Raw genomic sequence first — 58,530 nt, forward strand, 5'->3', positions numbered from 1 at the left:
CTGATGCTCGTAACTCAGTTCAGACTGAGTTTAGAGGTATACATGTCATACTAAGTTTGGTTTATTACACTATTTTGTAATCAAAAAACAAGGTTTGGTCGATGGCCGCGCGAATGAATATTCAACTGCAATGTCTGCTCATGAACGCTTCAAACTCGGTACTTCTTTCCCAATTCCATAAAATTCAAAACTTAGAAAGTGACAAAAAACTTTAAAATAGGTAGTTGAAACAGACTACAGCTAATTTTCATAGTGGACTGTACTATACGATAAACATGTCAGTCAATTTGACAACCTTTGTCGGAAACATTATTCAATGAAAATATTGTCCGAACCCTAAGTATTTCTCTTCGACAAATACTTTAACACATAGTGAACCACTTTTCTTTCACGACTATAAAAATATTTTAGCAATTTAATTCACAAAATCAATTGCAAACATTTAAAATAAAGTTTGTTTACACTTTGACAACAATAGACTGACATGCAAGGTGACATGTCAATGAAGTTTTCAGTTACTGTTGCCATTAAAAGAAATTAGTACCATTAGTTTTCCGCAACATGGCGAGGGTTTTTATGTTCCTGGTCAGGCTATACTTCGAACTACAAAATATACTGAACATAAAGGTCATTTTTCCAATTCCACACTGCAAACCCCACTCTTTGAATCCTAATAGATTTTCTCTAACTAAATTTAAATATAGCTGAAATATTTATGTTGAATGCGCACAAAATCTAGCTGCCAACAATTACTAGTTAATCTACGTGGAATAACCAATCGTAGATCGTAATAGATTTTATCTAACTAAATGTAATTGCAGCTAGAGTATTAAATATCTTTCCACACTATACAATAGGTACTTGATTTGTTATATGAATACACAAGAAATCTTATTCAATTACTCTCCTGACCGCCAACCCACACCATAATCGCCCATAAGCTTCTCTAGCTACTGAAGTCCGTTTAGAATACAAACACGCCAATTTTAAAGCACCTCTCGTTCTCTCAGTATAATGATAGAAAGAGCCGGCACCAGGCGTTTACTTTTATCCCAATTTCATTATTCGCTTACACATGTAGCCATTTCTAAACGGAGTGCACAATTCACTTACACTGCCACAAACAAATTGAACTATCGAATGAATGACCGACAGTTCCGTTCAATATTTTCATTCGTTCAATTTAAATTATCCATTTAAAATCTCAATTTGGAATACTGACTGTGGGACTTTATCTTGAATGTTTAACTCACTTTCATTAGCAAAGAAAGTCACAATAACAGGGACATATTGGTCACCACATTCAAAGTCTAAAATGAGTCGACTATTCACATAGCACCGGTACAGGCACCTACTATGGCCTTAGCCTTATTTCATCGAGCGTTTTCAATCTGTTTGTGGCAGTTGTAATTTAAACTATGTAGGGCGCAAACGGTTGAACAATAGACGTACTTCTGTTAGGCTCATACGTGTTACATACGGGCCATACATGTTGTATCCTCTACTGTAAGAAATCCTTGGGGGAGGCCTTTGTCCAGCAGTGGACGTCTTTCGGCTGAAACGACGACGACGACGACTGTAAGAAAAAGGGTGTGCAAATCCAAGCATTCCCCCTACTAAGCGTCAACCGTTCAACCATTACCCAACGAGTATCGATATTGAGAGGCTGGCTCGCGGGGTGTTTCGAGAGCGAATTTGAACGTTAACCTCTCAACATAGTGCTCAATCTCGCGAGCAGCCGGTAGGTCACGCAGTGAAAATTGAGGCGATCAACACAAGCTTAGATTTGTATCTGTATACGCTCGCCGCGCTAAATTGCATAGTGAACTATCAAGTGTTTTCTGTCTCGCGTGCAGACATAATTTGTCAAGAGAGAGGTAGTTACTGTTTTCGATATTTCAACTTGAATCTGTAACGTGTTGTATGGACTCAGTGTGCGTACCATGAGTTTACTTTAGGTGTTCGCTAGCGACTGCGTAAAAATGAAATGGAATGTATGTATGACAACTTGTACAGCGCCCCTTACGGTTGCTTTCAAGAACTAAAATCGTTAACGATTTTTCATGCACTCGCTAGCGACGACATTATAAATCTCATATTCACAAACGATGCTTGCTTAAGTGAAGCAGCAATTCGAACGCACAGCGTGGAATAGAGCTCTGTGATTGGTTCGTGTGTCACCCTGTGCGTCCACGCGCACTGTGAGACCTCATAGTAATGTTTGTGAATACGGGCGTAAATGTAAACTCATGGTAAAGATTTCTGCCCACTACACCGTATCATACCATGACCGTGCTAGGAACGCGTCAGGCAAATAAATATTATTTGTATTGAAAAGTATGACACTGTTCCCAGTAGACCGTTCCGTCACCGACCAACACCGTCGCGTGCCATGCACGCAGCGTCAAAATGACGGCGAGCACACGGGATGTAAATGCGTATGATGACCGTTATATTGGCGTTGTAAGCGCCTAACAGTTAATTTTCTGATGGCCATACCTATTTTACAATTTAAAAATTTGGTAGCACTCCAAGACGTCCACGCGACACTGTAACGCATGCGAGAATGAAACGGATTCCTATTGGTTTTGGTGGATGTTGCATACGGGCAACATACGGGTTACATACTGGTTGCATACTGGCATCATACGGGATGTATACGGGCACAGAACGCCGTCGATCCGTTCAGTGGGCACAGTAGAGCGTATCGTGTTGCTTTTTGTGCCTGAGACGTTCCTAGCACGGTCATGGTATGATACGGTGTAGTAGGTAAAGACCTTAAAGCTACTGTATTCAAATATAACATCAGTGTGAGTACGTATTCGCCTCAACTTTCGTGCGCGGCCTATAATGTCGATATCCCTTTACATGTGCACGTAGCTAGAATACCTCGGGCGCGGGTGGGCGCGGGGCCGCTACACCTGCGTGACGCAGTGCGCGAGCTTAGCCACCTCCGCTTGCAGCGCTTGCCGCTTGTCCGCCTCCGCTTGCAGCTTAGCGGAGAGCTCCTCCACCGCTGCGGTGAACATTGAGTTTTGCACCTCGATGATCTTTTCCAAATTTGATATCTGTGGAGAGATACAGTTTATGTTTAAAGACCGGTCTGTGAGCACGTAGAATTTTGACTTTTGAATTTTGTGCGAGCGCGACAGCAACATAATTACGCGCGAACGATAAGGATGGGTAGCTTGAGGTCATTGGACAAAATTCTACGTGCTCACAGACCAGACTATAGTAAACTATAATAATGTTTCATACGCTAGCATTTGAATGACCGCGGAAGTGTACAGTCAAACAAACTAGTGTTTCATAAGATTTTTGTAAGTCCACATACACTTCGTATCAATTGGAATATATTATTATCGTTTTTTGTATCATATTTCTATCAAATGTTAAAGTTCCTCAATTGGTGGAGCAGCTATGCTACAGACCTACATTGTAAAAAGTTATACAAGACAACACAAGATGGGAAGAGACAGAATACATTGTCAACTCGACAGTCGTATCGACCTTTCGTATCGCTGCTTGTTGGCCGTACTTTAGAGCCTCCAAATAAATGACAAAGACAACTCACCCTACTATTGAGCTGCGCGATCAACGCCTCCGTTCCTTCACTCTTCTCAATCTTTTCTGCCTTATCTTGCTTTGCAGGTTCCACCTTCTCCGCTTTTAAAGAATGCAACCGCCTCTCAAGCGTTCCAGACGCACTTTTATCCGCAGTCTTATTTGGCTTCTCCGGTATTTTCTCCTCTATTTTCTCGATTCTTTCCAGCGTGTTTGACTTTTCGAAGATGCCTGACGACCGGGAGATTATGTTTTCTGTGAGTTTTTCTGATGTTGCGACGATTTTTTCCGAGTTGGAGATGATTTTTTCGGTTTTGGCGTTGGGCGATTTGTCGGCGGGCTCGGGCGGCGGTCTTGTGGAGGCGACAGGCGGCGGCGGCGCTTGTGGCTTTTTGATTTCGTCTAACATGTTTAGGAGCGTTCGCCCTGTAGGATAAAAATATTGTATGGATTAGTTGTGGAAGTAAAAGCTGCATACAGGTTTAACTTATACCAGGCCTGTTCATCTCCGCGAGTTTACATCGAAAACAAAACACGCACGATTGCCCCCTACAAGAGTACTATTCGACAAGGCCTCACATACGAGCGAACATTGACTCACGCACGCGTATTCTTGTGTATGATGGAAAAAAATAAAGAAAATGGTGTACTAAATACTGTGCAGTATTTAACTGCCTAAATAATAATAAAAACACAGAATGTACTTTTTTAAGTTCCCTGAAGACACTGAGAGGTAAATAAGTAGTTAATATTATTCATGATAATTCATGCTAAATCATGTACTTCCTCCGCCATTTTCTGCAGATTGGCACCTCACGTAACATCATTTTACCGAAGTCAGCCCTATTGGGAACGTGCGAAGTGGGTGGAAGGGGTAAAGAAAACGATCGCTGCGCTCGTCGCGGCACAAATGTGTAACATTATGGGCAAGGGAAGCAAACTTGTCTTGTCATTGTCAATGTTGTTTTGATTTTAATGTGATTGTGTTAATTTATTCAATTTTATTGATGATATTGTACATGTATGTTGTGTTTTAGTTAATTTACAGCCTCCAATCTTTTCCAAGAGTAATACTGTTGTAAAAGGTAAATAAAATTCAACTGTCGAAAAACATAACTGTTTTTTATTTTATAAAGTTCTGCACTTATATTTTTATCATTATAATATTAAATTAACACTTTCTTATCAGTATCATTACTGCAACACATCCAAACATAAGAAGTTAGCATAAATTGGAGATATTTGACGTAATATAGATTGTGGTTCACAATAGTCAGTCTTAGATACTGATCCAAACATATCTTGAAAATAGCTCCCTTTGGAATATTTACAAGCTCCAAATTGACGAATAATGGGTTCTCCCCATTGATGTTCGATGCTCGTTTTTAAATTACTAACTTTGTTGTTAATGCAACATATTAAAGCAGCAACATGTTTGCACTTGCTGCTCTGGTTATAAACGCAGCTGCATTTTACTCCTGTGACAACCCTAGCATGATCGATCTGTAATAAATGCAATGAATATTAATTTTATAACTTTCTCTAAATCTTTAGTCATATTTTTAGGTTAGGTGAGTACTTACGTTTAAACTTGTTTTATAGGGTGTCGAGGTCACCGATGTTTGACGAATGATGGTGGCTCATTAAATAACTATTGCCATTAGTTCTCAGCTCTTCTACATTCCTCACATGCTCTGCTAGCACCAATTTTTTTCCTTTTAGCTGAGTTTGGGGTTGGAAACATAATGTGTGTTTTACACACTCAAAACCAGTTTTTATAATGACGTCCATTTCTCCGTAAACAGTTTGTATCAAATTACATTCAACGTACCATTTATTGTCTTTTAAAGTATATTTTATTTACTCTAATCAATAAAAATAAGAAAGCTGTTGTTATTTATTTTTTGACATATGCCCCATATGTTTCGTTGGCAGATGGCGCTAGTGTAGTGCACGTTCCCAATAGCTTCGGCGCAGTACCGATCACTGACGTTTGTCAACAAAACTTCTGACAAACTTGCTTGACTCTTGAGACAAGCTAAATTACACCATATTGTTAATGACATTGAGCATACATTTTTTCAAATACCTTCGCGAAGTAAAACTTCTGTACGTAGTACTTATTATTATTCTGTGCTTATACATACATATACATATTATTATACTTACTTTAACTTTTAGCGTCATAACGCTGGGAAATTGCGATTCAAAATGAGACGATAATGCAACGCCGGACCGAATATACAATAATATTGTAGCATCGTAGACATCTAGTTGTCTTACTCGTGGATTATTTATTACAAGCTTTTTAAATATTAAGTAACAGTGATTAATTTCGAAAGTGCATCTTCTAGTGATAAGGTAATTTGAATGTGATGTAAAAATCAACGCTAAAAGAAACAATATGTTTAAAATTGGGTGAACATTTACCTGCAGCAGTGGGCGAATTTAATAAGGTGGGCTTAGCGGCTGGTATCGGATCTTCCCGATTCGAATTCAGTTCTTTCTTCGAATCCAACGAGTGACGCACTTTCGTCTGAAAAATAAAACATTATTACATTAGATATTAATCAATTATTAGTAATAATATCAATGCAGTAAAAATGAAGATAATTTAAAATTTATAACATTGAATTAAAGATCAAAATCGGACAATTTGTTATTCTAAATTCGAATTCGTACCTCTTCAAAACTCTCTAGAACAGACATTCGGCTGCTGATAGACGATGTGCTTTTTGACATTTCCATCGAATGCGTTGATCGTTTTTCTTCGAGGCCACATTCTAATATTCTGCAAAAATAAATATCAGTCTAAGGTTTTGTAGCGCAAATAATTTTTAAATTAATAATAATGCAAATTGCAAATCAATGTTTTTATGAACTTTTTTTTATCATCCTCATCATCATCAAGTCATTGAGTTTCCACTGCTAGAGAAAATCCATGGAAATGGCAATGCCAGACTTTGTATGGAAGGTGGCGTCTTTTTTTTTCGCGCGGCCATCGACCAAACTTTGTTTTTTGATTATACAAAATAGTGCAATAAACCAAACTTAGTATGGCATGTATACCTCTAAACTCAGTCTGAACTGAGTTACGAGCATTAGAAGTTTGATGATTTTACATACTAGATTTGCTTTTTGCGCGCAAGTTTTGTAAGAAATTGCAACAAAATATTGCGCTATTTTTTTATTGCGCTGACACTACTTCATACTGATGTCTGGAGCCTTTAACCGATTGAGTCCCAGACGGCATTAATTAATGTCATAACAATTGATTATCTATTGTGTCTAGATTCGCGGAGCTTGAAGGATTAATGGATGGTATTGTTTGTTTACACATACAATGTCACTATTTTGTTGCAATTTCTTACAAAACTTGCGCGCAAAAAGCAAATCTAGTATGTAAATTCATCAAACTTCTAATGCTCGTAACTCAGTTCAGACTGAGTTTAAAGGTTTACATGTCATAGTAAGTTTGGTTTATTACACTATTTTGTAATCAAAAAACAAAGTTTGGTCGATGGCCGCGCGAAAAAAATAGACGCCAATTTCCGGCAGTCTTTTGGCGTAAACTGGCTGGCACGCTTTGGAGAGGCCTGGGGGCGTAGTGTGTGTTTACGTCAATCTGTCATACATTTAGCCTAGGCGCAGACCACCGACTTTTAGTTGGCCGATAGTTGGGTCGGGCTGTTAATCAGTATGAACATGTATGGTAGTGCGCACACTACACGGCCGATTCTTCATACAAATTAAAATCGGGCCGTACTATCGTCCAACTAAAAGTCGGTGGTCTGCGCCTATGCTTAATGTCACTTTTTTCGCAGTCAATATCGAATGCACTTGACGTAAACTACGCCCGTGTTATTCGCTTTTGTCCCTAATGGTGGCCATACACGTTAGGGTTTGTATGATGGTTTTGACCGTACATGCTTAACCGACATGCAAACCCTAGCGTGTATGTTATATGAATGGTGGTGAATATTTCAGACACTCATGTGTTCTCCCTGTTGCAAGAAATCTTAATGTTACTGCTAGGTTTGGGCTGTGCGTTGATAGATCACTATGTCAGTCAGTCAGTCACCTTTGAGTTAAATAAATTTAGATTGTACATGCAAACCCTAACGTGTATGTGCTATAGATAACTCGGTTATACCTGTCGGTTAAGCATGTACGGTCGTAACCATCATGCAAACCCTAACGTGTATGGCCACCATTATATGAATGGTGGTGAATATTTCAGACACTCATGTGTTCTCCCTGTTGCAAGAAATCTTAATGTTACTATTAGGTTTGGACTGTGCGTTGATAGATCACTATGTCAGTCAGTCAGTCACCTTTGAGATAAATAAATTTAGATTGTACATGCAAACCCTAACGTGTATGTGCTATAGATAACTCGGTTATACCTGTCGGTTAAGCATGTACGGTCGTAACCATCATGCAAACCCTAACGTGTATGGCCACCATTATATGAATGGTGGTGAATATTTCAGACACTCATGTGTTCTCCCTGTTGCAAGAAATCTTAATGTTACTATTAGGTTTGGACTGTACGTTGATAGATCACTATGTCAGTCAGTCAGTCACCTTTGAGATAAATAAATTTAGATTGTACATGCAAACCCTAACGTGTATGGCCACCATTGTCACCTTTTACGTAACCACAATGCAAAGTAATATATTAAGATGTGCTCTTTTAGAGTTAAATCATACCTGTCTGTGCTGCCACCGCCTGCCTTGCTGGCCACGCCGCTTTCAGAGCCAGTGGACACAGATCGCGACTTCCCATCAACCCCGAAGCTGGTCTTCTGGCCTGATTCTATATGGGAATCTAACCCGAGACCTCTACTCTAGGATAGCTTATTTGTGTTGGTTGGTTGGTGGTAGGGCTTGTTCTAAGTCCGCCTGGCTAGCTACCACCATCTTACCTAAGGGCCAGTTTTTTGATTCATAGTTAAAATAACAAATTGTTAAATTTTGCTACTAATGGTTAAATATTAACAAAATGTTAATTATTAGTTAAAAAATGTACTAAAAGTCAAGCTAACCGTTGTTCGAAAAACATTTTTTCTGATATTTAATCACTTGTCATTTGACATCTGTCAAATTTGACCATTGGTTATTTTAACTACGAATAAAAAAACCGGGCCTAAGTCTGTCGCCATAACAACAATGTTAACAGCATTGTTGTGTTCCGGCAGTTAGAGGTAAGATAGCCAGTTCCTCCGTGGTTGAGGATTCCGGGTGAAGCTCGCTTCCACCTTCGGCCTGATCGTCACTTACCATCAGGTGAGATACAGGCCAAGAGCTTCCTCGTTGTGGATTAAAAAAAAGTTAATGTGTGACGTCATACCTGTCAGTGCTGCCACCGCCTGCCTTGCTGGCCACGCCGCTTTCAGAGCCAGTGGACACAGATCGCGACTTCCCATCAGCCCCGAAGCTGGTCTTCTTGGCTTGATTCAACTTAAGCTCCTCCATCCACGGCGCCTTGTGTTTCTCCCATTCACGAGCGCGAGGTTTTATTTCTTCAGCTTTCTCGGCTGGCGGCTTTTCTCTTTCTGTTGGTACTGTAAGATAGGTTGTTGTAAGTAAACATGGTGTAATCGGTGTTAAATATTAGTATGCAAGTATTAGGTTCTTACAATTTACTTAACTGAAATTTATAGCTAGATAACACTATGTTGTCCCGTTCGAGAGTCCGGTGACTTTATTCTTTGGTAACTACTACAACAGATATGCCACCGCTTGCAACATTTTTGGACTAATCATGCCCATAATTTTGTTCTTCTCTCCAGAATATATTAATGAAATCCCGAATATCGATTGACCTTTCTAAAGCTTAGTCAGTTTAGTGGTACCCTGAACAGTTTTGACTCATGAAAGTGCTAGCATTAAAATATCAATTATTTATTTATTTACCTTCGTGACCATTGCTGAGCCCGATCTGTTGCGGCGTGTCATCCCGTAGAGCCTGACTGGGCGGCCGTCGGCGGGGCGCTTTGACTCTGTAACACAAAAAAACATTAATCAGTTTATTTATTTGAGATTTAATTTCGATGTCATAACAATTTTGTTTGTCTCAGTGTGCAATCAACAGGACATCCGTAGGCCCGCGAAGCGCCGGCCGCCTGGTCTAAGTTACCGCGCTGCTGTTGTAACATCGCTCCTGTTACAACTGCATAAGGTGCAGGTCCCACACGTCGCGCTGCTGTTGTAACATCGCCACTATTACAACTACATAAGGACTACATACCGGAGTGCAAGTACAGTTTTGTTCCTCAGTAACCGCGCTGCTGTTGCAACATCGCCCTTACCACAACTAAATAAGGTTACGGCCCCACTCGCAGCGCTGCTATTGCAACATCGCTCTTATTACTAACTCCATAAGGCGCACCTGTGGGCGCGGGGGTCGTTGAGCATGGAGTTGCGCTCGACGTGGTCCAGCGGCTGCCGGCAGGTCCCAGTCACCGCGCTGCTATTGCAAAATCGCTCCTACTACAACTACATAAGGTGTCCCACTCGCCGCGTTGCTATTGCAAAATCGCTCCTACTACAATTACATAAGGTGCAAGCCCCGCTCGCTGCGTTGCTATTGCAACATCGCTCTTATTACTAACTACATAAGGCGTACCTGTGAGCGCGGGGGTCGTTGAGCATGGAGTTACGCTCGACGTGGTCCAGTCACCGCGCTGCTGTAGCAACATCGCCTCTATTACATACTTCATAAGGTGCCCGTCTCACTTGCCGCGTTGCTATTGCAACATCGTCTTTATTACGACTGCATAAGGCTCACCTGTGAGCGCGGGGGTCGTTGAGCATAGAGTTGCGCTCGACGTGGTCCAGCGTATTGGCGAATCCCAGTCACCACGCTGCTGTTGTAACATCGCCTCTATTACATACTTTATAAGGTGCAGATCCCACTCGCAGCGCTGCTGTTGCAACATCGCTCTTATTACTAACTACATAAGGCGTACCTGTGAGCGCGGGGGTCGTTGAGCATGGAGTTACGCTCGACGTGGTCCAGTCACCGCGCTGCTGTTGCAATATCACCCCTATTACAACTACATAAGGTTCAGGCCCCACTCGCAGCGTTGCTACGGCAACATCGCCACTGTTACATCACAGCTGCTGTTGCAACATCGCTCTTATTGCTAACTACATAAGGCTCACCTGTGAGCGCGGGGGTCGTTGAGCATAGAGTAGCGCTCGACGTAGTCCAGCGTGTTGGATGGCGGGTTCGGCCGGTCTGCTTTTGCAACATCGCTCCTACTACAACTGCATAAAATTCAGGCCCCATACGCAGCGCTGCTGTTGCTACATCGCTCTTATTACTAACTGCATAAGGCTCACCTGTGAGCGCGGGGGTCGTTGAGCATGGATTTGCGCTCGACGTGGTCCAGCGTATTGGCGAATCCCAGTCACCACGCTGCTGTTGTAACATCGCCTCTATTACATACTTTATAAGGTGCAGATCCCACTCGCCGCGTTGCTGTTGCAACATCTCCTCTATTACATACTTCATAAGGTGCTCGTTGCCGCGTTGCTATTGCAACATCGTCTTAATTACGACTGCATAAGGCTCACCTGTGGGCACGGGGGTCGTTGAGCATGGAGTTGCGCTCGACGTGGTCCAGTCACCGCGCTGCTGTTGCAACATCGCCCTTACTACAATTACATAAGGTTACGGCCCCACTCGCAGCGTTGCTATTGCAACATCGCTCTTATTACTAACAACATAAGGCGCACCTGTGAGCGCGGGGGTCGTTGAGCATGGAGTTGCGCTCGACGTGGTCCAGCGTGTTGGACGGCGGGCGCGAGGCGGCGGCGCCGTCCGGCCGGTCCCACTCGCAGCGCTGCTATTGCATCATCGCTCTTATTACTAACTACATAAGGCTCACCTGTGAGCGCGGGGGTCGTTGAGCATGGAGTTGCGTTCGACGTGGTCCAGCGTGTTGGACGGCGGGCGCGAGGCGGCGGCGCCGTCCGGCCGGTCCCACTCGCAGCGCTGCTATTGCATCATCGCTCTTATTACTAACTCCATAAGGCTCACCTGTGAGCGCGGGGGTCGTTGAGCATGGAGTTGCGCTCGACGTGGTCCAGCGTGTTGGACGGCGGGCGCGAGGCGTCGGCGCCGTCCGGCCGGTCCCACTCGCAGCGCTGCTATTGCAACATCGCTCTTATTACTAACTGCATAAGGCTCACCTGTGAGCGCGGGGGTCGTTGAGCATAGAGTTGCGCTCGACGTGGTCCAGCGTGTTGGACGGCGGGCGCGAGGCGGCGGCGCCGTCCGGCCGGTCCCACTCGCCGCCGCTGCTGCTGCCGCTGCTTACTGTCGTCGAGGAAGATTTCTCCCTGTTGGTAAGGCAATAAGGTTCATTTTTGAACAAGGTTGAGATGATGCGAGAGGAAATGAGATGCGTTATAAGCAACCAATAGAATTTAGTTATTTACACGCCTCGTCTCCGCTCAGCTTCAGTGGAGACGTTGAAAAAGAGAGACAAAGAGTAGAAGAGATGACGTTTACATACAATATACCTCGCACTTAGCCTGACAGAATGGAGTGGGAACAATAAGATCACTCAGAAAGGTGTTCGCATATCTCTACTACGCTCCGCTTTGGTGGAAATAACCTGCTCGCTATGCTACTCGTCTCCATACCTCTCACCTCTATTATTTATTAGCTAAAAAAAATTTGGCAATTGATTGATTTTTCAACCTTGACATACAGTTTTTGACTTCACACCTGTAATTGTAGCAGTGAGCTAAGAATGAAAATAATATTCCATACTAACTTGTCTGTAGAAGATAACATTTTGGTTTTCAGGCCGCTGAACAAGCCGCCTACGCCTGCGCTCGGGGTCGGACTTTTCTTCAATGGCACTGGAGGTTTCTTAATCTGGAATAATAAATAAAAGTTAGGCAAATCCCAAGTCAAATTGACTATTTCAGATGGATGTCATCAAGCTGTTACTTGACTTAACATATAAATGGGCAGTGACATTTTAATCGATATTAAAGCAATTTAGGAATATAACATTTTAGCTCTAAACACTTTAAGGAACAGAAAAGTGAGGAAACTTCAAATCAAGTCACTTTTGAATTTCATGTACAAATGCTATTGTCTTTCAAAGTAAGTTAGAAGTTTAGAAATTTCCGATATTGTGTAATAATAACACAATATAACAAAAACAATTCAAGCGACTAATTACTTCCGATAGCGGAATACAACATAAAACAATTTTTAATATAAAGTCGTTAGACTCGAAAACTTGCCCGTTAGGTTTCTCGCATACGTAATCGTACTATATCTAGCACCGTCTAAGGCGAATAACATATTAATTTATGGTCATATTTCCATAAATAAAATGCATAGTTTGATGCAAATGCATCACATAAATACTGCCGCTTTCCCTCTATCGGAAGCTTAAACCATTAGCTATAATATACGTGTGACTATGTTTACATTATAATACGTATCTAACTAAGAACCACAAATAATGGTTGTGAAGAGCAGTAACCCATATCACTATTAGGCGGTTGATTTCGTACCTCGTAACTATGCTTCAGACACAAGCATATATTCAAAGCTGTAATGGTTACATATTCAGATCAATAAATTACTATTTTTGAGCATAGGTATAGTTCGTTCGTTTCAGCCAAATGACGTCCACTGCTGGACAAAGGCCTCCCTTGAAGGATTTCCTTAACGACCGGTCCTGCGCTGCCCGCATCCAGGCTCTTCCTTCGACCTTCAGCAGATCGTCGGTTCACCTAGTGGGAGGCCTGCCCACGCTACGTCTTCCGGCCCGTGGTCGCAACTCGAGAACGTCCCGGATGGCGACCGCTTTCCCGCGATTCCTTCTTCTGTGTGCGCTGACCTTAAGTCTTTAAACCACGCACAATGGGCCAATCAGAAGGCTAATTGCGGATACAGCCCCAAACTGAACTGAACTAAATGGGTCTTAGTCTTACGTGTTTGAATAATGAAAAACATGAAAAACACCATCAGTTTAACATAACAATAGAACTTTACCTGTCCGTCCAACGTCCCGTCGTTGACAGACTCGTTGTGAATAAGCTTCTCCGACTCGGTCTTGTTTGTGTGGGTTACTGTACTTTGTGTGGTACTCTCCTTGCTGATTGTGTTCTCTTTGTGCAAACTGGAATGATATAAATGAGTATTTCTCAAAAAAAATGTACATTTTGAAAAAAAAAGTGTGCTTTGAAACAGTTCAAAAGTTTTATATTTATAAATCATCACACAAAAAAAACACACACACAATTTTGAAGGATGAATATTAATCTTTAAGATAACGAAGAATTATAGCTATAATCCTGCTTATTACCAAATATTTAGATATTTTCATTTAACCATTTTTTGTAATACGTGTGGTACGAACATTTAGTAAGCTTTTATATTTGCTGTAACAAATTTTATCAAAAAAATACTTGTTTCTGATCTCATTTTGTCTAATATTTCGTTACGTTTTTTGCGAATTTCGTTACGTTACGAAAAAGTACAACATAATGCTGAGTGTATACTGTTATTACCTGACTAAGCATAGTAATATTCACTACTTAATTAATTTCAAAAAATATAGAGCGTTAATAACAAAAGGATTGGATACTATCTGCTTTACAGAAGTGCCACCAGCAAAAAAATATCAAATCATTTAGATTACGTTTTTATGTGATTACTTCTTTTGTTTTTTTAGGAATGCCGCCAAAAACCAATGCCGAAAGGCAAAAAGCTTACAGAGAACGACTCAAAATGGATAAACATGATGGAACAAAAATAATTTTATTAAAATAGTATGAATGATTACTCCCTTATTTTATTTCTAACCCCTTAATATTACCCCGTATTTGGGTGCATACTTACAAATATTTCGAATTGAATAAATAAAGAGCATTCACAATATTTCGCCAATGTATAACAAGCCTTATGGCCTTACTATTTCGTTACTACCGTTTCGTTACGTACACTTTTTTTGAGAAATACTCAAATAGTTTAATTAATATGTTATACCCCAATATAACGATGACGATTTTATCACATAAAACATAATGACGTCAACTTGTTGCATAGTGAATATTTATTATAACCTATTTCGATATTTGGCAGTTAGTTGGTTTCTACTTAGAAAATGGGACTTTCTGACAAGGTCATTAAAGGGGAAATGAGGTACATGAAAAAACGGCAAATCATGTACTTTTGCACTGTCCAGAAATGATTGGCTGATATAGTGATGATAATTATAAGAATTGGTATTTTCGGCAATATCCTCTCTGAGAAGGAAAAAGGATTTTTATAACATAACTACAAAAAAAACAGACCAGAAATGTTACAATATAAGTTTCACGTTGCTTCTATGCCGGATTTTGCCTTTATTTATACGGATTACAAGGTTGCTGGTATTCTGTAATATCATGATGTCATCATCATCATTTTGATCATGATACGCGTTTACAGACACACCTACATACTCAACAAAATATCAACGTTTATAATAATATTGACATTAAGGCCGGGTAGCAGAGAAAATGGCGAAAATGAGGTTTTCATTTTTCATTTTTGAGGTACTAAACAGTAAAATTAAAGGCTAAGATTTTTATTGGGCATAGTTGAGGATATTTTCTAGGGCTATTAACGGATGGAAACACGATTTGATGAAGTTGACTCGATAGAATAAATTCCCAAAGTTACCTCTATTCGTTTTCTATTTATGGTTTTATTTTTAAAATAAGCGATTTGAGATTCTAAATCTTTTACTAAACTAAAGTTCAGAAATAACTTGAGGGCTTTTAACGGATGAAATTTTTATATTGCGTCTTATTTAGTTACTATGTTAAAAAATGTGGAAAAAATCGTCCATGACGGCTTGGACAATCTCAATCAGTCGCGCGGTGGCGCTTACGGAGGACGGACGCGTGTCAGTTTTTTGGAATATGTATGCAATTTTAGTATGATATTTTTATTTATTAATAAACAAAAAGACTGAACAAAATTGATGCGTGTACTGATTAATGTAATTAACCACATGCAAAGCTTTGTGAATTGCAACAACTATAATTTATTATCCAAGCTCGAAATAATCGCTACTACGAGTAACTGATCATAAAATGTTTTTCCAATCGCTCAAGCTCCCGAGGATCTACCGATAGGTCGGGTGACGTAATCTTGAAATTCTTTTAGCCGGCGCGGAACTTCCGGAAGGTCGGGTGACGCCACGCCTCTTTGAACCGTGTTTACTTTGGCAGTTATATTCTATATTTATTCGATTCTAAAATATATTCCCAAAAATTTTGAAAGTTGTTTTAATTTGTATCACTTGGATATGATTTGTATTAGAAAGTGCTGTGAGTGTGACGCTTGAACGGAAGGAAGTCAACCTAACCTAACCAACTGCGTATTTCTATACTGTGTATCCGCAAGAGCTCTTTGGCGCGCTGTCTTCGGCGAAGTATTGCGCGCGCAGATTTTGACAGCGCGAAATACCTACTTTAGCAGAAATACCAAGCCTTAAAGCAAATAGTAGTAATACATCTGGTTAGGTTTGCAAATTACACTGAGAAACTGGTGATTCATTTATAACTTGAGCAATAAGTTTATTGCAATCACTAATTAATTATTCCAACTAAAGTAGCAAATAACGCAAGTTTTCTACTGTATTTCAATCTGTCAAGCTACAAAATATGTGGAGATGTTTCGAAAAGTAATTTATTCTACTGACTGGTGGTACCAATAACAATAGAAAAGCCTGTGAGATTTATCAATCAGAGATAGATTATCCTCTACAAACGATCTTTGACACAAATAATGTATACCAGGATACTTTACGCCAAGGAAAAAGTTATAAATGATCGAGGAATTTCGTAAGTTTAAGACTTAATTTACCTTATTTTAGACGTGGTCAATTCTTTAACTGAGGCGGTCTTTTCTGAGTACTTGTTCAGCACGGGGTATATTGCGTTCGTTTTCGATGGCGGCCTGTCTGGTTTCTTCTCTTCTGCCTCCGCTGCCACTGTAAAAAAAATAGCATATTGACACATACAAACATTTAAAGTTTATTCTTTATGGCCAGCACTGCTCTCAGTTAGATAACAACTAGTTTCACATGTCTCGAATAAATACAGGGTGTCCCAATAAGTAACTGTAGCCTCTGGGCTTCAGCTTGACACTACTTCAGCATCACTAGGGCTATCCAAATCACCCCATGTAATGTTCCGCGATTGTTATAGTTATGATTGTTTTAAATTTCTGTGCTTAGGCACTTTTTTGGTTACTGTGGCGCGAATAAATAAGACACATGCCTGACAGATAAAAGCACCAGGAAGTAATAAATTGTTAGTCAACTATATCAGCCTAAGATCTACGTATGTTCGGGAATTAACAATAATGTTTGTAGTTACAGTCAAGGTGCTCCTAATTTGTATTTCATTCCATCGAATACGTGTATAAATACTTTTAATATTGACTGTATTACCAGGCCTGTTCATCTCCGCGAGCTTACATCGAAAACAAAACACGCACGATGGCCCACCTACAGGATACTATTCGACAAGGCCTCACATACGAGCGAACATTGACTCACGCACGCGTATTCTTGTGTATGATGGAAGAAAATAAAGAAAATGGTGTACTAAATACTGTCCAGTATTTAACTGCCTAAATAATAATAATAATAAATCAAATGAACCAGGATACTTGGCATAAGCCCGTACCTGTTTCATTACTGCCGACTACGGTCGAGATCAAAATTCTTTTGAAAAAATAATAATAATAATAATAAATATTGGATTTGTATCCCCACGCAAGCCTTATAAAGGACCGGGCCACTTTTGACCCGTGAGCTCCAAAGCGTACAATCATAATAATATTAAATCTTTGGACAATTTCACACAGCGCCAGCTAGCCCCGAAGTAAGCAACTTAATGCTTGTGTTATGGGTGCTAGCTTAACGGATATACTACTTATATACTTTTTTTTTTTAAATACATAAATATTATACATAAAAACACAGAATGTACTTTTTTAAGTTGCCTCAAGACACTGAGAGGTAAATAAGTAGTTAATATAATTCATGCTAAATCATGTATTTCCTCCGCCATTTTCCGCAGTTTGGCACCTCACGTCACATCATTTTACCGAAGTCAGCCCTATAGCTTCGGCGCAGTGCCGATCACTGACGTTTGTCAACAAAATGGTGCTTGACTCTTGAGACCGGCTAAATTACACCATATTGTTAATGACATTGAGCATACAATTTTTTAAATACCTTCGTGAAGTAAAACTTCTGTACGTAGTACTTATTATTATTCTGTGGTATTACAGCAAGTACAGTATAACAACCACTGTTTCAGTTAATCATTTGGGTTTTTCTAAGAGCAACCACGTAAATACCTAATACTGAAATAACAATGAATAGGTACGCCAACTTTTCTCTTTGAAATAATAATGCAAGACTATCGAACAAGATACGTGCATATAAGGCGTTAATTTAAATTGTAAATAATGCTAACTAGTTTCGAAACCTAACTCTAAAAAGGAAAACTCTTTTGAAAGCAAATGTTTTGGGCACTTGTTTACATGCGTTTAGCGTCAGTACATTTTTGCATTTCAATAGACGCGTCATCAGTTAGACTATTCTTAAAGTTTTTTTTACAGAATTGCATTGAGTTTATTGTATCTTAGATTCTGTTTTTAAAGTGATGATACAACTGTATCCATAAAAACTTCCAACTCTTCTTGATTAATCCATTCGCTTTGATTAATTGGTCTGCGATTTAATTGACTTTTGCCTTTGAAAATCAACACTAAGGCAAAGGCATACGCTGTCATACGCCTAAACACGTGCTTCAATTAAAGTCATCGTGGATATCGTAAAACACTATAAATAAGATACTGTGACTTCATGGAGTGCTAAAGGGCATGCTAATTAGATGGCCATGCATTATATGATAAGTATGTAATGTATGTTACAATAAACGAATATTTCAAAGTATGTATTGTAATTTTATGACACCAAATTATCATGACCCTTAAATTCACAGATATACAGGATGATTTTGTTATCAGTATCCAATTTTTTTGATATAAGCTCTATAGAACAATTTAAAAATACAATTTTATCTTAATTGTTCTTAATCGCGGTATTTTTCGCGTAAAAAGTATTGAAAATCTAATTCGCGGGTGCCCATATCTTAATTTTTAAAGGTAATTAAATATGAAAAAAAAAAAATCTTTACGTAAATCGATCCAGTTACTGATTCTGAGTCTCTTCTATAAATTTGGATACTGATAACAAAATCACCTTGTATAAATAAATAGGTATAAATGATTGCATGTCATCTATACTTATAATAAATCTGTAGAGAGGTCAATTCTGTACATGAAATATATTTTCAAAATAACTATCAGGGGGTGATTAGTGATCGATACTGATGTCAAAAATGCAATCAGTAAAATTTTTGTCTGTCTGTCTGTATGTTCCTTATAGAAACAAAAACTACTCGACGGATTTTAACGAAACTTGGTACAATTATTCTTCATACTCCTGGGCAGGTTATAGGATACTTAGGAATTCCCACGGGAACGGGAATTAGCGGGAAAATCCTTTTGTATGAAAAATCTAAACCGCTTAAGTTAGACGCTTGAAAATTGGCATGCAGGTACCTTAGTAAACTTAAAGCTTAGTTACAATTACAACAGGATATTGCAAAATTCCCACGGAAACGGGAGTTAGCGGGAAAAAACCTTTGTATGAAAAAATCTAAACCGCGTAAGATAGACGCTTGAAATTTGGCATGCAGGTACCTTAGTAAACTTAAAGCTTAGTTACAACAGGATATTGCAAAATTCCCACGGGAACGGGAGTTAGCGGGAAAAAAAATTGTATGAAAAAATCTGAACCGCGTAAGATAGATGAAGGGGGGGTAAAACGAGATCCACGCGTACGAAGTCGCGGGCGGCCACTAGTATACAAATAAAATAATTAGCAGGTCACGTAGAGTTTCATTGATAACCGCTAAAAGACCTAGAAGTAGATTTATTTATCAGTTACATGGCGTGAATTACTAGACACGTACTTTATTATTTAAATACATACTTTGATTTCAGTATTCACTAAAATATATTCCCTGTAAATTATTTCGTAGGATACTGTGTAGCAAATAATCATATATTATGCTTATTTTAACAACTTTTGAATGATTTTTTTAACTTTTGAGTTAAAAAAATCACAAACTTCCGGGACACAACCACATCCTACACAAGGACAAGAAACGTTCACAAACTCACTTTCTACACCCATTTTCGTCACTGAACACGAATCAAGGAAACGTTATCGAGAATTCGAGTTTGTCACGACACAAGACACAACATCAGCTCGGCTCTGAGGCAACTAGATATAAAAAGATCGAAACGCAAGCGCGAGCGCGGATCGTCGTGAGTTGAGTTACGCAAAATCACGACTACGCTTGCAACCTTCATGAGAAATGTCAATAGCAAAACGTCGAATGCTAAGCTGGAGTGGGCGGAGTGTTTACTAACATAACTTGCGCGGATGGTACTTAACACGGGCGGTATGGCAACGAAAACATAACAACAAACAAAAATATTCGTAACGATGATCAAAATACTTGGTAAGTTCATTTTATGACATTTTATTTATATTAATATTTTATGGCACCACTTTTGTGATCGAGCATTAGCACAAAATAATCTGGCAACACTTTTTTGCATTGCCATAATATAAATACCATTATTACTAAAACACCCGGTGCGAAGTAAATCTAAAATAACTATAAGTTCGACCAGTCAAGGTCTTTTGGAAGTAGGTTTGCAATGTTGCAGAAATGCTAATCACTAGTTAGTGTTTTGAATTTGAATATTCGACTGTTTGGCAATAAATATCGAAAACCATATCCCTTCTTTCCGAAGCTGCGTATACATGTGATAAATAAGGAAACGTTCTTCAGGATAATTATGTAGTAACAATTAGTTCTGTATTAGGTCTCCATTTGGTAAATTATTACAAGGTCTTCAGTACAACAGTAGTTTGTGACACACATTAGCATAATAATTAATAACATAGCGAAAGAATGGTAGTTTTAGTGCAAAGTTTATCTAAATTCCAAATAACATTCTGAGTGAGTAGTGTTCCAATAACAAAGGCATTTATGTCGATTTGGGCTGTTTAAAGACAATAGCTTCATTTGTTCGCGTGTGTCTGTATAATTAACCGATAAAGAATGTGAGGCAATCTTTTTACATATAAAACCGACAGTCGACAGTGATCTGAACAAATGACTGTCGCCTAAAAAGTGACGCATTGTTTTATGACAAGATCGGAGACATTAAACATTAACATTACAGTCAGCGTGAAATAGTTCGTGACACCCAAAGTAGGCAAAAAGTTCGCAACACGTCTTTGTGACAATTGGAATAAGGTTGTATTGTCAACTTTTTGGACACTTTTGTTGTCAACAAGTATGTGAAAAGCTGACTGTAACTGTACCTACTGGTGCGGGAGGCGCAGGACCGGTCTTTGTGGAAATCCTTGGGCTTTGTCCAGCAGTGGACGTGTTTTGGCTGAAACGAACGAACGAACAAACCAACATTGACAACGACTGTCTATGTAACTAGTGATTATGTATGAGTAAACCTAAGTAAAGAAATGTTATGGAAACTCAAACAGTTGAATCTCTTTTCGAGTCTATTTTATCATTAATGCATTTACAATATCGTCAGTTTCTATTGGCACCTATAAACTTTAACAAGTCGCCTGCAAAAATGACAAAGAATAACGCATTGTTTGTACTCTGCGAACTTTAAATGTGCTTATTTATAGGCGAATGCATGTGAAAACTGTGCTGCTTTTTCTTATGGGTCGAGCATAATAAAACAATGTATGTGTTTCCCGTTAGGCCGGATATTTTCTCACAGCTTTGGCACGCACGTTAAAGTAAACGTTCCCCATATAGATCGTAATTCACAAGTATAGTGAACTATTATTAGATGTTCTTTGAATGTAGGCAATGTAGCCGTAAAATTCTGTGAATGTAACCGTAAAATGTAGTTGAGGTATTCTAAAAGCCATTCAATCAAAAGCATTTCCAGCGTAGGATAACACTCATGTGACTTGGGAGTTTGAATCCTCTGTGTGAATATATCCCATAATTATTTTGAAAAATCATTTTCGTCATATTTGTGCTAATAAAGGGCATATCCTTCAAAACAGTGGTTATTGTTGATGGAAATATAATTATGTAGAAAGATGATACCGATAAACATAAGCAATATATTGATATCTTAATGAATTCTAGTGATATGGTATAGTTTTATTGTGAAACTATACATTGTTCTCATTATTACACCAATAGATTCCACAAAGACGCATAGTCGTATCTACTCTGTTCTGTGTCTGTACAAAGTACATATTTTTTGTGACTTTTTTATTTACGTATAAAAAGACTACACTAGTCCACATTATAGTTTCAAAGCAGTTTTACTAAAGTCGGCGGCACTGACTCTATGGCCCGCCAGTGGCGCCGCCTAGCGAGTGCTGAAGCGATAGGACTTAATTTTGAATTAACCAGAATGGCGCCACTTTCGTCTCTGAATAACTCCCAGTCTCAAAGATGACTAGCGAGCGCAAATGAGGTAGCAACAGTAGCTACTATGTAAACGTTACCTGCAAAAGTTATCGGGAAATAACCCCTGTCGGCCATGTAGCACATCCTTGGAGACAAACATCACTATGGCGCCATCGCTATTGTGGACTCTTTAACTAAGACTATAGATGTGACAGTGGCATTACCTGCTGGCAGCATCTGCACAAAGTTATCAGGGAATATCCGGCACATCCTTAGAAACGATCGCCACTATGTCCCCTTCAGCTAGTATGAGCTCATCAATTGTGAGCTAGTATACTAAGCTACAGCTGTGATATTTTTCGCCGCGCCACCAGCCGCGGTCCGGCGCGTCCTTAGAGACGATCGTCACTATGTCCCCTTCAGCTAGCGTAAGCCATTATGGACTCAACTACTAAAGCTATAAGTGTGATTATGGCATTACCTGCTGGCAGCATCTGCACGAAGTTATCAGGGAACAACCCCTGCCGGCCGAGTAGCTCGCCGCGCCACCAGCCGCGGTCCGGCGCGTCCTTAGAGACGATCGTCACTATGTCCCCTTCAGCTAGTATGAATGAGCTCATCTATTGCGAGCTAGTATACTAAGCTACAGTTGTGTTGTGACCGTGATATTTACCAGCTGGCAGCATCTGCACAAATTTGTCAGGGAATAGTCCCTGTCGGCCGAGTAGCTCGCCGCGCCACCAGCCGCGGTCCGGCGCGTCCTTAGAGACGATCGTCACTATGTCCCCTTCAGCCAGTGTGAGACATTATGGACTCTTTAACTAAGACTATAGGGGTGACAATGGCATTACCTGCTGGCAGCATCTGCACAAAGTTATCGGGGAACAACCCCTGTCGGCCGTGTAGCTCGCCGCGCCACCAGCCGCGGTCCGGCACGTCCTTAGAGACGATCGTCACTATGTCCCCTTCAGCTAGTATGAATGAGCTCATCTATTGCGAGCTAGTATACTAAGCTACAGCTGTGACCGTGATATTTACCTGCTGGCAGCATCTGCACAAAGTTGTCAGGGAATAATCCCTGCCGGCCGAGTAGCTCGCCGCGCCACCAGCCGCGGTCCGGCGCGTCCTTTGAGACGATCGTCACTATGTCCCCTTCAGCCAGTGTGAGCTCGTCGTCGTTTACTGCTGTGTACGGGAACAGCACTCGGCATTGCTCTTTCACTGTGGAATAAATAACAATTTTTAGTGTCATCCTACTATAATATTATAAATGCGAAAGTTTGGATGTCATGATGTCTGGATGTTTGGATGTCTGGATGTCTGGATGTTTGTTACTCTTTCACGCAAAAACTACTGAACGGATTTTGTTGAAACTTTACCGTATTACTGTTTATAACCCAGATTAACATATAGGCTATAATTTATGACGATCTGTGACATACTAAATTTCAGGCGGGTGAAGCCGCGGGCAAAAGCTAGTCTTTAATAAAGTTATGGGAGGATATTAAATTTTGTCACTGTGACTCATAAAGTCTGTCTAGTGCAGGGGTTTCCAAAGTGAGTGTGTCTAGGGTTTGTACCCGGGTTATCCCGGAACCGAAAGAACCGGGAAAACCCGGGTTTTTTCGACAGCTTAAGAACCGGGTTTTAAAAATTCAAAACCCGGTTCTTTCGGTACTTTCGGGTTTTGCATAGTTGTCTAAAATATGTTATAGGTATTAGGCATGAGTCGTCACAAGAAAATTGCGAACGTATAGAGAACCTAAAGATATCAGATTAGCTACTAATAAAGGTTACCTACTTATTGGTTTTGTACTTTGTTTTTTTTTTATGAAATATGTAAATATTTTAAGCATTTTTCTTACAATTTTTTTAAATCACTGGCACATTTTTTTTGTGCTTACGCTGCGACAGGTTATACAGAAGATTGAGGACTATAACTTGCCACCATAGCTGGGCACCGTTAATCAAATAGTTAACTTCGTTAATCGTTAAACCGTTAATAAAAAAATTAACTTCGTTAAACGTTAAAACGTTACATTTCACAAGATTTAACGCAAGTTAACGTTAATCGTTAATCCGTTAACACATGATAATAAAACGAAAAAAATCATTGTATGCAAGGTTCAAATGATTTCGAAAGCTTGTATCGCACATGGAATTTATTCCTCTTTTTTAGGGTTCCGTAGCCAAATGGCAAAAAACGGAACCCTTATAGATTCGTCATGTCTGTCTGTCCGTCCGTATGTCACAGCCATTTTTTTCCGAAACTATAAGAGCTATACTGTTGAAACTTGGTAGGTAGATGTATTCTGTGAACGGCATTAAGATTTTGATGCAAAAATAAAAAAAATATTGGGGGCTCCCCGTCCCCATACTTAGAACGGAAACTCAAAAATTTTTTTTTCATCAAACATACGTGTGGGGTATCTATGGATAGGTCTTCAAAAATGATATCGAGGTTTCTAAAATATTTTTTTTCTAAATCGAATAGTTTGCGTGACAGACGCTTCCAAAGTGGAAAAAAGTTGGTTTCCCCCCCCTCTCTAACTTCTAAAATTTGAGTTTGAAAAATCTAAAAAAAACATGATGTAGGTACATTACTATAAAAACTACCAACGAAAATTGTTTTGAACGAGATCTAGTAAGTAGTTTTTTTTAATACCTTGTAAATCGTAAACCGCTTAAATTACCGCGTAATCTTTCATACAAATAACTTAAAGGACATCACCCATTTTGGTCCAAAATCAAAAGTGCCGGCCAAAAAATAAAAGTGCTGTATTCTGATAGAATACGTCCGCCTTAGCATTTATTACTATGGCACCAAAGCTGTAGCACCACTGTGCATCGTGGTATTTGAGTTCTAAAAATATATGAAAACGACTGACTTTGATCTCAAATACTACGACGCACAGTGGTGCTACAGCTTTGGTGTCATAGTAACAAATGCTAAGGCGGACGTATTCTGTCAGAATACAGCACTTTTTTTTTATTGGCCGACACTTTTGATTTTGAACAAAAAATGTATGAATCGTCGATGAATTTTAGATCTCAAATACTCGACGCACAGTGGTGCTACAGCTTTGGTGCCATAGTAACAAATGCTAAGGCGGACGTATTCTGTCAGAATACAGCACTTTTTTTTTTTTGGCCGACACTTTTGATTTTGAACAAAAAATGTATGAATAGTCGATGACTTTTAGATCTCAAATACTCGACGCACAGTGGAGCTACGGCTTTGGTGCCATAGTAACAAATGCTAAGGCAGACGTATTCTGTCAGAATACAGCACTTTTTTTTGTTGGCCGGCACTTTTGATTTTGGACCAAAAATATATGAAACGTGGATGATGTCCTTTAAAAAAAATAATTTCCGACACGCACTTGGCCGGTTTTTTTGTTTGCGCTACAAGCTTTCGAAATTATTTGAACCTTTCATAAGTACAATTATTTTTTTTTCGTTTTAGTACAACTGCATTTCAGAATAAAAGCTTGTTTTTAAAAAAGTTTTTTAATTATTATAATTTTATTTTACACTTTTTAGTAGTATCTCAATCTCAGAGCCTTGGTTCAATTACAATACAATTTAGCACCAAAGTTCTCGAAAAGACAAATCCAGCAAACCCAAACTCGATAAGTTTCCACCGTTTCGTTTAGGAATTCCTATGGCCACCTCCTGACTCCATCATCAGGACCCTGAACATCATCTAGTACTAAAGTGCTCAAAAAGACAAATCCAACGAACCCAAATTCGATGCGATGCCGCCGTTTCATTTAGGAGTTCCTATGGCCACCTCATGACTCCATCATCAGACCAGCTCAATGGTACCATAACATTGCATTGTCATCGTACTTACATAAGTATACCAAATTTCAGCTCAATCGGTTGAGGAAAACTGGTCTTAAATTCAGTTGCAAGAGTTCTCCCACACATACTTACAAGTGTCGTTAGTGATCAGGTTACAAAAACTGTTGTTTTGGGTTCTGGAAGTTCTGGAAGCCCGAACGTACTTGTCAGAACGCTTTTTTCTAGCGTTTTTCAGCGTGCTTTTGGTAAATAGTAGGTACTGGATTAACGGATTAACGGACTTAGGATAATTTAACGGAAGTTAACGAGTCCGTTAACATGTTTTAAAGTTAACTTAAAAGTTAATCCGTTAATAGAAATGTTAACTTCGTTAATTAACGATTAACGGATTAACGAGTTAATGCCCAGCTATGCTTGCCACTATGCTTGGCGTTCGTAGACTATGAGAAGGTCTTCGATTCGATCGGGTCTTGGGCAGTGTTTACAGTCTCTTCAGCGGTGCCGTATTGACTATCGGTATATCGAGGTGCTGAAGTGCTTGTACAAAAACGCCACCATGTCGGTCCGAGTACAGGAGCAGAGCACGAGGACGATTCCTCTGCAGTGAGGCGTAAGGCAGGGATATGTTCACCACTGCATTGGAAGACGCTTTCAAACTCCTTGAATGGAAAGGATTCGGCATAAACATTAATGGCGAGTACATCACTCACCTTCGGTTTGCCCACGATACTGATTGTGGTCATGGCAGAATCGTTGTAAGATCTTGGCACAATGCTCAAAGACCTTAATCGAGTTTCCTAACAGGTAGGCCTGAGGATGAATATGGACAAAACAAAGCTTATGTCCAATGTCCATGTTGCGCCCTACCCAGTTTCGGTTGGGAGCTCAATCCTCGAGATTGTTGACTGTTCACCACTGCATTGGAAGACGCTTTCAAACTCCTTGAATGGAAAGGATTCGGCATAAACATTAATGGCGAGTACATCACTCACCTTCGGTTTGCCCACGATACTGATTGTGGTCATGGCAGAATCGTTGTAAGATCTTGGCACAATGCTCAAAGACCTTAATCGAGTTTCCTAACAGGTAGGCCTGAGGATGAATATGGACAAAACAAAGCTTATGTCCAATGTCCATGTTGCGCCCTACCCAGTTTCGGTTGGGAGCTCAATCCTCGAGATTGTTGACAAGTATGTCTACCTCGGACAAACGATCCAGCTAGGTAGGTCGAATTTCGAAAAGGGGGTCAATCGTCGAATCCAACTCGGCTAGGCAGCGTTCGGGAAACTACGCAACATCTTTTCATCCAAAATACCTCAGTGCCTGAAGACGAAAGTCTACAACCAATGTGTGTTACCAGTGATGACTTATGGCTCGGAAACGTGGCCTCTCACTATAGGCCTTATACAGAAGCTCAAAGTTGCACAGCGTGCTATGGAGAGCAGTGGCGGATTTACAAATTTGCCGCTAGTAGGCCATTCAATTTTTGCCGCCCCTACTGACTTTTGAAAATCAATACGTTAGTTTAATCCCGTTATTAGTATGATTGTGAACTTAATGATATTTCTGTCAGTTACTAGATTATTATTGCAACCCACTATGTACTGAAGAGTATAATGTTGACCTAAAAACAGGAGCATGTACTAAACATAAGGTGGGGAAAGGCATGTCTTAAAAATACCTACACTATATGAACACAGACAAAATAATGTGTGGTCAGTAAACATTGTCTTTGTTAAATATTTTTTATTGCACTTAACAGTAAAAACAATACAAACAATTTCTATTAATTTCTGTTGGTTTCTATAAAATAAAAAAAAATAAAAAATATAACATGTTAACAATCCATTTATTGGTGACAGACAATGAGATCAAATAAATTTTACATTATTTTCTTGCGAGATTTTAAATTTGCTAAATCATTAATTATAATTATCGTCGTATGAAATCTTTTTCATGAGTTCTGACTCTATGCACAAAAGAGATAAAGCATTAAGCTTTTCTTGACTTAAAGTAGATCGTAGATAGTTTTTAACCCGTTAAGCTTCTCTCACCTGAACAATTTGTCACCGGTGTGCACAGAGCCATGCGAAGTGCTATATCCAGTATAATTAGCTAAGAACTACTTAAAGGTAAACAGAAAGACCAAGGCTTGGTAATACTGGGTGGCCCAGAAGAAAATTCACTTTTGAAAATTCAAAGAAACGAAAACTGTACCTACATTTTTATTATAGAACTTTAACTATTGCAATTTAAAGAAAATTTATTTTTAAATTTACCTTTATTAAATTACATCGCCCAGGTGATTTCCTTGACGTTTACAACATTCGATCAACATACATCAAAATCTTGGAATGCGTTCGTCAGAATTACCTCGAAACCTATTTTTAATTTTTTGCCGAATGCTCAGCTTCAGTTGTTGCATGGTTGTTGGATTATAAAAGTACCTATACTCTATTTTTAATGTAACTCCACAAAAAATAATTTTCTGGAGTGAGATCAAGGCAGGTGGCCAGGAGATGTCACCCCTGCCTGAAATAATTTTTTTGTGGGAACATGGTCTCTTACCATCTAAAGGCTCTCAGTTGAAGTGTGACACGTAGCCCCATCTTGATGAAACCAAGTGCTCCGGTCATAACCTTGCGAATCTTGCCGCTTTGAAATCAAAAAGCTTTTCAGCCTACCAGTATAGCGCTCTCAAAAATTAATCATCCTTTCAATGCAACAAACCAATTAAGCTGTGGTGAAATCTCACTGCCTCTAAGAAGCGCTAATCTCATTCCAGCAGACTTCTTTTTGTGGGGTTACCTTTTGAGCAGAGTATACTCTAATAATCCAAAAACTCTGCAGCATTCATCCATCCTGAATCCATTTTGAGGTAACTCTAACGAAAGTTTTCCAAAATTTTGATGTATGTTGACCGAATGTTGTAAACGTCAAGGGAATCACATGTACGATAAAATTTATAAAAGAAAGTAAATTTTAAAATAAATTGCACTAAATTTCCTTTAAATTTCAATAGCTAAAGTTCTACAAAAATGTACAGTTTTCGTTTCCTTGAATTTTCAAAAGTGAATTTTCTTCTGGGCCACCCTGTAAAACAATATCCTACACGAAGTTGTGGAGAGATGGTGCTCGTGCTAGGCTCCGAAGATCCTGTGTTACGAGTTTTTTATTTTATTTTTTATTGAAACGCTATTGGAATATTTTAAAATTCATGATCACATAAGTACCTAAACGTGTCCCAAAATTCAAGGATAAGCCGGCGCCGCAGGATGGACATAGTCATGACTACTTTAGGAAAAATAAGAAAAAAAATCTATCTCAATTATTTTTTAAGTTACACAATAAATTATGAAATTCGTCGAAAATTGACACCCCTTATGATATTTTACATTACCACGACCACAATTTTTCAAATACTTCTGTTTTTTTGTTTGTATCGGCAACTTAAGTAGTGCTGCTGTCCTCTCCAATTCTCAAAACCCTCAGAATCCTTGCAGTTTTTACACAAAAGTTAATCAAAATATGATATTTCCTTAAAATTTTGAACGATTTTTACTTTCACTCCACTTTGACTCGTCCTTTTCTAATAAAACAGTATGAACACTACTGCGGCAAGTTTTTTATAAAGTTGCCGCAACTATCCAAGATTCCAAAATGGTATAATACTCTAAGAAAACTAGTCGCAATAAAAATATGCGTACCATTTTTACAAGCACTTCGCTTGTTAGTTAGTATGGGATAAATCTTGCAATTAAATTTAAAACCAGTTCTCCTCAACCAATTGAGCTGAAATTTGGTATACTTATGTAAGTACGATGACATTGCAATATTATGGTATCATTGAGCTGGATGGAGTCTGGAGGTGGCCATAGGAACTTCTAAACGAAACGGCGGAATCGCATCTAGTTTGGGTTCGTTGAATATCTTTTCGAGCACTTTAGTGCTAGATGATGTCCAGGGTCCTGATGATGAAGTCAAGAGGTGGCCAGGAGCTGGCCAAAGGAACTCCTAATCGAAATGGCGAAAGATTATCGAGTTTGGGTTCGTTGGATTTGACTTCCCGAGCACTTGGACCATGAAATTGAGAAACAACTAAAAAGTGTAAAATAAAGTTATAATAAAAAAAAACTTTTTTAAAAACAAGCATTAATGCGAAATTTAACGAAAGAATTTAACGATAAAAATAATTGTATGCAAGGTTCAAATAATTTCGAAAGTTTGTAGCGCAAACAGAAAAAAAGAGGAATAAATTCCATGCGCGATTATAACTTTATTTTAAACTTTTTAGTTGTTTCTCAATCTCATGGCCCAAGTGCCCGAGAAGACAAACCCAACGAACCCAAACTCGATAAGCTTCCACTATTTCGTTTAGGAGTTCCTATGGCCAGCTCCTGGCCACCTCTTGACTTCATCATCAGGATCCTGGACATCATCTAGCACCAAAGTGCTTGAAAAGACAAATCTAACGAACCTAAACTAGATGCAATTCCGCCGTTTCATTTAGAAGTTCCTATGGCCACCTCCAGACTCCATCCAGCTCAATGATACCATAATATTGCATTGTCATCGTACTTACATAAGTATACCAAATTTCAGCTCAATTGGTTGAGGAGAACTGGTTTTAAATTTAATTGCAAGATTTATCCCATACTAACTAACAAGCGAAGTGCTTGTAAAAATGGTACGCATATTTTTATTGCGACTAGTTTTCTTAGAGTATTATACCATTTTGGAATCTTGGATAGTTGCGGCAACTTTATAAAAAACTTGCCGCAGTAGTGTTCATACTGTTTTATTACAAAACGACGAGTCAAAGTGGAGTGAAAGTAAAAATCGTTTAAAATTTTAAGGAAATATCATATTTTGATTAACTTTTGTGTAAAAACTGCAAGGATTCTGGGGGTTTTAAGAATTGCAGTGGACAGCAGCACTACTTAAGTTGCCAATACCAACAAAAAAACAGAAGTATTTGAAAAATTGTAGTCGTGGTAATGTAAAATATCATAAGGGGTGTCAATTTTCGACGAATTTCATAATTTATTGTGTAACTTAAAAAATAATTGAGATAGATTTTTTTTCTTATTTTTCCTAAAGTAGTAATGACTATGTCCATCCTGCGGCGCCGGCTTATCCTTGAATTTTGGGACACGTTGTATATTACAGTGCGTTTATTAATCGTTTATTTATATATGGATTGTGTATACCTACGTATAATTATAATTTTTTTTTGTAAAAAAAAATAATTACGTATTTTGCCGCCCCTCTAAATCTGCCGCCCTAGGCACTGGCCTACTTGGCCTATTGGTAAATCCGCCACTGATGGAGAGGGCTATGCTCGGTGTTTCTTTACGAGATCGAATCAGAAATGAGATTTCCTCCTTCCTTCTCCTCATTTCTATGTCAGCGGACTCAGCGGACATAGCCCGACGCGGACGCAGAACTGACGGCCGATGGGGCAGGAAGGTCCTGGAATGGAGGCCGCGTACCGGAAAACGCAGCGTGGAATGTCCACCCACAAGGTGGACCGACGACATCATAAAGGTAGCAGGGAAGCGCTGGACGCAGGCCGCTACCAATCGATCAACATGGAAAGGTTAATGTTCAGCAGTGGACGTCCTATCCTATGGTTTAAATGATGATGATGATGATATTTTTGTGTAAGAGTTGGCAACACTGACTCTTTTATTTGCTTTGCATCTGACAGTCAATATACCTATAAATAGTCAAATATATCGTTAAGTTGGATGAAAAAGACTGATTGTTGTACCTCAATTGAAAACTAATCATTTTACTTCTTTTTATTTTTGGGAGTAGAATTTAGTAAAAATAGAAAAATATTGTTAATCATGTTTGTTGATTATTCCTAGTCTATTCAAAGAAGTGTTATTTCAATAAAAAAAAACATAATCAAAATATTGTTTTTTTGGAACCGAAAGAACCGAAAAAACCGGGGCTCCCGGTTCTCATGACCACCAGACCCGAAAAACCCGGTTCCTCAAACCAGAACCGATTCTGCATTCCCTAAGTGTGTCCAAATTTCATATTGTTAGATAGATGTTTTAATTTTTGTTCATATCTACCTAACCTAAATACTATGAACTATAATATAGGTGCCTATTTCTATCGACTGTATCTTTTTCAATAAGTAGGGCGTCGTGACAAAATACTAAATATGTAACTGCGCCGCGGGATGAAAAAGATTGGGAAGCTCTGGTCTGGTGGATGGTGCATAGATATTAATTGTTATTTTGTTATTGTGGCTTAAATTGTATGGACTAGGGGTGGCAGGTATTTTGTGGCCGAACATCACAGCCGATAAATTGTGTCAAGGCTGCCAAACCTTACCTAAGGTTGTGCTAGTCCCGCGGGAAACTTTAATTATCATTTGTCACGTGAGCTGTTGCCAGTCATAATTTTGGCCAAATCGCCGAAATGTATGGAAGTTTGTCCTTGTCGCAACACTCACAACATATCGCTAGACTTTGCACTGTTACCAATATGAGGATTAATTCCAAGGGCGTGCGATGCATAAATCGCGCTGTTACTGTAAAAACCGTGACATAGTAGCCCGCGGCTTCACCCACGTAGATATCGGTAAATTATAGCGTAGTTGTAATTTCGATATAAGTTTTAACTTAAATAAAGTTTCATCAAAATTCGTACACTATTTTTTTGCGTGAAGGAGTCATAAATATCCATCCATGAACACGATATACATTTTACAAGTGATTTATTATTTAAGTAAAAGAGGTAAGTAGGTCACCAAAATTGTTGCGAAGCCCACGTAGCGTATAAAAAATCTTAATCCAAGTACAAAAGATGTTGGAAATATGGTCTTCTAATTACTATTAGGGCCACGAGGCCCGAGAGATGGTGAACGATCAACATCTCTGAATTAAGTGTCATGTAGGCTACTCGAAGCTTAAAGTCACGAGTAGCAACGAAACCATGACACTGACAAAACTTTGACGCACTAAAATAGTGTTATTCAGGAAATAACTTCTTAGAACTTTAGTCAGAGATCGCGAAAGAGGCCCTGCGGGGTTACTCCGAAAAGCGATATCCGAAGTTTTGAATGTTGCCATCCCTCTCGCGCAAAGCGAGATGCCAGCATGAGCGACAGTGACAGTCTTATCGATAGACCCGAAACTACGTAAAAATTATTTCGGAGTAGCCCCCCTAAGATTGAGAAATGGTTATTACACTCACCAGGCTTGGGGGGCAACGCGGGCGCTGGCTCGAAGGGCGGCGCCGGCTGCGGCGGGTCGAGCATCACCACGAAGTTGGACGGGAACACGCCCACGCGGCCCTGCCGCCGGCCCTGCCACCAGCCTTCCTCTACCTGGGGAACATAATACAATGTTACATTCCATTTCACAGTAAAGACTTGACTTAAGGTCCTATGTCCCCTAGAAGGGGCAGAGGGCGTCCACAACAGTCCTCCATCGCGTTCGGTCTTGAGCCTCGCGTTTGATCTCGCTCCAGGTCTTGCCGATTTTCTTCGCCTCGTCTGCTACAGTGCGCTTGGGGCGAGTACGCTCACAGTAAAGACCGTATTATCAAAGGCATAAACGCATAATCGATGTAAGGGGTTAGTGGAGGAGATAGTATTAAGGGATTTTCCGATCTAACGGGATCGAACTAGAGTTTATTTTGTCGGGAAGAAACCTCAATACATACGCAAGGACAAGGTTTATTTTATCCATATTAAATAAAGTAATTTATTGGTTTAGCTTTTAGACCTAATTTTATCCGGTTTCCTATTTTTTCTGGTTTACTTGTTAAGCGTGGAAACCAAAAACGATCGGCATTGATAAGATTCCGCATTGCCTTCATCTTCATCAATCTTTACTTGGGAGTTTTATTCGGAGCCGCTGCCGCAACTAATAAAGCAACCCTACCTTACAAATAGGGATATTACCACCACTAACCAAAAGGATGGTTCAACAGATAGCACGCCTAATTTTCTGCATTTATTTCAAACTAGACAAAACAAGATTTGAAATATTTACTTTTATATTTCTTGGACAGTCGCAACGACTGAGAAAGTCTTGCGGTGACGCTACTAGTGTTAAAACCGCTTGATTGCAAAAAATCTGGAGTATCTTTGATCATAGAAGTGCAAGCAGTTCTGCGGTTCACCGATTATAGGTTAATTTCACTTTCTCTAAACTGGACACTTTCTTCAAAACTAATAAAGATAGCCACTGCAATCGGCGAATTGTATGCTTTCAAAATATGTAATCATTAAGGAAAAATCAACCTTAGTTAGGGTGCATAAAGACTGGGAATGCTCTACTAAAGTTCAACGCACTAACAAGTAAACATTGACGAGCAAACATAGCTTATTATTTGTCATTTCGCCATAACTTTAGGGTGATTGCACTCTATATTTCACTTGATACTTTAGGAGGGGAAGCGCGTCGGGAATCGAAATAAATTAGAAAGCCCGAATTGTCATTCGATTCATACGAGGGAAGGAAGCGGCGAATCATCGTTACTCGTTAGCCACTTGCGAGTGAGTCATTGTTTAAAGGCCTGTTGTCTCGGTTCGCGGGAAACTCTAGATTTTATCGGTCGCGTCATGTCAATACAGTCATTTACACGTAATTAATACAATGGAACATAAAGCAGACGCCTTTCTAGGCGTAAAATTATGATTTTGCATTTTAGTTTTACTGGCACTGATTAAGCCGGTCATAAGTTTTTCATTACACTTCTCAATCCGAAAGACTTATTTATAGTAAGGTGTTAAAGTACCCTGCTCTGAGCGTCTAGAAAACGTGTATAATCAGACAGCTTTAGTCGGTCTTGGGAACATGATAAGAGAACAATAGACGTGTTTCCATTCCCTATAGCTTTATGGGGAGCTCGGATTTCCACAAGCGTGTTATTGCGTACACTTTTGCTAATTTATTTGGAATAACTGTCTTATAATGTCTTGTCACTCGTCAGTTGCTTCAACCAGTAAGCGCAAATAAGCCTTCATTGGGCCGGTCAATCAAAACATTGAGAAAGGTGCCCCGTCGTCACTCAACTTGGTGTAAACTAATAAGGGCAGATACAATAGCCCTTATTGCACTGATCATAAAAACAACCTGTGACGTAACTCACCTCGCCAAGGACTTCAAGTACGTCTCCAACGCTGAGTGGCAGCTCGTCCGGGTTGGCCGGCTGGTAGCTGAACACCGCTCGGCACCGGCCCTGAACGCCGCCGGATCTGGTGACAAGAGACAACATCAATAAAGTATAGATAGAACATCATCATCAGTTCATTTGGTCTCTAATGCAGAAGCACGATCCTATATAATCTACTATCTACTCTATCGCATTGGGGAAACTTGTAATGAGAGAGGTTAATGAAACAAATAAAGAATTCATGGAGTCAAATGGAGGATTTAGCCTAGAATCCATCACCATGTTTGGCAGGCTTGGATGTAAAGGGTGAACTATAAGTATTAACCGTTTATTAACCCTTTCATTGGACAAGAAAATCAAATATTTTGTCTATTCCCGTTGTCCCTGCACCATTTGTCACACCAAATTGGAATCTCCGCCAGTAGAAAACAACGCTTTTGAGTTGTTCTCATTGACAGTGTCCAGCACAGGAATAAACAAAAATTTTGATTGTTTTTAGACCATAATAAATGGCAATAAAGATTAAAATAATGTGGCTATTATAACTTTAGGGTTAAGGGCACGGGCGCGGGCATTAGCACGGTAAGCCGTAAGCAGTTGGACGGATTAGGTCATGTCAGACGCCCTTTAAGGCTTACAATTAGTCTGACTGACACATTTCTGTTACACCTAACACGATAAGAAAAATACTGCAGGTAGGTATTCAAATACCAATGCAGGGATTCCCCTTTTCAAAGTTTCTTGTGGTCCGAGATGTTCCATGGCTATACCTGAGGGTAGGGGCATGAGTCTGGAGTTCTGGACTCATGACGAATCAGATGGATTAAATATAACTAGCGGATTTGAAAATTTCACTGTAACAAAACCAATACAAACGATGGATACGGTCAAATCAGGTTTTCTGGTTATAAATCTTCTGAGTCACAAAAACTTTACAAATTAATTAATTTAATTCAATGAATGATTAATTTACAAGATTAGTTCTGGTTTCTATCTGAAGCATAGTTATTAGTTATATCTCACTTTCGAAGCCAATCAATTAAAACATAAATGACTTCACAACCACGTAACTTAAAACGATTATTTATCCTTAGGTAGATACGACAAATATTAAAAATAACCTTATAACTAAGATACCATAGGAATCGTTTCTTTAAAACTTACCACGACTACCTATTATAAAACTGAACACAAGTAATGAATAATTTACTATAGGCACGTATGTGAGTCATGTTAAGTTTCGCGATCGCTAATAAATTCAAAGACAATACACACACACACGTCATTCAATAATTTACATTTTGCGACTTCCTTCTCGAATAGAAAGAAAAAAGAAAGAATTACAATTGCTTATGATAGCTGATTCTGTCGTATTTATAACTTTTGAACGCCTCGGTTTAGACTATTTTCTATTTATGGCATAGTTTTTAATTAATGCTAAAAATATAATGTATAACAAAAGAAGCCAGCTGTGCCCATTGTAATTGATCCCACGCTAGAAAATTGATTTGATGCTAAATAAATAATGATCACAAACCGGTGTTCTATTTAAATAGTCTCTCGTTATAATTCCATCAATTGTTAAGTACTTGTCACGGTTTGTGAGGCTACGAAATAAGGTTGATAATATTATATTGTTTTTTCTAATTGATTAGGGAAAGAAATTATGAAAAATGTACAGCAGGCCAGGGTGTTTGGGGCGTCAAATGCTTCTTTCCTTCTTGTCGGCCGTTTGGTGTAGTGGTTCGAAACGGACTACTATTCCGGAGGTAGCGGGTTCGATTCCCGCACAGTACAAACATTTGTGTGCATGAACATATTTGTATTAGACTGGGTGTTTTCTATGTATAATAAGTATGATTTACAAAAAAAAAGTATTTAAGTATGTTTATATCCGTTGTCTAGTACCCATAGTACAAGCTTTGCTTAGTTTGGGACTAGAAGCGCAGTGTAAAATGTCTAAGGATATTTATTTATTGGTAAGTACTTTTATTAACACAAATACATTGAGAGGAACACTAAAAATATTTTTGATTTTGATTCACATTTTGCACACCACAGTACAGTTTGGTTCCTGAGGCCTAATTATAAAACCAAATTCCCGTTTATTTTTATTTTCGGTCGCGAAATATCACACACTAAATCTGGCAACACTATTGCCATGCAAAACTGTTTGTAAAGCTGTTTTAGGTATTAAAACGTACCTCAAAGTTATTTTATTCCCAATATTGAACGTGTCTGAAATATTTTAGCAGGGCCACACAACAAACACTGAGTGAAACACCGCGTCTTATCGCCTTATCCACCGTGATAAGATACGTGCGCAATCATTAGTATTCTACTAATCGAAAAAATATTGAAATAACTAGCAAGACTCTAGTAACTTACTAATATACAAAGACGATAAAATCAAAGGTTTTTTATTGTTATCGTATCGATTAGCAAAACAACGCAGAAATATAAAAAAAGCCCGCAGCTAGCGGGTGTGCTATCACACTAATATTATAAAGGCGATAGTTTGTGAGTGTGTATGTTTGTTACTTCTTCACGTCTAAACAGCTGGAACGATTTTAATAAAATTTGGTATGGAGTTAGCTGACACCCTGGATTGGATATGGAGTTAGCAGGGCACAAGTAGTAATAGTTACAAAAATATGACAGTTTTGACCTTGGTTTGATGGAAAAATATATTTATCCTAGTTACAAACGCAAAGGTTTGAAAATAAAGCAGGAAAATCGAAAAAAAAAACAACAAAGAGTTAACCAACAGGTACCTACTTGGTCTTGTCATGCTGCCTGCTACTGCTTCTAAACAAACATGAAGTTGTATTGTATTGTGTAACTAAGTACTGTTTAATGTTGACAAAACTAAATATTTACATTGACGAAAACTTGTATTTTCAACCGACTTCAAAAAAAGGAGGAGGTTCTCAATTCGACCCGTATGTTTTTTTTTTTTTTTTTTTTTTTTTATGTTTTTTATGCGTCAGCTCCACCAAATATAAACCGCTTTTAAATAATTTTTTTTCTGGGTATAGGTAATCTCTCAAGGTTGGTCCCATTTAAATTTAATAATAAAAAAAACCACCCCCAAGGATGGAAAATTGCGGATGAACTTTTTTATACGCAATATCTCCGCCTATTATAAACCAATTAGAACGATTACTATTTTGTTGAATAGGTATTATCAAAAGGGTGGTTTCATGCGAATTTGAAGAAAATATTTCACCCCCAAGGGTGGAAAATTGGGGATGAACTTTTTTATACGCAATATCTCCGCCGATTATGAACCAATTTGAACGATTATTTTTTTGTTGAATAGGTATTATCAAAAGGGTGGTTTCATGCGAATTTGAAGAAAATTTTCACCCCCAAGGGTGGAAAATTGGGGATGAACTTTTTTATAATATACATTAAGAATATGGTCTCAATGTACTGCCTACCTTCAGTGGTAACATCAAGGTAATAATTAGTCAACTAAAAAGCAAGAAATAAGTTAAATTTTATAAAAAAAAATAAAACCGACTCCAAAAAACCTACACTAAAAAGCAGAATAATAATTACTAATTACCTACTTATTTATTAGGACGAATTATTAATATTTATGTAGGTATACCATGATTGATACTTTTGGAGTCGGTGCAGGCAAACTTTACATGTTTCATAATCTTGGCACCGACTCCAGAAGTATCAATCATGGTATACCTACATAAATATTAATAATTCGTCCTAATAAATAAGTAGGTAATTAGTAATTATTATTCTGCTTTTTAGTGTAGGTTTTTTGAAGTCGGTTTTATTTTTTTTTTGTACTTACAGCACACGGTTTTCTTACATGGTGGACTCGTACTTTAAAACAGTATCACGTAATAAATCAAGTTATAAATAAAATCACTTGATAAAAACTCACTTAATCTACCTTTTGCACGTAAAGTATGAAACATTCTAACGTTACTCCTCAACCATAATGTGTACGACAATTACATCATCTACATAAATCACATGTTATGATATGGCAACTATAAGATGCCAAGCAAACCACTGACCAAAATGACATCATAGATCGAGAACACATACTATCAATGAGTAACATGGCGATGGCTACACTCGTATTGTACGCATTAGCAAAACCAGTTTGTCAAAGGTTTGTCGTATAGTGATTTAAGTAGGCGTTGGTACTCGATTGTAGTTGATAGATCTAATTTTTGGTTTCAATTAATAATTGAAGATGTGAAGCCATTTATTAATGTGAAAAGCCACATTTAATGCGCTCATTTCCTTTTTATTATCGTTGTCAGTTTAGCTGTGGCTTTAATTATGTGGTTAGTAGAACAATCAGACTAATTAACGTAACCAGTGAACTATAAACTACGGTTTACGTCAGGGAAATTCAACAAAAGAGGTATATTCACCTACTTAGTACTTTTTCTACTACAACGTACCTAGACCTAGTCACCTGCATTAGGTACATACATAATATTTCTAAACGTAAAGCCGGTCATGATACAAAATATAGTAGAGTGTTGGTCAATGAACCAAAAACATTACCATATCATATGGCATTTATGAGAAACCAGTTCATAAATAAGTAAAGAATTCACCGCGACCGCGTATAACGCATTCGCGAATAAAACGGCGTCTAACAGTAAATACGAGTTCATGTCGTGACCCGGCCCATATTCATTATCTCAACACTATCTCACAAAAACTAAGTAATATAAACCATTTTTAACAAGGCATAATTGATAATACCAAATCGAAACGTTTATTAATTGTAGAGTTCGCTATTAGTGCTTGCCGCAAACTTAGCACCGAATAAGCATTCAGGAATCAGGACATATTGAAAGGGCGTTAAATAGATACTATTAATAGGACTTATTTTAATGACAGATATATAAAAGAAAGTCGTGTTAGTTACTTCGCTTATAACTCAAGAACGGCTGAACCGATTTAGCTGAAAATTGTCAGGGAGGTAGTTTAGAGCCAGGAGAAGGACATAGGATACTTTTTATCCCGTTCGAAATAAAAAAAAAGTCTGCTTATTTATTGCCATTAAGGCGGAACAAAGTTCGCCGGGTCAGCTAGTGACAGATAAAAACCGCATCCGATTGCGGTGAAAGAGATTGAACGATTATATCGATTAGAAAGATAGCGATAAATTGTTTCTTGAAATTTCTCGTCATTTCGTTTGGTGGGGCAAATGTAACTTAGGGCAAATGTTTAAGAGTAGAAGGAAATTGTTAGTTCTGAGGTCAGGACACAGTCCGTTGCCTTGCATTGATTGTCACATGACATGATATGGCTTCGTTATAATAGTTGACGCTACGAACTCTTTTCTACATAATGAAGTATTTTGATGAGATCACACTTGCCTGACCTATTTTAATGGGCGATTTGTAGAATTGTTGAATATTGGGCCGGTACAAACATGTTAATTTATACAAACAATTTGGCAATTAAGGAAAACGTTACGCTATATTACACCTACGTAATATTATTAGGTTGATATTGGAACAGTCAAAATAACGGTCGACCATGAGTACGAGGAAAGGACAGTGAATAGAATAAACGTTTCGATAAGGTAGTAACAAACCTTAAGTGACCCGACCGATATCTTATTATTAGCTCACTTACATATCGTAAACCTATTGATAGGATCCTTACGAAGTGGGCTTTGGACAAAACGATTCTGGAGAGGGCAAGGTCTGTTGTGAAAGATGGCTGATACATACAAACTAAGCTGTTAGGTTGGGCCACTTCCATTCTATGGCATAATGACGAAGCCCAACACTAGAAGCATAACGAATAAGATCTGATAAAATAAACATCCTACTCTGGAAAACTGCGTTAGACGCAGATTCCAGTTAGAATATGTAAATTACGCTGCTATATTATTCGCGCAAATTCAAGTGGAAAACTGGAAACGATCTGGAATTTTTTATACTATGGAATCTTACACATGGACCTGCTGACTTCATAACCAAGTGATAGTCCCCGACCGGATCGACAGCTCGTCCGCCTCCCACGCGTCGTAGCGTAGTTGCTACACTGACACTGGGAGACAATGGTTCTAGCCTGACCTGAGGTTGGCCTACTCCGTGAAGTTTTCAAGGGACATGCCAACATCACGCAGTAGTTCCCCGGCCAAATTGTCACCTCCAGCTCGTCTGACTCCGACGCATTATAGCGTGGTTGCTACACTGACACTGGGAGAGAACGGTTCTGGGCTGACCTGGCGACACCTGGCGTTGGCCTGCTCCGTGAGCAGGGACACGAAGTTAACCGGGAACATGACAACATCGCGCAACACGTCCCCCGGTCATATCGTCAGCTCGTCTGCTTTCGACGCTATACCTGCCACTGGAAAGACAACGGTCCCGGGCTGACCTGGCGTTGGCCTGCTCCGTGAGTACAGACACGAAGTTGTCCGGGAACATGCCGCGGCGTCCGCGCAGCTCGCCGCGCCACCAGCCGCCCGGCAGTCGCTCCACGTCACGCAGCACGTCTCCCGGCCGGATCGACAGCTCGTCCGCCTCCGACGCATCGTACGCGTAGTTAGCTACACATGACACTGGAAAAAGAATTATTATTGTTATAGGTCTAGTATAGTTATACCTCAGTCAAGCTTAAACCACACCAACGCGTGCAGATCGCCATCCGCGCCGGCGCGATCGCGTCGCTATCATAGGCCAATCCCAATGACAGGTAGGTACGGTTAATACTGGGACATGTAAAAGTGCTTTTTTAAAGCCTACTTACAGAAATAAATCAGTTTTATGAGTTTTAGGTCGCGCGGACTGTCATAAGTTGCGCGATCTGTCATTGGCCTATGCTCGCGCCGGCGATGGCGCCAGCATTGGTGTGGATAAAGCTTCAGTGTCTGAGATATAGGAGCGTCACGGGAGGGGTGATTTTGAGATAATATTATGATGTGACAGAGCATATAAATCAGAAGATCTGAAGTCTCGCTGACATTTGACGTACAAAAATACCTGTGCTACTTCCATACCTCAGATCAGGTCTGAATTAAGTGCGAGACCTAGTACTGTCACCTAGACTAGCTACAAAGACAAATCGTGGACCGTAACATCGACTGAATGCACGGGACCAACAGGGAAGAGAAATGTTGGGAGGCCCAATAAAAATTGAGCTTATAATAGAGGACTGCAAACAACTGGCTCAACCTTCAAGACTGGGAAAAATGGATTCAAATTGAAGATATTATTATTACACAGTCAAAAAGCTACAATTACAAATAGATACCAATCTTTGCATGCTATTAACTATTGTATCTGTATGTGGAACAAATAAAATTCTTTTATTTTGATGTATTTGTTTAATAATAGGCCAGGCATAGTAGGACCACTGGACCACTGAAGGCAATATTTAATAGGAGTTTTTGTATTTATAATGCAGATTATTCTCAAAACCAATTAACTTGAAAAGTTTGAAACCTGTTGCTTGCCAGGCAACTGCACACCACTGAACTGCGAAGATCTTAAACTCTGTAAGAGTGTATGAAATGTATAGAGCTGAAGGTGTCGTCTTTGGGTCATGCGTTGACTGCAAGACTTTCTAATATGTATATATTTCAGAGTGTACATCATCAAGAGAATATTTCAGGGCAGGTACACACAGTTTTGATTCAGCACAATTTTATTATTTAATTTAAATCTTAAATAAGGCTCTTAGTGTTGTGTAGTATTTCTGCTCAAATTCTAATATGATTTAACTAATATCATTACAAACTTTACTTCCAAACCTAAACATTTTCTTTTACTTTTTAGGTGTGGTTTTACGAATCATCATTTAATAAAACCTATAGTAATAAAAACTGTGGGTAGTAAGTAAGAAAAACTATATTTAATTAAAATTACAAACATACAAATTATTTTTATAACTGCTTTTACAATCACTATCAATGTGACTAGCTTTAATTATTTGAGTTCTACTCTACTCTACTAATTAATTACTTTGACTAACTTATAGTCAACAACCTCTGATCTACAAACAAGAATATTCAACAACTGTGCCATGGTCCACTTATGAATTTGATATCAATTTCTTACAATAAATTAGACCAAAACACTGATAAGAACTAGCTATCTATAAATACAAATCTAACTCATTAAAATTAATAGTATATTTGTTTTGTTGAGCTTTCTTATGACATCACAATGCTAAGAATATGAGTCATACATGTACACATACAAATGTCAAGGGAGATGAATAAAAAACCAATGCTAATCGGAAACACATAGAGATTACACCAGCGGCTATCTGGCTGATTTATGATAAGAAACGCGACTAAAATTGGAACGGGCTAATTTCTGTCAGGTGACGCCCGAAAGGCCTAACCTTTCCACAACTTCTAATACGACAAAAAACAATTATTTAGCAACCAGAAATATGAGAAGCAAGTTTAGGGCATCTACGTCAGCTGAATCCATGTCGCGAAGTACAGTTATTCATACACAAACAGTCTTAGCTCGAATGAACCATAAGATACGCACCCTTCTGATTTGCATTTGTCTCCATTTCAAACAATAAACACGTATCACATTATCACAACACATACACGAAAACTATTAACACCATGCACATTTCAGGCTTAGGTAGGCATAAAATTTACAAATATTTAATAAAACACGGAAGAACAACGCCAGACACAACTTCACTGTTTTCACGATCACGTCAAAATAGTTTTTTTTTATTGATGACAGATTACAGCTTGTGGCAACGAGTTTGTGCCATCGCCAAAGATATTATAAATCATCTATTTAAAGGTAAACCTAAGGTCAACAAAACATTTTTTGCGAAAATTAAAAACTTTATTCATTGCATTTACATAATTCGTCGTCAGAATTTCGTACATACCTACAATAATATTATTATTACCTAGTAATCTAGCCAGATATAAAACTGGCACCACGTAATGACGTGACATGATGAAAAGGTCGGTAAGGGGCAAGATCCTAATTTATATTATCTTTGTTGTGCGTCATTAACGTCATTGCCATAGTAGTACTTTTTTCCTCTCGTAATTTTGCTATTTTTATCATAATCATAGTTAACATTTAGTTGATTACATAAATCAATTGAATTTTCATATGAATATTTCGATTAGACCATACATCAAATGTTAAAGAACAGGTTTTAAAGAATTTCCGTCATTTTCGGAAATTTTCAATTTTACGATCGAAATTATAGAAAAACGTGAATAATTAGTTGTTAAAAATGTTAACTCGAACACTAGCTTCTAGAGCCCTGTTACTGCGAGCTGTAAATAGAGCTGCAGAAAACATACAACAGACTAAAAGAAATGCGGGCCATGGGTATGTTGTTATGTCATAAGTTTGGTGTGGTTAAAAATTATCTATAATTTCTTTGTAGCATCAGTAGTTGCCAAGTTTTTCTAAGTTATCTAAAGCTTGTAAGTAAATTTTTAATGTTTTGTTCACTGAGCTGCTATGGTTTACATACCAACCTACATTACAGCCTATAGTGGCATAATATTGATGATCTCTGAAAATATTCATGTACCATAACAGTCTCTTTTTTTTTTAGTGTTTGGTCTTATAGAGTACCTCCACCTCCTGCATCCAAGAAAGTAACAACACTAGCAAATGTACTTGGCGGTTTGGTATGGTGGTGGATTCTTTACCATATAGCTACAGAGCCAGAGCATATATTCGTAAGTAAACTATCATCTGCAATTCTATTTATCTAGACTTTTACTTATTTTGCCAGTAGTTTTTGTCTTGTGGCAGAAACAAGACTTTTTCGTAGTCTCCAATAGAATTTTGAAGGAGTATGAACTATTTATCTATCCAGACAAACTATCACATAATATAATAATATGTAATAACGTAATGGTATCCAAACCCCTTTATTCGGTTAAGGACAGATTCTGTTTAGGACAGATTAGGTTTACGACAGATTCTCTTTATGACAGATTCGTTTTATGACGGATTTTGTACAGTCAAGAATAAAATGTTTTTTTAACCAACGCAACGTCTCATGAATAGAGTTAACCAATTCCCCCTACTATGTAATATAAAATTATGGAAAACTTCTTTCTATATATGTTACTCTGATACCTATTGTGTATTTATTTTAGTCGTATGACTGCTTATGAGTTGCCGAGTATTCCATTAATAGCGTCGTGTATACGACGAGACCACAAACTGAATATTTTGAAAATGTTTTTTATTTTAATTTAAAACGTGTGACTGAAATATTATGATGTGATATTATGTAACTAGCGGCCGCCCGCGACTTCGTATGCGTGGACCTCGTTTTACCCATATCGTTTCATGTTAATAAATGGCGTTTCACGGCATGAATATTTACGAATGTCAAAAACAGTAGTTTGTCCAGCGCTTTTTTTTATTTACTACTTGCTTTCCGCCCGCGGCTTCGCGCGCGTGTACTACATATTTTACGGAACCCTATTTTTTTCCAAAATAATATTTACCCTATGTTACTTTCGAATGGTGAAAGAATTTTTAATAACGGTACACTAGTTTTTGAGCCTATTCATTACAACCAATCAAAGTTTTCCTCTTTATAATATTAGTTTTGACGTTCATAAGTGCCACCTGTGGTCTAAATTGAATTAAATATTTTTTATTTTGATTTTGCTGTAGATTTTAACCAATGACGATAGATGGCGCTTTTTAGACGTCTTATTTATTTATTGAAATTCATTTGTCACAAAATCCGTTCAGTAGTTTTTGCGTGAGTAGCAAACATCCAGACAATCATGACATCCAGACATTCAAACTTTCGCCTTTATAATATTAGTAGGAAGTAGGATTATATTATAATCTACATCTACACTAATATTATAAAGAGGAAAGATTTATTTGTTTGCATTGAATAAGCTTCGAAGCTACTGGACCGATTTGAAAAAATATTTCAAACTATTGTGCAAAGTATAAGATGCAATTAATATTTTAACTTTTTTTTGTTCAAAACTAGTTACCTAGCTAAATAAACTTTTTTTTAAATAATCTGTCTTTTGAATTTATGTACTCAATTGTATTTCTGTCTTAAAACGAATCTGTCATAAAGAGAATCTGTCGTAAACCGAATCTGTCCTAAACAGAATCTGTCCTAAACCGAATAAGCCTCCAAACCAACTATATTATACTCAATGTCTTTAAAATAAATTGTATGGATTGTTACAGGGAGACTGGCCTTACATTGATCCTAGCACATGGACTGATGAAGAATTGGGAATTCCTCCAGACTCGTACGGCCCACTAAAAAAGTGAAAATGTAACCATATTGAAGTGTGTAGATTTTAGTGAATTTGAGAATAAATTATTCAACTCATTTGTCTTCAGTGTTTATGAATTCCTTTTAGATTTAATTGAAACTCAATTAGTGAATTGATGCAATTTATTTACCTAATAATAAATACTCTTTAAATACTACTTACTACAAAATTAACACTTGACTTTCATAATATTTAATGCAATTTGATTTTAATTGCTGATTTAAATTGAAACTTCTACTAGTAGCTTTAACTCATGGAAACAACAAAATAACACACCAGTAGGTAGGTATACTATTCATAAAGCACCATAAGATTTTTTTCTTCTGTTTCAGAATTTTAATTCTGTAAGAGGATAATAAAGAGAATACCTAAACAAAAGATATCGGTAACAATTTTAGTAACAGATGTTCCAGAAAAGTCATAAATATTTTTTGTGCTTTCTATATTACTGTATTTATTTTTCTTTGCTTGATTTTTGGCTGCATCCATCAATTTAACACTATTTATTTTCCTGTTTACTCTGACAGCAAGGTCTCCCTGGATTTGGTTCTTCTAATATTGCACTTTCATTGTAAGGAAGATTATCTAATTTTAGGGTATCATTTGTTATTTTGGCCTCTGAAACAATAATAAAAAGTTATTTACCTCTGAAACATAAAAGTAGATTTTAAAAATATAAAAGTTAGATTTATGTATTGATATAATACTTACGAAATACTCCAGGTTTTATTTGTTTGGCCTGTATAATCTGTGTCTTGAGTTCTCTTTCTACATCTTCACCTAATTTAACCAACTGAAATCATAAATAAAAAACACTTACACCTAAAATTCATAAATATAATTATGTTTATATGTATTTATCAAGTATATATTTTGCATAGCCTTATAGAATACCTTCACAGATGAGACATTGTGTGGCATTTAAAGATTTTAAACTACATTACATTTAATAGGAAACATACTGCTTTGATAGCATCCTCGTCTTGAACCTGTTTGTTTTTGCTAAATTCTTCATTAATTTTGTGTCTCGCAGCTAAAAGAGCTTTGTCGTCGCCAGCAAACACCTTCATCCGGGTGCGATGTAATCTCTTAAAGCTTTGTAGTACCTGTTAAAGTAAATTGAATTGGTTAAAGCAAAGTAGTTTCATTCAGTAAGGTTAACACAGATTTTAAATTGAATAATGCTGTCATACCGATTGCCTTAATTGATTCATATTTATCGAAAAGGTGTGTCTATCATCTAGGTTATTTAATTTTTCCTTTCACAATAAAACTAATCGACAAAAATAAACTTACTTTTTACTACGACTTTTTGAAATGCACAAATCAATGTATTACTTTTCTCTATGGCACAAATAATGACATTGATTGACACTTGACACTGACAGCAACTGAATTTCAATACACGCATGTGATGTTCCAATAACAATAATGAATGTCTAGGCCTAGGCAGGCAGTATCGTGTTTCTGTTCTGTGCCTTTTCTTCTGAGAAAAAATATGATCTTACATCTCTTTCTATCCGTCAATGTCAGTTGTCAGTCAAAATTGTCAAACTGTGTCAAACTTCAAAAGAAAACAGGAAAACCAAGGAAAAGGAAAACTTGTTTGTTTGTTTCGAAAAGCGGAAAAGCCAAAAACGTGTAAAAATCTGGTAAAAAGACTGTGACAACAGTGTGTGAACAACAGATCTAGAAAAATAAAAACCTACTAAAAATGTCAATGCAATGGTTTTAAGTTCCTAACACAGCACGTTCGCACACAAAAATAATTAACAATAAAAATTGTGATGAATTAATCTTTAGAATAAAAAGTTAAAAATGAATTTTTCCATATGTCTTCTACAAAGCATTGCCTTCTTAGTAAGTACCGAACCGAAAAATTATTTATTAGATTTTTTTTTGTTTGTTTCTGTAACATTTGAATTACAGGATCTTTTGGCTGTGGGTCTGATAGTACCTCTAATTCCTAGTCATGTACGCAAGATGGGTGCAGATCTTATTTATGTGGGTTTGCTTGGATCCATTTATGCAGGTTTCCAGTTGGGGTCAGGTCCGGTAATTGTAAGTATAGTGTACTTTAGACTGCACACTTGCTGTTCATACTTTTAACCAAGTTTAGTTTGTTTAACTTTTGTTTTTTGTTTCAGGGTAGCTTGAGCGATCTAAAAGGCAGAAAAAACATATTGATGCTAACACTGTTGGTGTGTGCAATAGCATACTCTACATTAGGAATTACAAATTCCATAGTGGTGATACTAATAATAAGAGCAGTTTTAGGTAATTTTTATGGATGATATCATTCTGAAATGTGTTTAAGTAAAAGTCTTAGACTCTTAGTCAAACAATATGCTTACAGGTGTGTTTAAACAAACACAGATGTTAACAAAGGCCTTGGTGCCCGATTATGAAAAGAATGAACAACGTCAATCTGCAATTTATGGCAAAATGGCAGCTATATCAGGTGCAGGCATCACACTGGGCCCAGTTATTGGAGGACATATTGCAGAGGACAACCCAGAGAATGGGTTTACCTTGATCGCAGTTATTGTTGGAGTATGCTTTATTGTAAATGCAGGTATATTGCAGATTGAGTACTCACAACTTCCTGAATCAGAATAAAACTAAAGATTATACAGATATAAAACAAATTATTTTCTTACAGGATTGGTATACTTTCTTCCAAAATCAAAACGAAACACAAAGAAACCGAAAAAGAAAATCCATGGAAACTTATTCAACTCATTAAGTAATAGCATTAAACAGATCTTTATTGAGCTATACAAAGTAGACTGGGCTGTCTATTGGGACATCTTTATGTTCAAAGCTCTCATTGGTTTTGCTATGGGAGTGTACTATTCCAATTACTCTTTATATTGTAAAACCCAATTTAACTTGTCACCAAAATATATAGGGTATGTTATCTCATTCCAAGGTGTAGTAGGTTCTATATCTAGCTTTTTTATGGGCTATATTAATAGTTATTACAGCCACGACGCTGATTATAGTTTGAGAAATTTCCATGTATTTGTTTTACTGACTATTTCGCTGATCGGCTTGATGTTATCATTTAGTGTGTACATTTATGTGATATGGCTTATACCTCTAGCTATTGGTAATGCAATAGGCAGGCTAGTTACTTTAGAAATGATTTTAAAACGAAGCCACGGTCAACACAGAGGCACTTTGATAGGGGCTTCAAATAGTGTTCGGTCATTGTCAGGAGTTGTTGCACCAATGGTATCAGGCTTTATTGGCCAGTATGTTGGTGTTCCTTATGTGATATATGCAAGTCTTTGCTCAACCTCTATTGGTTTAGTATTAAGTTATCGTTATCGTAGCAAAAGTACAAAAGTTGACTGAAAGTTATCTGATTAAAGATGCTTTTAATAAGTAATTTATTAATTAGGTAAATAGATTTTTGTGACAGTATAAAGACAGGTAGAAGTAAAAGCCAGTATTGATTGGTGTAAAGAACTGTTATTGTTACTTTATGGCATAATTAATATACATAATAAAGATTTTAACAAACTAAAATAATCATCTTTAAATCTACCTGTAAACCTAACCTATAAGTAACTGATTAGTCTGTCATGTTTTCCATCTGTTTCTTTCTCATATCCTGGATGAGTTTCTCGATGTCTTTTCTGTCTTGTTTGTTCTCTGGAGGAAAAATTTCGCGCTTTGTATTAGTAACCCATTCTTCAAAATACGTCGGCTGATTGAAGTAGTGAAATAGGCACACGGGAAATGACATGTACATAGCCATCCTCCCTACTTCCAATTTCCAGTTACCCATCTTGTGATACCACTTGATATTACACAATATTAAGTTTTATTAGAATTATCGCCTTTGTTTTTCGTTAGTTCTAGAAAATCAGCTGGATGTTGAAATGTCAGATTTTTGTCACCAATGACGACTATGACAGTGACGTTTTACTTTTTAATTAAAAATGCAGTCGAAGATATTATTATGTAATACATACCTATTGAACAGTTCAGAATCAGAATACTTACTATGATGAAAGTAAAATCATTGTGAACTTGCTAATTACCCACAGTATGTAAAGAAACGGTAGGTACATTTGCATACCTACTTCTCAAACCACTCTGTACGTATAGGTGAATCTGGGGGGCACGGCAGTGCCCCCACCAAGTCGAGCAAAAGCGGCACGGCACGGCCGTACCATCCTTTTCTCGAAGCAATTCAGGCCATGTGTGGATAAAACTAGAAGGCTGAATTTTCATTAGCTATGCAGGCATTGTAAAGACACGGTATATTTAAAATTTCATTCAATTTGAACCAGTAGTTTAAGAATTATAACGGGTCAAAGTTACTTAATTTTGTCACTCACTGACTCACTGACTCACCGATCATCAAAATTCTAAGGCACTTCTAGCAGACCTAGAAGCTTCAAATTTGGAATATAAGTAGTGTTTGGTGTATGAATCAAGGAAAAACTAAAATATTTGGGGGCACGGTAGTGCAACCGCCAAGTCGAGTAAAATTTTTCAATTTCGGTCCAGTTTTCTAGATACATAACTGCTGTCTACAAAATACAAAAAGAAATGAGATCCCATCAAAAACAATACTTATCAAAAAAACCAAGTCTCGCAACTCAGTTGTTCTACGGTAAAAAGTTGTGAGATCCATGTAATACCAAGTCCAGGCACAGAATAAGTAATAGTACAGGTACAGAAGGATTACTCCGCAAGACGATTTAAATAAATGCGAGTCTTGCTGCGACGCGATACAGTGGAATTCAGCTCGCACAGCACTACATACCTACAATTTTATTCACCTACAAGTTTTGTCTCTTTCTATCGCGTGCCTCTGAACTCTTCTTACGCTGTTAGGGTTGCTGTCTAGTGAAAAAATTAATTAATCTACTTATACATATGTCATGAGGTACGAATGTAGGTAAGTACGCATTTATTATGGAAAACCTTGGGAGAGGCCTTTGTCCAGCAGTGGCTGTGGACGTCATTTGGCTGAAACGAACGAACGCATTCTGAGCAGTAGTCATGGTAGGTTAGGTTCCTATACTATCCTAAGAATTATTGATTACCTACATGGCCAACATACTTTTCAGCATCTTTGGGAAGCGAAAAAAAAGATAAATAAAATCCGGTAGATTTCTTTTCGAATTTAAACACCCGAACGCCGCACAATATTCCTTTCTCTTTATGTCCATTTTTAAATAATACTTCGATCATAGAATTAGGTACTACAACGCACGCCAGCGTCCTGACGGGCGCGCGCGTGACACTCGACTGATATAATACCCGCCGGCGGGGCGCTTCGCTGTAGGTAGTTATCGGATGTACCGCGCGGTGTGAGCCAGGCCTGGTCCAGGCCAGGAAATCTTTAACGTTTTACATAAATTATTGACTTGGCCATCGCACAAATAATTTAATTTACACGTGTTTTCATGCGATGGCCAAGTCAATATATTTATGTAAAACGTTAAAGATTTCCTGGCCTGGACTTGGTATTACATGGATCTCACAACTTTTTACCGTAGAACAACTGAGTTGCGAGACTTGGTTTTTTTGATATATTTAACGGTTCACAACAAAAAATGGTTTCGCACGAACATTGGCTCTTTTTCAGCCGCAGTGAGTGATTCTTCGTAATTATCATTTCCATCATCTTGTCTTGATTATAAAAAAATCATTCCCTAGCATGCCGGCAGCCGGTCAGTATGTTGATAGAATCGCGTCTCGTATTGAGGCGTCATCGGTGGAGGCAAATTGCATCGCTATTACAGGAATTTACGCCGTATAATGGCACCATTATCCGTTGACGTCTTATTGCACTGGACCCAGCCCGTCTCAGCTACGCCATCCAGCTATGAATCAAATTAGATTTTTGCTTATCATCATCATTACTAGACGCGGCTTGAGATTGAGAGAGGCGGCAATTGTAGGAATATTAACAAAACACCTAAGATGTTGGAAAACAAACTGAGTGAGTACCTAGTTACCTAGACAAACCATTATGGCTACGGAGTAAAAAACCATTTTAGTCTGCTAATGAGCACTTACTTACTATACTTACTTATATACTTCCCTATTACCTTTATTAATCTAAGCCTATTACAGTACAATTAAATAGAACCTAACCTAAGACCTACTTATTTGTGTTACCCGACCCAGGCTGCTTTTCGCACCTTTTTGATCCAATAAAAAGCAGATTAAAACTAAATTCCATATCTTTTTCTCTCAGTTATACCTGTGGTTATACTAGTATGCATTGGGTCTAGTAATCTAATTCTGGTATAATATCCTACCGACGGACCACCCTGACTTTATTATATCAGTAGTATATTAAAGGCAATAAGCCTTCGACTCCGCGTGCGCCTGCGCCGTATCTGCAGTAAACTATTACTGCAAATTGCGATACTTTAGCGTACAGATAGCTGATTTTTTGTGAAAACAATTTCGCATGCCTTTGAGATTGATTCGCATCAACTTGTAGATAACTTTAGTTTTTGCGCTTTGTTGTAATTTGGTTCCTTCTTTTTGAATAGCAACCTACCTTCAGAGATAAGTACATTCTACTATTTATTTATTTTCCTATTTGTCTATCATAAATCTTGGTATCACATCACTTCACCATCACTTTGGCTAATGGTTTCTTGACCAGTTAGTACCCATCATACTTTAAACACTACACGTTTTGAGAATTTAAAAAATCTAACCCTCGTCCTTCGCTTGTTTATTGGATTTCTTCCTTCAGAAGTGTGTGAACAGCATAAACTCAGCAAGCGCAGACACTGTGAGGTAATAAACTTAACCCACTAATACCCGCCGGAGACTGACAAATGACTCATCTTAATATTAATCTTAACACTGTACAAACTGTACATCTACCACCATGACGACTACCGTTAAGCACGTCCGACTGATCATAATACAAGAACACACGGGAAGCCCAACAAACCAGAAACGATTAGCTAGAGATCTTGATGATGATAAGATCCTTATCAGAGTGGTAGGATAGAAGAGCTAGAAACAATAAAATTTAGTAGATCCAATGAGAGTTTTTGATTGGTCCAATTAAATTGATCCTCAAGAAAAAAGAAGGGTGAAGCTTTCATAACCATAAACTGTGTATCTTTTCGCACGACCTTAGGAGGTAAGAGGCGGAATAGCAAGATATTGTTTCTTTCTGTCTGCTGATATACAATTCTCTCGGTTTATTTTAATGCATTGTCGATCAATACCGGACGAACAATGTTTACTTTGGCACAGACAATATAAATAATACTAGCTTATACCTAACACTCATAGTCGTAAAAAGAATGCATATTCATAATTTGAGAACCTACTGTATGCTGTACGCTCACTGGGATCTAACCGTGTACACATAAAGATATCCTCGAGACGAGAAATTCATTATCATCGCCAGGACAGGGGTGGGCCAAGTACGGTCCAGGGCTTCATCCGCGACCCACCAATGATGGCAAAATCCTTATATCTTTCCATGTTGCATGTTCCTTAAGGTAGGTACTTAATATCTTTTCATGTCTCGGTTATTATCACTAACTTGTTTACGGCAGACGCAGTTCATATTGAGTAACTTAGGATAAGTAGTTTTTTACTGCTTTTTTACTTGTCGCAACCCCGAATCATTGACGCCTACAGTCATGTACCTTTGGCCTTCCCAATTTTTTATGCAACAAAAGGTAGGCATTTGACCGTAAATGCAGTAAAAGGCTAGGTGAATAACCTGATGAAAAAGATAGAGCCATCATAACTTTGCCCACCCCTGGGCTAGGCTGTATGGATCCACACGGTCAGTTAGGCACGCTCGTAAATTGTCATATTAACCACCGCTTAATTTATTTCAAATCGGCTTACATCCCGGTGTTGCATTAAGACAGCATCAGCTATGAAATTGAGTCGTCGGCTTACCCAATGTTATGGATATTACGTTTCATTTCCTTGATTTTCTGCAGGCGACGCACGGTGTTAGATATTAATGTGATTATGAATGGAATAAACGCCTGTTCAGTAGGCTACTTACGACGAGTACGCCACAGTTTAATTTTTATTTCAACGCCTTAGTTCTACGATTTGCATGCTAAATTTTTGCCGCACCTTTACCTACTTGAGGTACTTATGGCCGTTTTCACCATCAAACCCTAATTTTAAAGCGACCTTTATGTAATATTAGGTAATACCTAACAGGAATTTCCTTTTCACCATCACATAAGGGACACCTTAGGCCTTATGGGATCACTTTAAAACAGGGGCCCGATTTTCGGCCGCTTAACACTAGAAGTGCCGAAGATTACGACCCCCCTAAAAGCGCCGCTGGGTCAATTTTGTCCCGGCATGTATTTTGTAACATTTTTTAAGTTTCAGGCATGAATATTATGGTTAAAACTATTTGTAGTATCCTTAAAAAAAGGTTTATCTATGTGGTTAAAACAATATGTACTTATTTCTTTAAAAATATAAATGTATTCAATTTTAATTTGGAATTATTAAAATTTAGATATTTTTGGTTTCATTTAAAAATAGTCACATATTACGTGGTGGTATACTGTATTAAAATCATGAAATTACTGCTTTAACTAGTCATTATTATTTTTAAATAAAAAATAAATATCTTAAAAATAATAGTGCACATTTTGCACAAAGTTTTTTTGTATGGTTTTTTGTCTATCTGGTGTACCTCGAAAGAAATGATAACGATGACACACATTATTTACCACTATTTAGGTCGATTTAGGTATAAGAATAGGATTTAAGATACCGCGCAAGCACTCTCAAATTTAACAGCTGCTTAAGACGATTTGACAGTTGTTTGAGTAATGCTTAGCGTTGAATGGCGTTTCAGTATGCGAAAATTCATTTAAGTGGCGTTTGAGTGCAACTTAATTTGAGAGGTGCTTAAAAATTGAGAACTGCTCAGATATTGTTTTGAGTATGCGAAATGTAAGTTTAGGAGCTGCTTAACTATTTGAGAAGCCGTCAAATATTTAAATGGCGTTTCAGTATTCGGCCGTTAATAATTTAAATAAAACCCAGACGGGAAACTATCTTGCAGCCTCGCCCGTGATCATGGAGCCTGATTAGGTGTCTGCACAGGAACACCATGCCAAGAGTAATAACATGAAATAGTATAGAGTGGAGAGCATTACTGTTGCATTACCTATCAGATGCCGTGCTGCCCGGAACGTGCGGCGTGCTAATGTGAACTCGGCACGATTCAGATTTGTTATCAAGCATTGAAACCCAGACATACTGCACAACTGCTTTTATATAATTTGATAGCATTAAATGGTCGCTGTAAATACGGTACAGCTTGTTAGCTCTGTATCTGGCTGATTTATTCGATATATTAGAAAACTGTTAGTGTTCCCAGTCGGCGATGGTAAGGTACAAATCGTGAGGGAAACTATTTTGCATGTTGGAAGTTCAGTGACTGCTTATCAGTAGGTATTAGAGACCTGAAAACAATGAGGAAATTAGGATGTCTCAGTCCATGCTTTGGGTTTATTTAGGTGGATAGACTCAAAGTCTTTCATTCAGAAAGATGAATATTTTATCTACAATTTGTATCGTGAGCTTTAATAAGCTCTTTCTCAAAAAGAAACTGAGGTATTCCCAGTTTTGTACTTTTTGAAAACCTTTTTTATTCATCATAAGCCCATCTCGTCGATTGGTTTCGGATTAAAAGCCCATCAAAGAGCTCGCACATTAATTGACAAAGCATAAGATAAATCGGCTTACCTATCAGCAGCGCAGTTTCCAATCGATCGTTTAACCCTACTTGACCCCAGCAATGGGCTACGGATCATTTTGCACTTTGTCTTCATCGTCAGCAAGGCCAATGTCAATGTCACGAGCATAAACGTGGGACACTGTGACACCTATTCACTTCGGAACGATCTGCGTAAGAGACGCAATCATAAATGCGAGAGCTTGCGCAACCTAAGCTGATGCCAGTCAATAATTGTCTGTTAGTCTAATTTCCAATCGCGCTTATCTAAAGTGATTAATAACTTCTGATTCAAATATTAGAATTTACTAACCAATTAGGTACATGGTCTTTTCGTAATATGGACCTCACTACTAGCATCCACTAGGTACTACTTACGTACTACTAGTCAAAACTTTTGACTTCTCTTTATAAGATTCAAGTACGATAATGGTTCCTAACCCATACCCTGCCGTCAGATCATACTATCATCATACGAGCATTACTGATTACCTACCTACAAGTAGGTAACGTTAATGATCATCATTCAAAATGAATGCGATTAAAAATAAGGAAAGTGAGCAATGCCGCAATAAATCTGATGCACTTTCATCGGTACCCCGCCGGTTATGGGGATGCAGATTACGACGGCAACAAGGCCAAGTGACATGTTTTATTAATGTGTTTTATCAATCATACATTTTATAAACTCGCTCGAAAAGAAATTAACAAACTCCAAAGCAGCCGATATAGTTTCTCTCGCGAAATATCATTTTATTAAGTTAAGCAATGAATAACTGCTACTTAACAGAATCTGCTTGCCGCACCCCGCGTACATGTTACTAATATCGTATTTAGAGAGCAGTGTTCCAAGTAAAATTTGGAGACAGTTTTTCAACCATTTACCCCATATTCAGGCAGGAGTACCTCAGGGATCGGTTTTGGGTCCGGTCCTATCATTTATTTACACTGCCGACCTGCCCGCCTCAAGTCAAACTATGGTCAGTGAAATTATAAAATAACTAGTTATTGTAAAATTAAATTAGGCAAGAATAAAAATATAGATAAACTTAATACATAAGTATGTTCACTGGTCTTCAAGAAAAAAAATAAGTGTTCGATTATGAAATCCTTGATCGATTTGCGGCAAAATATGACGCGGCGTACGAAGCCTTTTGTTCCCCCGAGGTGCGGGTCTCAGCAGGGGTCCTCTCTGCACCGAGCGATTTCAATTTGTACTATTGCATAATTTTGGGAAACTTTTCTCGTGTTGCATTATGAATGGCGATCAACGGAGATGCCAGATAAAAACTTCCCAAACATTGCACAACTGTTTTGCTAGACGACCTTGTAGTGCAGTTTGCAATTGAAAAGGTGAATACGTTTTCTTTGGCGCTATTGAAATCTGTTTTGTTTGGAACTTGTAGTAGGTGGGAAGTGTTCAGGTAAGTACCTACTTGCAGATTTCACCCTGTGCGTCCACGCGCACTGTGAGACCTTATAGTAATGTTTGTAAATACGGGCGTAAATGAAAAGTTAATAATCTATATAAATAAAAATGAATTGATGTTCGTTAGTCTGATTAAAACTCGAGAACGGCTGGGCCGATTGAGCTGATTTTGGTTTTAAAATGTTTGTCGTAATCCAGGGTAGGTCTAAACGGTGAGCAAATACGCGCGCGATATTGTTTTTCTGTAACAGACAAAATTTCACGCGGGCGAAGCCGCGGGCGGAAAGCTAGGCTAGTGGTTAATAATTATAGACTGATGATGATGAAAGGGACAAACTAAAAATGAGAAAAATATTAGAAAAAGTCAGAATTAAAGAACTTAAAGATTGCACAGGTATCTCAGATAAGTTACATCGTCGTATCGCCGAGTAAATTATGGATAAGCAGAAAATCAATTGCTGTTCTCAACTGCAGGCTGATGTTAGAACAATGGTAACAATACACTTCCTGTTAGTTCCTGTATTATTATTACAACCAATGGTGGTTAAGTAACCCAGTACAGTACAGTCTGTCGTAAAATTGTTGAAGGAAGGTGGATGTTACATTGTGTACCTTTTTTATGAGTGTACAGTTTTAGAGGATTTCCTACGATGTCTCGAAAAGCAAATCATAGATTTTCATTTCGACGATAACTATTGATCGATGTACCTTTTTAGTTAGTACTAAATTTTAATTCCCTGGTGTAACTATAAGTACCTGACGATTCACCGAAAACCAATTACCATAAATCCTTATTTCGTCGAATGTTAATATTTAACCGATAAATTAAGTAAGTACCTACACGTACCTATAGCTATAAGTACTTCTAAATTTTTAAATTGAAAGTACCTAAATGTTTTTAGTCTATTTTTAATATTAATGACGAAGATGATTAAATTCAATAAAAAAAGAATTTTTAAGCGTCTGTCTGTA

The 58,530-nt window shown here is 38.0% G+C and overlaps 5 protein-coding genes and 1 long non-coding RNA gene across 10 annotated transcripts; 2 read left to right on the forward strand and 4 right to left on the reverse strand.

The window, feature by feature from the left end:
* Positions 1-2,208: 2,208 nt before the first annotated feature.
* LOC114363987 (SH3 domain-containing kinase-binding protein 1) lies at positions 2,209-43,827 on the reverse strand. Of its 4 annotated transcripts, XM_028319960.1 has the most exons (15): positions 43,626-43,827; positions 41,500-41,683; positions 35,089-35,194; positions 33,184-33,316; positions 23,200-23,382; positions 16,463-16,589; positions 13,598-13,724; positions 12,357-12,460; positions 11,767-11,916; positions 9,484-9,569; positions 8,918-9,131; positions 6,247-6,355; positions 5,995-6,100; positions 3,575-3,990; positions 2,209-3,068 (listed from the first exon to the last, which is right to left on the reverse strand). In XM_028319960.1, the coding sequence occupies exons 1-15, from the start codon at positions 43,648-43,650 to the stop codon at positions 2,916-2,918; spliced, it is 2,223 nt and encodes a 740-aa protein (XP_028175761.1). In that variant the 5' UTR covers positions 43,651-43,827; the 3' UTR covers positions 2,209-2,915. The 4 variants fall into 4 exon arrangements, with proteins under 4 accessions (XP_028175761.1, XP_028175762.1, XP_028175765.1 ...); XM_028319961.1 differs by lacking the exons at positions 41,500-41,683; positions 43,626-43,827 and adding an exon at positions 41,355-41,419; XM_028319964.1 differs by lacking the exons at positions 41,500-41,683; positions 43,626-43,827 and adding an exon at positions 38,930-39,111 and having other exon boundaries at positions 2,210-3,068.
* On the reverse strand, positions 4,549-5,465 carry LOC114363992 (uncharacterized). The gene is made up of 2 exons (XR_003656822.1): positions 5,148-5,465; positions 4,549-5,067 (listed from the first exon to the last, which is right to left on the reverse strand). It is a non-coding gene; the product is annotated as an uncharacterized LOC114363992 (long non-coding RNA).
* Positions 43,828-44,174: 347 nt separating the features above from the next.
* On the forward strand, positions 44,175-46,458 carry LOC114363990 (NADH dehydrogenase [ubiquinone] 1 beta subcomplex subunit 2, mitochondrial). Its single transcript, XM_028319968.1, has 3 exons — positions 44,175-44,447; positions 44,680-44,806; positions 46,305-46,458. Exons 1-3 carry the CDS (start codon positions 44,350-44,352, stop codon positions 46,389-46,391), a joined length of 312 nt encoding a protein of 103 aa, XP_028175769.1. The 5' UTR covers positions 44,175-44,349; the 3' UTR covers positions 46,392-46,458.
* Positions 46,459-46,503: 45 nt separating this feature from the next.
* On the reverse strand, positions 46,504-47,739 carry LOC114363989 (complex III assembly factor LYRM7). Of its 2 annotated transcripts, none has more exons than XM_028319967.1 (4): positions 47,693-47,739; positions 47,359-47,502; positions 47,108-47,189; positions 46,504-47,014 (listed from the first exon to the last, which is right to left on the reverse strand). In XM_028319967.1, exons 2-4 carry the CDS (start codon positions 47,464-47,466, stop codon positions 46,896-46,898), a joined length of 309 nt encoding a protein of 102 aa, XP_028175768.1. In that variant the 5' UTR covers positions 47,467-47,502; positions 47,693-47,739; the 3' UTR covers positions 46,504-46,895. The 2 variants fall into 2 exon arrangements, with proteins under 2 accessions (XP_028175768.1, XP_028175767.1); XM_028319966.1 differs by having other exon boundaries at positions 47,590-47,730.
* Positions 47,740-47,947: 208 nt separating this feature from the next.
* LOC114363988 (major facilitator superfamily domain-containing protein 9) lies at positions 47,948-50,121 on the forward strand. The gene is made up of 5 exons (XM_028319965.1): positions 47,948-48,256; positions 48,326-48,457; positions 48,544-48,673; positions 48,753-48,971; positions 49,059-50,121. The coding sequence occupies exons 1-5, from the start codon at positions 48,215-48,217 to the stop codon at positions 49,754-49,756; spliced, it is 1,221 nt and encodes a 406-aa protein (XP_028175766.1). The 5' UTR covers positions 47,948-48,214; the 3' UTR covers positions 49,757-50,121.
* Positions 49,854-50,260, reverse strand: LOC114363991 (protein PET100 homolog, mitochondrial). Its single transcript, XM_028319969.1, has one exon. It carries the CDS (start codon positions 50,190-50,192, stop codon positions 49,977-49,979), a length of 216 nt encoding a protein of 71 aa, XP_028175770.1. The 5' UTR covers positions 50,193-50,260; the 3' UTR covers positions 49,854-49,976.
* Between the last annotated feature and the right edge of the window lie 8,270 nt (positions 50,261-58,530).

The sequence above is a fragment of the Ostrinia furnacalis genome, unplaced genomic scaffold (genome assembly GCF_004193835.3).
Source record: "Ostrinia furnacalis isolate ACB-3 unplaced genomic scaffold, ASM419383v2 OfSCF7340, whole genome shotgun sequence".
Lineage (NCBI taxonomy): Eukaryota > Metazoa > Arthropoda > Insecta > Lepidoptera > Crambidae > Ostrinia > Ostrinia furnacalis.

Bases quoted from the DNA above. Each gene is read 5' to 3' on its own strand.
- LOC114363987 (XM_028319960.1), bottom strand. From the start codon at position 43,650: ATGGAGACAAATGCAAATCAGAAGG. The intron at 33,317-35,088 runs GTGAGTTACGTC...TATGTTCCCCAG, and splicing joins TACTTGAAGTCCTTGGCGAG to GTAGAGGAAGGCTGGTGGCA. The intron at 12,461-13,597 runs GTAAAGTTCTAT...TTATTATTCCAG, and splicing joins ACGGGACGTTGGACGGACAG to ATTAAGAAACCTCCAGTGCC.
- LOC114363989 (XM_028319966.1), bottom strand. From the start codon at position 47,610: ATGAATCAATTAAGGCAATCG. The intron at 47,503-47,589 runs GTATGACAGCAT...TTACTTTAACAG, and splicing joins TGAATCAATTAAGGCAATCG to GTACTACAAAGCTTTAAGAG. The intron at 47,190-47,358 runs GTATGTTTCCTA...TTATGATTTCAG, and splicing joins ACGAGGATGCTATCAAAGCA to TTGGTTAAATTAGGTGAAGA.
- LOC114363990 (XM_028319968.1), top strand. From the start codon at position 44,350: ATGTTAACTCGAACACTAGCTTCTAGAGCCCTGTTACTGCGAGCTGTA. The intron at 44,448-44,679 runs GTATGTTGTTAT...TTTTTTTTTTAG, and splicing joins AAAAGAAATGCGGGCCATGG to TGTTTGGTCTTATAGAGTAC. The intron at 44,807-46,304 runs GTAAGTAAACTA...GGATTGTTACAG, and splicing joins CAGAGCCAGAGCATATATTC to GGAGACTGGCCTTACATTGA.
- LOC114363988 (XM_028319965.1), top strand. From the start codon at position 48,215: ATGAATTTTTCCATATGTCTTCTACAAAGCATTGCCTTCTTA. The intron at 48,257-48,325 runs GTAAGTACCGAA...TTTGAATTACAG, and splicing joins TACAAAGCATTGCCTTCTTA to GATCTTTTGGCTGTGGGTCT. The intron at 48,458-48,543 runs GTAAGTATAGTG...TTTTTGTTTCAG, and splicing joins TGGGGTCAGGTCCGGTAATT to GGTAGCTTGAGCGATCTAAA.
- LOC114363991 (XM_028319969.1), bottom strand. From the start codon at position 50,192: ATGGGTAACTGGAAATTGGAAGTAGGGAGGATGGCTATGTACATGTCA.